Source organism: Malus domestica, chromosome 04, assembly GCF_042453785.1.
Source record: "Malus domestica chromosome 04, GDT2T_hap1".
In the NCBI taxonomy this organism is placed as follows: domain Eukaryota; kingdom Viridiplantae; phylum Streptophyta; class Magnoliopsida; order Rosales; family Rosaceae; genus Malus; species Malus domestica.
The window spans coordinates 5779559-5851647 of NC_091664.1; the positions used below are offsets into that span (position 1 = coordinate 5779559).

The 72089-nt window shown below is 38.0% G+C and overlaps 3 protein-coding genes, 2 long non-coding RNA genes, 1 other non-coding gene and 1 pseudogene across 6 annotated transcripts; 4 read left to right on the forward strand and 3 right to left on the reverse strand.

Moving 5' to 3' along the window:
• Nucleotides 1-18462: 18462 nt before the first annotated feature.
• LOC103408199 (uncharacterized) lies at nucleotides 18463-21353 on the reverse strand. Its single transcript, XM_008347065.4, has 2 exons — nucleotides 21047-21353; nucleotides 18463-19050 (listed from the first exon to the last, which is right to left on the reverse strand). The coding sequence occupies exons 1-2, from the start codon at nucleotides 21289-21291 to the stop codon at nucleotides 18843-18845; spliced, it is 453 nt and encodes a 150-aa protein (XP_008345287.2). The 5' UTR covers nucleotides 21292-21353; the 3' UTR covers nucleotides 18463-18842.
• Nucleotides 21354-26316: 4963 nt separating this feature from the next.
• On the reverse strand, nucleotides 26317-27239 carry LOC114825600 (uncharacterized). Its single transcript, XR_011579914.1, has 2 exons — nucleotides 27014-27239; nucleotides 26317-26929 (listed from the first exon to the last, which is right to left on the reverse strand). It is a non-coding gene; the product is annotated as an uncharacterized lncRNA (long non-coding RNA).
• A 4780-nt stretch (nucleotides 27240-32019) lies between these two features.
• Nucleotides 32020-35064, forward strand: LOC103432779 (RGG repeats nuclear RNA binding protein A). Its single transcript, XM_008370987.4, has 7 exons — nucleotides 32020-32561; nucleotides 33275-33581; nucleotides 33675-33740; nucleotides 33857-33989; nucleotides 34101-34259; nucleotides 34336-34392; nucleotides 34623-35064. The coding sequence occupies exons 1-7, from the start codon at nucleotides 32387-32389 to the stop codon at nucleotides 34803-34805; spliced, it is 1080 nt and encodes a 359-aa protein (XP_008369209.1). The 5' UTR covers nucleotides 32020-32386; the 3' UTR covers nucleotides 34806-35064.
• A 2804-nt stretch (nucleotides 35065-37868) lies between these two features.
• LOC103432803 (pentatricopeptide repeat-containing protein At4g16835, mitochondrial-like) lies at nucleotides 37869-41623 on the forward strand (annotated as a pseudogene).
• Nucleotides 39432-39504, forward strand: TRNAE-CUC (transfer RNA glutamic acid (anticodon CUC)). The gene has a single exon. It is a non-coding gene; the product is annotated as a tRNA-Glu (tRNA).
• Nucleotides 41624-41814: 191 nt separating the features above from the next.
• Nucleotides 41815-44102, reverse strand: LOC103432781 (ras-related protein RABD2c). The gene is made up of 8 exons (XM_008370988.3): nucleotides 43750-44102; nucleotides 43292-43364; nucleotides 43125-43172; nucleotides 42995-43042; nucleotides 42723-42794; nucleotides 42474-42629; nucleotides 42261-42364; nucleotides 41815-42143 (listed from the first exon to the last, which is right to left on the reverse strand). Exons 1-8 carry the CDS (start codon nucleotides 43761-43763, stop codon nucleotides 42050-42052), a joined length of 609 nt encoding a protein of 202 aa, XP_008369210.1. The 5' UTR covers nucleotides 43764-44102; the 3' UTR covers nucleotides 41815-42049.
• Nucleotides 44103-52315: 8213 nt separating this feature from the next.
• On the forward strand, nucleotides 52316-55739 carry LOC139195241 (uncharacterized). Its single transcript, XR_011579915.1, has 3 exons — nucleotides 52316-52683; nucleotides 53315-54013; nucleotides 55276-55739. It is a non-coding gene; the product is annotated as an uncharacterized lncRNA (long non-coding RNA).
• The last annotated feature ends 16350 nt before the right edge of the window (nucleotides 55740-72089 follow it).

A 72089-nucleotide genomic window follows, 5' to 3' on the forward strand; every position in this document is an offset into this window, starting at 1 on the left:
TCTATTCCGAAATATCAAAAATATTTTGGGAATCTCAAAAATTGGAAATACCAAAATTTCGGTTTGGGATTGATCTTTAAATTCCTGTCCCTAAAATTTTCGATTTGGAATTTGAAATCCTATATTCGGTTTGAAATCCCATACCGAATCACCTCTAATTATTTCTAGAGAATGAATCGGTGGAGATTTGAGAAATGCCATGCACCTCAACCCCTACAAGTCCACTAAATATGCGCCTTAGAGAAAATACTACGTATCCGGATGCATTTGTAATGGCACTTTATAGTTTCCTTCAATAACTCACAAATCAAACAAAATTTATGAAACATCATTTTTTTTGTTGCTTAATTGCTTTATGTCTATTTAGCAAAATGATGTTTGAGTAGCAAACATTGAAGGAGATACAAAAATATAAAACATTGCTTTCTACAACTATATACCAAATGTAAATCACACATTGTGGGTGAAAATAAAAAGCATAATTTATATGTTAATTAACACACTTAACAAATGACTTGAAAGATGTTTTTTCTATGATTCAACCCAATTGCAGCTTGTCTAAATTCTAAATCACAATTGTAACAGCCCATCCCAAAAAAAAAATTATGATTTATATAATTTTAATAAGTGAATTTACGAAAATGCCCTTCGAGGCAAAAAAAACGTTGACTCTTGTTGACTGCCTTGTCATTTCACATTAGACTCTTTTTCTTGGCATATCCTCGTAGTACTCGTCGCTATGAATGCGTGGGCACAAACGGAACGCAATTTGGAGTTATAACGAAGGATATATTAACGTTTAAAGTTGAGGGCATTTTAGTAAATTAATTAGTTTCAGGAAAACACCAGATTTTTGGAGAAAAATCTGGAATGCCACGTGTGTTGCCCGGATTTAAAGAAAGGAGATGATGGGTGGTGGAGATAGAGGTTAAAGGAGAGAAGGGAGGAAGAGTTGAAGCCAATCAGAAAGAAGAGAGAGAGGGAGTGACCAATAAGGAAGAAAAGAAATGAGGGGAAATGAGGGAAAGAGAAAGAAGAGAACCGGACCCTAAGCTTTCTACCCATTTCCTTCTTCGACCCGACTCATCGGGATTTATGAAATCTGATGATTTTTCTTCGATTTTTCCGGCCTTCTTCAACCTTCCCTCATCACCACATCCCAGCACCTAATTCAAACCAAAACCCGACGAGATTTGCTTTGATTGTGCGGGGAAAACCACCCACAGGTCCGAGGGTTTCTCAGTGTTAATCCTCCAATTGTGAAACATTTTCTTTGAATTACCACTACCATAACACTCCTATAGAGGCCATAAACAATGCCCAATTATTGGTTGGAGAGTCGGAGTTGATTTGAAGACGAATCAAGAATCACCCTTTATAGGGTTTCCGGCGGGTTTTGCTTGAAATTGGGGCTTTTTCTGGCCAAATTGGCCTTAGTCACATGTATGAAAGTTGCTCCACTCACTAAGATATTCATTTCTGTGAAGTTTGAGAATTTTTAGAAATAGTTGAATTTTCCGGCGAGTCTAGATGGCCGACCGCCATTGGCGGCCACGCGTGGCCAGTGGACTGCCAATGCTATTTTACGTTAAATTGATATATTGATCTCAGATTTGATATCCATATGATGTGATTTGATTATTGTGAATCTAGTTTGATTAACTTGGTAAAAATGTGAATCGACGATTCGACCGTTGGATCGTCACCAAACTTTGATACGTTGTAGTACGTAATATTTGAGAATTTTAGAAACTTACGGATCGAGAATCTGACATACAGATCTTCCCAAATAGGATATGTAAGTTACATGATCTATTGACAAGAATTCTAAGAGATGTGTTGATAATTGTTCTAGGCGCCGATCGTTCGTGACGTCTTGATGTTTGTGTTAGAGAGTTCTAGCATGGACTTCAGGTGAGTGGGCTTTTGGTTATATATATATATATATATACACACATGTATATATGCTTTACGTTTTTCCCAGAAATTGTTTTAAATGAAATGTGATTAATGTGCCATGTCATACTTGTGTTATATTTTAGTTTATGCATTAGTGTAGTTATGCATAACGTTGCATGATGCTGTGGAGACCCAGGTAAGCTACAGGTGAGTACATTATGATGTTAGTGGTTGTGATGTATATGATTATGTCTAGATGCATTTAGTGCTCATTATCCTACACCCCGATGTTAGTGCTCCCGCTCGTGGCCAGGGCATAGTCCTTCACGTGATGTTCACCTCCCACACCGCACACTCACCTTGGATCCAAGTTAGATGCACAGCCCTGTCGTACAGACCACAATAGGTGGTTCCGACTAGTAGGTGACCCGCGATTTATCTCACAGCCTTCACGTGATCTTAGCACTTGAGCGTACTTATTTGCACTTAGCCCTGTCGTACAGACCACCTTAGGTGGTTCTGACTCATGTGCAGGATTAGAGTGATGAGCTATAGGTTCAGCTGTACAGGTGACATTAGGTGACTCTGGCTGGCATATCATTTTACATTGATTTACTTTACCCGGCTTACTTATTCTCATACTGAGATACTTGACATGGTACTTGGTTTTCACTACTCTTGGGCATGGTTTCTATATACGTATGTATTATTATTTTCTAGGAAATTATACAGGTTTGACGGTGATGGGTTATTATTTTTGGAAAGAGAAATGGTTTTTTGAAAAGCTTTGTTTTTGTCCACTCACATTTTCTGTTTTGCACCCATCCAGGTTCTAGTAGCAAAGTTTCTGTATCAACGAAGATTCGTGGCATATCCCAGTATCAATGGCTTCCTACGATGGCTTCCTACGAGGTTATTAAATTTATTCACATTTTACACATCATCACACTTTATGGTTTCGTCACCTTCCAGGTGTCGGCTAGCACAGCTCGATTCGGAATCCTAATGGACATTTCAAGTCGGGTTGTGTCACAATCGTGCTACAATGGCTTAAAACCTATTACATGAGCTCACCAATATTGCAGTTTGGTTTGGTTTGGTTGCGGTTTAGCTTTCACCTATTCTCAAATGAAAAATTTAGAACTATATATGTCAAAATAAGTACTTAGAAAATCAATTTTATTAACCTATCAATTGATAAACAATTCACAATCAAACTGTAAATCTCGGAAATTAATTTTACAATTTCATAGCTTCAAAGTACATAATTCCATCACTTAAGTCTCAAACTTTCAATCTCATAACTCCGAGATTATGAAATAACATGAAAATTGCAACAACGAAAATTATAATACAAAGGCTATCCAACGTTTTAAAGTATCAGATACCAAAATAAGTTCAAAAATAAAGTGTTTGATATAATTAAAGTATCAGATACCAAAATAAGTTAAAAAATATAGTGTTTGATATAAACTCCACACTTTCTAGTAAGAGAAAGAAAGGGCAAATGTTTGTCAGGAATTTTCGGCAGCAGCAACAAATACAACACAGCAACGATAGATTTCAGCAACGTCAAAGTTGCTAGCAGCAGCAGATTTGACAAATTCAATGCACATATAATAGTCACAAAATGAAGATATGAATACTAATAATAATTTCAATCATTCTAAGTGGTTTGGAACTAAAAGTGTTTGAGAGAAAATGAGCATCCTATGTGTGTGCACGCGCGAGATGGAAAGAATGTAATATATATTATGTATTATTATTATTAGCATAAAATAGTTTTGTTTGGACTCGATTTTACATTTTCAGTCCAAGCAATCGAAGCGGTCGGATGATTATGAAAATTAAGAGATTTTTTCTTGGCATTAATATTGATTTTAATTGTAGTAATTATCTTGAAAATATCCTTACACTATGTTTGGACGAAGAAAATTAAAATTACTAAGGAATTTTAAAATGACGGAAATTGAATAGACGGAATTTTATTTTTTAGAATTTGTGAATTTTTTGTTTGGTTAGCCTAAAAGAACAATGTAATTGAAAACAGAATTTGTTATTTTTAAGTTCTCAATCATAGAAATTGGGAAATGACACCTATTTACATGGAATTTAAACTTGGGAATTGGAGGTCCCAAATTCCAAGTTTTTTTCTACGCGAAAATTCTAAATTTCTATGTTCATGAATCCAAACAAGAGAATTGGTGCATGTCAATTTACAAATTCTAACTTTTATCCAAATTCCAAGTTTTTTTCCACTCGAAAATTCTAAATTTCTATGTTCATGAATCCAAACAAGAGAATTGGTGCATGTCAATTTACAAATTCTAACTTTTATCCAAATTCCAAGTTTATTTCCTTCATCCAAACATAGTGTTAAGGCTTGCGGAGACACGCATGGGAATCTTTTGTAGATAACCAAGAGTTTTATCGGATGGTAAAGAAATTAAAGGAGATTGCATAGCTGGCTGCTTGCCAACCCTTTATAATTAATGCGGCAGTAAGGAGAGCTATGGGAGGGCTTGCCGTGCTGCTTGGTATCTAGTCAATTGCAACAGTTCCCTATTTGAATGGGTTTACATGCAAAGCCACATGGAAAAATGGGATAAAGGTGAATTTGTGAGATAGTGATGTGATGTGATTAGGATGATTATATCTATGCAAAAGAGGTAGGCTAGGCTATGATGATGACATAAGAAACCTACTTAGGCTATGTCTTTAGTTGGATAGACTTTTATTTTGATTGAAAGTCACTGATAGTCATCTGGAAGATAGGCTTTAGCCTATGCCACGGATTAGTATTTCAGTTTTGCAAGTAAGAGTTGCAATTGTACTCTACAAAATTATCAGGCCGTACCAAGCAAAAGTATGGATGCTAGAAATACAAAGTCGCAAGCAACAGTTAGCCCCCCAAATTCAACACACAGACTGCCTTGCGCAAACTCTCGCTCTACGCGAAACCTCTCAACAACCTTGAGATTTTTATTTTCCTTTATCGCCAACACATCTTCAGTTTGGATAAACAACAATGGGAAGACAACCGGTGAACATCTTCAGTTAAACAGCATTGTAGTTATAGAACCATTCGACTAGGAAGCACCTTCAGTTAGGATAAACAGCACTGCTCCGAGACTGACTGGTTACCTATCCAAGTCTCGATCAAGAAGGATTTTCGAGTCCTTATTGGCAGAGGTCATCTCATCAGCCTTCTCGACGACGTGAGGTGTTACCAGGTTATTACATTCGGCACCCTGAGAGCCCAATTTGATATTGAACTTCGCAGAACTAGCAGCCTTGTCTTCAGGCTCTAGAACCTGAAGGCTGAGACATGTTCCTTTCTCGGTCGCAGTCACGTGATTCAGAAGTCAGCAACGCGTCCAACACAACATCAACTCATTTTACTCACCAATCGAGCTCGACCATCGAGTTGGCTTTTTAATTACTCGGTATGCGCGCCACATAGGCTTGTTAGTTTTTTAAGTCAACAGTACTATGTATTATTGTTAGCGATTTGGTTCGATTAATTCATGGTTTGTAATCAAAATCGCATACTAAACCACTTTTACCATCTGTTGCAAGCACTAGCGCATAAGATCATAACAGCCAGGAAATTTTTATCTTTCGCTTTTTGTATCAAGAAAAGGAGAAAATCAAATGAGAAAACCATAAAGAGAAGGAACTAATAAGGCCATAATTGTGTAGAAGTAAAAGACCACATAACCTGTGCATCACAAAGCACAAAGAAACCGAACAGTTTCTCGTTTGTTACTTAAAAAACTCTTTGTCCGAGTTACTCTTTGCTTGTATCTCGTAGAAAATCACGGTATATTCCCATTCTCCATATGTAATGATAGAGTATGTATGGCTTCTAATAGCTCAGGTTTTCTGTGGTACACTGTACAGGTACGTAACACGTACCAACATTAGTATATCACATATTAGGTTGCAGTCTTGCAGAACAACTGAACCAAACATGCCTTTTAGCCCTTTAAAAACAATGAACAGGGGCTTGGGAAAAATCAAAGAAGGGTTCCTCAGGACATTAACGATTGCGATAGAATCTCACCACTTTGCTGTTTGCAGCTTCCTACGGAATATTGGGTTTAGAATCTATTGTTCATAGTTACTTCCACTATTTTGTAATTTAATTTTATTAGAACTTGGGAAATTTACGCGTAGGCTAAACTCATTAGCAAGCAGATTCTCAGGAATAAAATTAGACCACAACATGTTTTTTGGTGAAACTTATTAGTTTTCTTCAATTTGACATAACAAAATTAAACATTGATGTATTGTTCTTTTCTTGTTGCTTAAATAACCACATTAAACACTAGCTGCTCAGACATATTTATGATTGAACAAATGGTGTACGCAACCCCAAATTGAAACAGTTTTTCCTAAAGATGATTAGATGGACAAACGAAGATTCTTAGCCAACAACGTTGATTAGAAAGTGATTAAGAAATGAAGCCCCATCATTGAACAAGCTTAACTTATGGCCAAGAAATGAAACAAATGTGTGCCAAAAGATAAGAAATGAAACAAGTTAATGATCCGGAAATCCAATGAAGCAAATCATTCAATTCTTTTCCCTTCAATTACATTGCTTGTCTGGTTCGTGTCTATATCTCTATATATCTACTAGCAAAATTACAAAATTATTGGAGTCAAAGTCCAAATCACAGTGTCCCTTGAAACAATAAACAGATTAAGGAATATGGCTAGCTCAACTACAATGGCATGAACTCCAACTAAACATATATAAAAGAACTAAATTCACAACAATGTCCTTTGTTTCTTCGTATGATGCGAATCAAGTGTTGCTTCAATTGAAACACATGACTGAGAGCTGCTGCAACTTGCACTTGGGTTTCTAGATGAGGTTTCGTGCTGAATGACCTTGTTATTCCTGTTGTTGGACTTGGGTAGTGACGGACGATACAGAGCTGGTTTTCCATCTGTCTTCCTTGTTAACATACCATGCAGCCGCCAAACAACCTCACGTAACTACTGTGGTGAAACTTCAAACTTATGCCGCCAAACTTTTCCATTCATCTGCAATACTCCGATAGATGGTATCTGTACTTTGAGAATTTTAGCCGCAACAGCTATTGAACCGGTTGCAATGCAATGGGACTTAAACTCCAAGCACAATGTGGTTTGAATGCACTCCTCAATCAAACTCTTAGCCAACATACCAAGGTCTCCAAAGCTACTACAATTCAATCTTTTTAGAGCCGAAGCAAGTGGATCGAACGGAAGCTTAATTCGATCAAATTCAAAACCGATTGTTTGCATAACAAGTCGCTCCCCAAGCAAGATCAAATCTTTCTACTTCCTGAAAAACTTTCTCTACCTAATACTACCACCACTACTACTCTTTTAACTCGATTCGAATTTTCCCCAATCTCGTACCCCACGAAAACAATGTCATTCAAAAACCTAACTTCGTTGACTAATTTGCAAGCAAGAAGCATGCTTGAAGTTGCAACAATCTTCCAATCGTTCTTGCCATGAGATTGCCGCATGTAAAATTGGTGGCACAGTATCATCGCCGTCAAAATCGTAACCCTACCCACCTTCAATTTCGTCCCAAACTCCCTCAGAAACAAGCAGTAAGACCTCCGCAATTCCGACTCTTTCATCCGTCCCTCCGAGATGGGGTTTCCGTTTCTATCTCCCCCTTTGTGAAATACCACTTTCCAGTTCCACCCATTGTTCAAAGGCTCAAGCTTTTGCGAACTCTAATCCCTGCTCGTTACTTCTTTTTTGTTACTTGGCTCGCACGCAATTCCCTTTTGAAAACAAACAAGGACAACCCAGAATAGAAGGGATTCCCTCGCTCCTCGTTTCCTAGATTTTCCCACACTTTCCCGGAAAACAAACAGAGAAACCCTAAACCCTGATTTCTTTCTACTTTGCTTGCACCCAAAGAGGAGAAATAAAAGTGGAAATTAAGGAATTATAACCACAGTAAAAAAAACCACAGTAAAAGGAAAACCTACTCTCAATAGGATATATTGGAATTTTTGGAAAGGAATCATCTCCGAATCTATTCCACCAAGTCCTTGCTATCAAACAATTTGGGCCCTTGAAATTTGATACAACGGCTAAAATTATTATAACTTTTAAAGTGGGCCTTTGTTTGTAGCCGTTGTATCAAATTTCAAGGGTCTAGATTAGTTGATAAGGAGGACTTGGTCGAAGGGATCCGAAGAGGATCCCTTTCCGAAATTTTATTTGGTCACTATAGCGTAATGGGAGTGTATGGTTACAAGACGTACCTAAAGCCCACGTTTGGTATGAAAGATTCCATGAGAATGAATAACTTATTACTTTAAACCATGAGCTGGTGGCCCAATGGTAAAGAGTGGATTATGAGGCTTCTTAAAAGCTAAAAACTGGAGATCTTGGGTTTGAAACCCGCTGCTAGTGTGGAAGCCAAACTTGTGGCCAGGGGAGGCTAAAATGCTTCTGTGAGGCTATCTCCAACCGACCCGGCCAAAAGGCTATATGGCTAAAAATATCCTGTTTTGACACGAAAACCATCTCCAAAACTAAAGGCTAGGCCAAAGGGCTCGTGGGCCCCACCCTATCAAAAACGGGAGAACCAGCCAAAGGGTTGGCCAAGAGCAGTCAGCCCGCCAGCCCTATAACCAGCCCAAACACATGTTGACGTAAGGTTATTGTTTGACTTTTTTTTTTGACGAAATTTAAAAAAAAAATACCTAAAGCCATTTCTACCCCATTTCTCACATCTTTTTCACCATTCCATAATATCTTACCTCATTTTATTTCAATTATTCACCAATTTTTCACATCCTTTTCATTCTATAAAGATAAGAAATCTAAAGACTTATTAATTTAGCAACAAGTGGCACATAAAATATGTACAAAAACCTTATTTAATATGGTAGTTCAATTCAATTAACCATATTAATTCAATTAAAATAATAAATTATGTTTGGCCTATAGCCCTTTGGCCTCCTCGGTTGGAGATGATATAAAATATGACATGATATTTTTCATTAAAATATAATTTTTTGCAGGGCTATATGGCTAAACATGGCCCTTTGGCCTTCTTTCGGTTGGAGATGACCTGAGTCTTCTTGGCTCCCATAAAAGGTGGATAACAGTGGCTTGCAATGAAATGAAAAAAAAAAATTAAAAAAAAACTTATTATTTTAAGGTATATTGAACAATGAAATGAAAAAAAAAATTATGGTCACATTAGAGATAGAAGATATATAGATTACTCTAGAAGATAAATTGTTCATTCCAATCTTTGTATTTGATCCTAAAAATTATAAAGCTTACGTGGCTAAGTAACTATCAACTAACTATGTCCTTCTTGTGAACGCGGGCGTAGCAACTCGCAACTAAGCTCGGTGGTGGTGGTTTCGAATGCTCAACTGACTTCTGCGCTGAAGCGATTACGTTGAGGAAGGAACACGTCTCAGCATTGGGTTCTAGAACCTGAAGACAAGGCTACTAGCAAACTTCACCTTCAGCTTCACTGAAGCTGATGAGATATCCTCTTGAGCCGAAGAATAGAGAATTCTCCATTTGTCGAGCCTTGGATAGATAACCAACTAACCAGTTGCAGTATTGTTCACTGATCCAAATTAAAAGTGCTCCTGAATCTCTTGGTTCTAAGACTCCAATGTTGTTAACTTATCTGAACTGAAGGTATCGCTGTTGTCAAAACAGTGTTGTTCACTTGTCCAAACTCAAGATATGTTGACGAGAAGGTAAGGAGAGTTAGTGTTTTTCTTAAAAATGTGATAAGGGTTGCGCGTTGAGCGAGAGTTTTCTCGGAGAGCGTTTTGAGTTGTTTGTTGAGTTGAAGGGGCTTCTTTCGTTGTAGAACCTTCTCTATTTATAAATAAATAAATAAAGCCCATACGACAAACAGGCTTGCCGAGGCAGAGTACTGATAGGACTATACCTGCCCAACATCTTCTTAAATATTCCGTTTATCTTTTAGTGACTAGACTTCACCTCCAACCAGTCTCGGCTTTTTTACTTCAATAGGGATTTTGAATTTGATCTCATTATGAGACTTATTCAACTTTATCCATTTACGTAGGCTTTCTAATCATTAAGATAATTTATATTTGTTTGTACCATACTTGACCAATCCTGAAACTACTAAGCACCGGTTAACGTTATACCGTCAAGGACCCAAAATAGTTTCCCTCCAACCAGGAGGCCAATCACAGCGCGACACGTGTCGACATTAGAAGCCAATCATAGCATGACACTTGTCAACATCAAAAGCCAATCACAACACGACACGTGTCAATGTTAGAATGAAACTAGAAACTCTCTTCTATAAATAGAGATCATTTCTCACAATATTTCCTAATGTCATTTGTACTAAATCATTCACTAGTACTCACTAAAGGAAAGCTTGAACCTATGTACTTGTGTAAACCCTTCACAATTAATTAGAACTCCTTTACTCCGTGGACGTAGCTAATCTGGATGAACCATGTACATCTTGTGTTTGCTTCCCTGTCCCTATCCATTTACTTACTTATCCACACTAGTGACCGGAGCAATCTAGCGAAGGTCACAAACTTAACATTTTTTGTTGTACCAAAGTCTTCGCTGATTTTGGGTTCACCTACAAGTCTCCAACCGAGACTCACTCGGGAAATTAAGGGAGCACTACCTCAACCTACATGCTTCACTCACAAAGCTTCAACATACAAGATTCAACAAAAGGAAAAATTCAAAGAACTTAGTGAAGAATGCCTTGTTGTATTTAACACAATATGTTGAAATGAAATAAAGCTTGTTTATTGATATCTCCGATAAATTACAAATATGTACATATACATGAATCAAAATAAACAAACAAGAAGGAGCCTTCACAAAGGTTGCTCAGGAGAAGTCTCAGCAGTCGGCAGAGCCCTAGAAAGAGGAGGCACCAGAGGGTGATTATTCAGAGCCTCAGTATTAGGCAGAACCCCAAAAGGAGAAGGCACCGAAGGTTGATCATTTGGAGCTTCATTACGCGGTACAACCCTAGAAGACGAAGGCAATAAATGCCTTTGGAACAAACCCACAAACCTCTAATGATTAAGTAAAATCTGACCATCAGATTCTTGCAGCTGGTCGAGCTTCCTCTTCATGTTTGTAGCATAGTCATGTGCGAGCCTGTGCAACTGTTTATTCTCATGCTTGAGCCTTCTGATCTCCTGTTTGAGACTTATCGCTTCAGCCGCCAATGATTCAACTTGGCAAGTTCGAGCAAATAGGCGTTGCGCCATATTAGACACAGAACCTGCACACTGAACACTGAGAGCCAAATAATCCATAACAGCCAACTCATCGGACCGTTTGGAAAGTATGTTGTTATCTTTGGGAGTAAGAAGGTTCATGGCCACCACCGCAGCGGTCATATCATTCTTCATCACAGAGTCCCCAATGGTAAGAGGACTAGTAGGGGATAAAAAGGATGGGTGCCATATGTTGTCTTGAGAAGGCATGGCTGCCTCTTCACCAAAGTTCAAGTCAAAACGACGGTCGGATGGGCCAGACATTCTCAGAAATGATGAAGGAGAAATGAGGTGCAATAAATCTTTGAAGTAAAGGGAAAATTTCTACAAGCAATAACTCTCTGAATGTACTTCTTGCACATAATTGGTGCCCTTATAAAAGAAAGGGCAACAGGGTCGTTGGTTAAAAAATCGAAGAGGCACCACTCTCCAGATTCCGAAGAGGCACCACTTTCCACACGCAACATCAGCTCCTCGGGTAACACAGATAACTTTGCCAAAGATCTCTGACAAAGTTTAGACACATAAATTTTGAAGGTCCAGCTACCTTACTATTACCCATAAGGGTAAAGGAACAACACCACTGCTTGATAACTAGAAAGTCCCAATGTGTGTCAACCTTCGTGCTCCGTGCTCCGTAGCAAGGCAGACTGGCAAAAATGCCCAACCTTTACTCACATTCGAGAAAACACTCCCAACAAAATTGCTTACTGAAAAATCGAAGAGGCACAACTCTCCGAATCTCGAAAGCCAAACTCCCAACAAAATTACTTGCTCAAAAATCGAAGAGGCACCGCCCTCCAAATCTCGAGAGCCAGACTCCTAACAGGATTACTTTCTCAAAAATCAAAGAGACACTGCCTTCCGAATCTCGAGAGCCAGACTCCCAACAGGATTACTTTCTAAAAAATCGAAGAGACATTGCTCTCCGAATCTCAAGAGCCAGACTCCCAACATGATTGTTTTCTCAAAACTCGAAGAGGCACCGTTTTTCGAATCTCGAGAGCCAGACTTCCAACAGGATTACATGCTCAAAAATCAAAGAGGCATCGCCCTCCGAATATCGAGAGCCAGATTTCCAACAAGATTACTTTATCAAAAATCAAAGAGACAATGCTCTCCGAATCTCAAAAGTCAGACTCACAACAGGATTGCTTTCTCAAAAATCGAAAAGGCACCATTCTCTGAATCTCGAGAGCCAAATCCCCAACAGGATTGCTTGTTCGAAAACCGAAGAGGCACCGCTCTCTGAACTTTGAGAGCCAGATTTCCTTGGATAAAACTTGTCTGCAATCTTCACACGCAACATCAGTTTTCCAGATACCACAGACCACTTTTTCAAAGTGCTCTGACAAAGTTAAAACACGTGAAGCTTTCAACTCCCATTACATTGCTATGACCAAGAAGGGTAAAAGAATAGCACTACTACTTGTTGTTAGAGAGACTCCTATATATGTCGACCTCCATCCTCCACAGCCAGGCAGACCTATAAATAAAAAAAATGCTCAACTTTTCTTCACATTCGAGAGGGCACTCTCAGCAGAGTCTCTCGAAATACTCAACTTTTTTTCCTCCCGATAATACCTCTGCAAACAAGCCACACCAGAGCAAGATTATCTCATATCATCAGGGTTAAAAGCAAGAGTATCCCATATCATGCTTTTTCCCTGTCTTTTCTTTTGGCCTTGTTCTTACCTGCAAGACAAGGAGAAAAAGAACAATCAGTCAGCACTTGGAATCAAGCTTCCAGTCAAGAACTGACTGCTTGGAACCCCTTGCCTGATTACTTACCTGCCATTGCTCTTGAGTACTCATCTTCAACATCTTATGCTTCCAGAGAAGATACCACATCTGCCTGAGAAATAGATAGGGCAAGTGAGAAGGATATAAGGAAACATGTGGAGACAAACGTAACAGAACACGTGCCGATACATCCACTACTTTGTCAACAGCAAAAGTATCCCATATCATCAGGGTCGAACGTACAATAGATTTGATGGACTTGTTTTGACCCTCAAATTCTTGAGTCGGCCTTATACTCTGGAGGAAACTAGAAAACCCTTCAGCCTAGTTCAAGAATAAGCTTGTGGAAAGTTACTTCTTCAAAAGCAAAAGTATCTCATATCCTTTCTTCTTGGTTCTTCTTATCCTTGTTACTGTTTACGACACAAGGAAAAGGAGAACAATCAATCGAAAACCGAAGTCGAACCTCCAATCCAGGTTGCTTGCTTGGAAGTCTGATTGCTTACCTTGTCTGTTACTTCCTTCGGCAAATCTCTGAGCTCGGCGACTTGGGGGACTCATACTATAGGGTTTGTATCGCACTTGACCAAGCCCCAAACTACAAGTAAGCTTCAAGTGAAATTGATACATTACCTTGTGCATCTTCATCGGTTAAAGATACCACCCCTGGATGGAAGAAAAGTACTTCCAGAGAAGATGCCACATCTACATATGAGACAGATAAGGCACGTGAAAATGATACCACACTTTGGTACTTGGAAGTTTCGTGATTACTCAATAGCTTGGATCTTGCAAGTCCCCAACCGAGGAGCTTCCCTCACTCGGGAACTTAGGGGAGCACTGTTTGTACCATACTTGACCAATCCCGAAACTACTAAGCACCGGTCAACATTATACCGTCAAGGACCCAAAAGAGTTTCCCTCCAACCAGGAAGCCAATCACAGCACGACACGTGTCGACATCAGAAGCCAATCATAGCACGACACTTGTCAACATCAGAAGTCAATCACAACACGACACGTGTCAATGTTAGAATGAAACTAGAAACTCTCTTCTATAAATAGAGATCATTCTCTCACAATATTTCCTAATGTCATTTGTACTAAATCATTCACTAGTACTCACTAAAGGAAAGCTTGAACCTATGTACTTGTGTAAACCCTTCACAATTAATGAGAACTCCTCTACTCCGTGGACGTAGCCAATCTGAGTGAACCACATACATCTTGTGTTTGCTTCCTTGTCCCTATCCATTTAATTACTTATCCACACTAGTGACCGGAGCAATCTAGCGAAGGTCACAAACTTAACATTTTCTATTGTACCAAAATCCTCGCTGATTTTGTGCATCAACAATATTTATCCAAGGTTTTATCTCCTGGCAATTTAGCTAGTGTAGGACTCGATCGAGCCATCTAACTAATTTCTTTAAAAGTCCTTTATTCATGAGAACTAGGTCGCAACGACCCTATTCGCGGGCTGAAAGTCTATTAGCCTGGAGAATATCCATTTAGTCAAGGTTCGCTATTCTTTGGTTGGCCCCTCCTCGGCCCAAACTGTCATTTTAGGCCCAAATACCTTCTAAATTCATTCAAAATGAAAAATTTACAGTCACCTATAGGCCTCTTTTGTTATCAATTCAATTCAATCCTCAAACAAGGGGCCAAAAGGTAAGCAAACACAAAATATTTTCTTCGCTTTCTTGGAACATTAGAGCCAAAATTTAATATGTTGAGTCATTGATAGATTATAACACACCAAAAGCCAATGATTTACATTAGAAAAAATAAAATAAAATCAGTTATGCACACTCTTTTCCACATATTGCATACATCATTTTAAAATTTGGTTCTCTTTTGATTTGTTTGATTTAATGGCTAAAAAAGAAAAGTGAATGAAGTGAAAAACAATGTGCATAAATCATTTCCCACATCTTTAAACCCACCAAAGCACATATAAAATAGCCAATCACTTTTATAGACGAAAAAGTGCAATTCTACTTGTATTCCAAGTCACCAACTAGGCCAAAATTATCAAATTCTCTAAATTCTATAGCCCCAAAAGTTAATCAGAAGACCCATTTTCACTAGTGTTGCATACACTACAACAACAACAACAACAACAAAGTCCTTTCCCACTAAGTGGGGTCGGCTATATGAATTCTAGAACGTCATTGCGCTCGGTCATGTGTCATGTCCTCCGTTAAATCCAAGTACTCTAAGTCTTTTCTTAGAGTCTCTTCCAAAGTTTTCCTAGGTCTTCCTCTACCCCTTCGGCCCTGAACCTCTGTTCCATAGTCGCATCTTCTAACCGGAGCGTCAGTAGGCCTTCTTTGCACATGTCCAAACCACCGTAACCGATTTTCTCTCAGCTTTCCTTCAGTTTTGGCTACTCCTACTTTACCTCAGATATCCTAATTCCTAATCTTATCCTTTCTCGTGTGCCCACACATCCAACGAAGCATCCTCATCTCCGCTACACCCATTTTATGTATGTGTTGATGCTTCACCGCCTAACATTCTGTGCCATACAACATCGCCGGCCTTATTGCCGTCCTATAAAATTTTCCCTTGAGTTTCAGTGGCATACGACAGTCACACAACACGCCGGATGCACTCTTCCACTTCATCCATCCAGCTTGTATTCTATGGTTGAGATCTCCATCTAATTCTCCGTTCTTTTGCAAGATGGATCCTAGGTAGCGAAAGCAGTCGCTCTTTGGTATTTCCTGATCTCCGACCTTCACCCTTAACTTATTTTGGCCTCCATTTGCACTGAACTTGCACTTCATATATTCTGTCTTTGATCTGCTTAGGCGAAGACCTTTAGATTCCAACACTTTTCTCCAAAGGTTAAACTTCGCATTTACCCCTTCCTGAGTTTCATCTATCAACACTATATCGTCTGCGAAAAGCATACACCAAGGAATATCATCTTGAATATGTCCTGTTAACTCATCCATTACCAACACAAAAAGGTAAGGACTTAAGGATGAGCCTTGATGTAATCCTACAATTATAGGGAAGCTTTTGGTTTGTCTTTCATAAGTTCTACGGCAATCTTTGCTCCATCATACATATCCTTTATAGCTTGGATATATGCTACTCGTACTCCTTTCTTCTCTAAAATCCTCTAAAGAATGTCTCTTAGGACCCTATCATACGCTTTTTCCAAATCTATAAAGACCATGTGTAAATCCTTTTTCTCATCTCTATATCTTTCCATCAATCTTCGTAAGAGATAAATTGCCTCCATGGTTGAGCGCCCTGGCATGAACCCGAATTGGTTGTCCGAAACCCGTGTCTCTTGCCTCAATCTATGCTCAATGACTCTCTCCCAAAGCTTCATTGTATGATTCATTAGCTTAATACCCCTATAGTTCATGCAATTTTGTACGTCGCCCTTACTCTTGTAGATAGGAACCAAAGTGCTCTTTCGCCACTCATTTTGGCATCTTCTTTGTTTTCAAAATCCTATTGAAAAGGTCAATGAGCCATGCTATACCTGTCTCTCGCAAGACTTTCCACACTTCGATCGGTATATCATCTGGGCCCATTGTTTTTCTAAGCTTCATCTTTTTCAAAGCTACAACCACTTCTTCCTTCCTGATTCGACGGTAAAAGAAGTAGTTTCTACACTCTTCTGAGTTACTCAACTCCCTTAAAGAAATACTCATTTCATGTCCTTCATTGAAAAGATTATGAAAATAACTTCTCCATCTATCTTTGACCGCGTTCTTTGTAGCAAGAACCTTTCCATCATCATCCTTAATGCACCTCACTTGGTTTAGGTCCCTTGTCTTCTTTTCCCTTGCTCTAGCTAGTTTATAGATATCAAACTCTCCTTCTTTGGTATCTAGTCGCTTATACATATCATCATAAGCCGCTAACTTAGCTTCTCTCATAGCTTTCTTTGCCTCTTGCTTCGCTCTTCTATACCTTTCACAATTTTCATCGGTCCTATCATTGTATAAGCTTTACAACATTCCTTCTTAACCTTCACCTTTGTTTGTACCTCCTCATTCCACCACCAAGATTCCTTTTGGTATGGAGCAAAGACCTTGGACTCTCCTAATACCTCTTTTGCTACTTTTCGGATACAACTAGCCATGGAATCTCACCTTTGGCTAGCTTCCCTGTCTCTATCCCACACGCACTAGGTGATTACTTTCTCTTTGAAAATGGCTTTTTTTTCTCCTTTTAGATTCCACCATCTAGTCCTTGGGAACTTCCAAGTCTTCTTCTTTTTTCTCTCTCTTTTGATATGTACATCCATCACCAACAAGCGATGTTGATTAGCCAAGCTCTCTCCCGGTATAACTTTGCAATCCTTACAAGTTATATGATTCCCTTTCCTCATTAGAAGAAAATCTATTTGTGTTTTTGACGACCCACTCTTGTAGATGATCACATGTTCTTCTCTCTTCTTAAAGAAGGTGTTGGCTAAGAAGAGATCATATGCCATTGCAAAATCCAAGATAGCTTCTCCATCCTCGTTTCTCTCCCCAAAACCATGGCTACCATGAAAACATCCATAGTTGCCTGTCTCCTTGCCCACGTGTCCATTTAAATCTCCTTCTATAAATAACTTCTCCGTCTGAGCAATTCCTTGCACCAAGTCTCCAAGGTCTTCCCAAAATTTCTCCTTCAAACTCGTATCCAATCCTACTTGAGGTGCATACGCACTAATCACATTGATGAGTTCTTATCCTATTACAATCTTGATTGCCATGATTCTATCTCTTACCCTTTTGACATCTACAACATCTTGTGTCAAGGTCTTGTCCACGATGATGCCAACACCGTTTCTCGTTCTATTTGTGCCCGAAAACCAAAGTTTAAAACCTGAATTTTCTAGATCCTTTGCCTTAAGACCAACCCACTTAGTTTCTTGTAGGCACATAATATTTATCCTTCTCCTCACCATAACTTCCACTACTTCCATAGATTTTCCCGTTAAGGTTCCTATATTCCACATTCCTAAACGCATTCTACTCTCTTGAACTCTACCTTTCTGTCCTAGCTTCTTCACCCTCCCCCGTCTAATAGGATCAAAGTACTTCTTTTGTGTGTCCTGTGTAAAGTTGATAGGAGCATATGCTTCCAAACAACTTTGAGTGGAGTCGTTCAAAAAGAAGTTTATATGACCCCCTTGCTCATTTAACACTGCATTCGGATGCCGATGGACATACAGCAACCCTTGCTCACTTATCATTGTGCTCGGGCCACACAGCGCGCCACTTACAGGTGACGCCCTAGCTTTAGCGCGATTTCGTTCTGGATTCATTTTCATAAGGATTCGACGTAACCTAGGAATGCCGGCTGTCGACTACCTGACGCCCTCCCCCTCCTCCTTTATCCGGGCTTGGGACTAGCAATAGGAAAAATTTACATGAAATAAGGACCAAGGGTGACCATGTCCAAACTTAACACAGCCTGCGACATGTTATAAATTTCACATGTAGAGTCACACGATTGGTTTTGGACATCGCCAACTTGATCCCCCTATTTCGTGTAAATAAACAGATCAAAATAGTAACAAATTATCTTGGATTTTCGTATTAGGTAATGGTGATAAACAAATGTGAAAACCATAAAGGCTACACTTTGTGCAAAACTAAAAAGACATAATGTTGTGATGCAACAGAATTTAATGAAACAGAACAGCTGCTCCATCTTCTGCTTAAAAGACCATTTATCCTATCTAGTCTTGTGCTAGTCTTCATACAAGATCAAATAACGTTCTAAGCCGATCTATGCATGTAACACGAGAGCATATATCCCCTCCAAGAGTCCAGTAACTCACAATAACGTCACAAGATACATAAAATACACGAACATCACGCAAATCGGCAGTACACTCAGGTCAGTACATGGCATTCTTCACCAACATCAGTTGAAAGATAAAATCCGTCACTCTTCCAAGCTATAATGCTTGTTCACAGCTTCAATGACATCCCAAGTGACCTTCATTCCTTTAGGGAACACAACAAAATCACCAGCCCCGATTGTGAACGATCCTTCTTTCCCATCAACTTCAACGTTCACTTTTCCCTCCAGCAGATACATGGTCTCTGTGGCACTGAATGACCATGGAAATTTGCTCGGACCACAACTCCACCTGTTCAACACCCAATGAACATACATATATGATGCACAAAAGTTAAACATGAAATGTGCGGGTATCAGGTCTTATTTCTTTTTCTGTCACAATGAACATAAAGTCCCGAGGTTCCATACTGTTCTTTAAAAGAATGATTATTAAGCGGTTTTATTCAAGAAAAGCTCAATATACCAGTATAACTAAAACTAACAGTGGAATGAGAAAGCTTGTAAGTTGTCCTACAAATCTAGAACAATAGCAAGGATGCAATAAAAAAAGGTGTCATCCTGATGCTAGCCAAATTCACATACTTGCAGCCTTAGCAATGCACCTCATCACGAAAAGAGAATTTTGGCACTGTGTAGCTTCCTAGAAAAATTCAATATCATCCTATATTTTCTTTTATTAATCTATGAACTTGTCGAGCATTGTCCATTACTTTAAGGAAGGATCTATAGCCTGAATGTTATATATACCATACTTCTTCTCCACAATAACACATAATTGAAGCATCAAGGATATCACAGTGACAGTGAGAATTGGGTGTTCATTAAGGTCGGTGCTCAGTTATATTTCTTTCACTGCTACTCTCCGTGATGAATCCAATCAAATTATTTGACCTAACTTCTTTTACTCCTACTCTCTATGCTCCAGATGAAATCGAATAATATGACAGGGTGATCTCAAATGTAACATAGTTTTTTTTTTCCTTCTTTCCCGAAGTTATTTGCAGCTCCCAGGACCCATCTATTTATCCATCGTGTTCATAAGTCTCTGAGTGAGCCAATTTTAGAATTTCTCCTTCCACAACGGTATTCATACCTTAATTAAATATGACAAAAATGATTTCATTTCTTAATCAATGATGTGTACAACACAAGTATTTATAATACAATTCTGAGTATATTAAGCCTAACAACCAACAGATGATAACAAACTCTACCCAATTGTAGAATTGAATAAAGAGGATCAAAACCAATTCTGAACTAACATTGTACCAGCTAACGTTGACTTCATTACCTGTGATATCTCTTTCATCTATGAACTTGTCGAGCAAATATTATAGTCGAAAGCTTCTTTTTTTATTTTTATTGAAATAGTACTTCATTTACAACAGGGAGGCAAAGTGTTCCCCAGAAGGACAAGACAAGGCCTGAAGAGAAAAACTGAATGAAGAAACAAACGGACCAACCATAGCTAAAACCGACAAGGACTGCTGGTGGAGGTGATTGAAGGAGGACGGGGGTTAAATGCCCAGTACGTCCACTCTAGCCAGCCGCTAAATGACAGGAGGGCAGGGGAGCACAATAGTTGACAACTTTAAGGAAGGAACTATCTATTTCCTGGATGTGATATACCATGCTTCTTCTCCCATGACACAATTCCAATCCAGAGTATACTCCTATCCACCGATTAATTAAATAACTATTCGAAACGAAATAATCCTTCAAATAACACAAAATTGAAGCATCAACGAGATCACATGGACCGCACGATTTTTAATCTATTTCAGTCCTAATGTCCATGCTTCTGATCAAATCAAATAATTTCGCAGGGTGGTTGGTTTCAAATGTAACATTAAGCTTTTTTTCCCCAAGCTTCCAGCACTCATCTCTTGATCCAATCATGTTCAAAGCCTCCTTGTGACCCATGGTTTTACAAATTTTCAAGTTGGGTAAGAAATATTTTAGGCGTTTACCAACACTAAGAAAAGGGATGCAAAATTAAAACATCAAAAAGTTGAAATCTTTCATCCAAACAATGAACTAGCAGTAACATAGAGAAACATAAAAGGGAAAAAAAAATCCTACCAAGTCTCTGAAATGTTTCTCTAATCCATCCTCAAAAACCGTAACAAAATTTCTCACAGTGAACCAAAACAAACGCATCACCCAATTTTCTCACTGGATCATATAAACACACAAATTATTTCTTTTTTCCAGCGCATATATCTTTGAAGCTTAAACACTTGGAAGGTAAAAGATAAGAGAATGGAATATGAAGAATTACATACTTGGGCCAAGTTGAGATTCCAAGCTCAGTGAGCTTGGACTGAGTAGGATTCTTGTCAACTGTTACACCAAATTCGTTGGCGGCCATGGGAGATCCTTCTTCAGACCCAGATGGACTGATTGCTTTTGGTCTGGATTGTGTAAAATTGACGGAGAGATACAGAGAAACCGCACCTGCAAGTATTAGAGGAAGTATTATTAGCGACTGCTTTGATATCAATTCAAACATCGTCTCACCAATTGGCATTTGCGTCTATTAATTAATTAATTAAACGAACTTTTGACCAAGTGCCAAGCGCATGTCTAATATAGTAATAAAAGTTAGGGTTAAACTCTGTTTACTACCCTGAAGTTTTGTGATTTTCAACATTTAGTACATCAATTTTTTTTCGTCCCAGAATCATACCTAAAGTGTTAATTTTGGGACAATCTCATACATCTGTTAGTCAAACTGTTAAATCTACCGTTAACCGATGACGTGGCGCCCATGTGGACAATGACTAAGCACCACGTGTCGTTAAAAGGTCCACGTGGAATTTTTTTTTTTTTTTTGTGAAGGGGTTCAAAAAAAAAAAAAAGTGGTTCCTAAAACTACAGCAACCATGACTTTATCTTCATCATCCCAAACCCCTCATCCTAACCCCATCTCAATCTTCATCTCCAAAATCCAGAAAAATCAACAACCCTACAAAAATCGAGCTAAAACTTTCAAAACCCAAATCAAATCTCAGCCCCAAATACCCTCTAAACCATGAAAAAAAAAATCAAACAACAAAGAAATCTGGAAAATACAATAAAAACCCAAATCCAAGTTTCCGTCGATCCGCACGCAGAGCCATGAAGATCAGAACTTTGAAGCTCCGAGAGGCGCACAAGCCCACGAGCAGCGGCGGGGGGCCGTCGTACTGCTCGGTGCTATGGAACCAGCAGGCCTACCACGTAGTGACGGCCTCCTCCTCCGACCCCACAATCGCCATCCACGACTCTCTTATCTTGTCCAGCCCTCCCAAGCTCCTCCGCCACCACCGCGATAGTGTCACGGCTCTCGCTCTCAGCCCCAACTCCACCTGCCTCACCTCCGGCTCCGTTAACCACTCCGTCAAGCTCTACAAGTTCCCAGTCCCTATCTCCCAACCAAGTAAACAAACAACACCAAGATCTGAATTTCCATCCAAAATCAAATACAACAAATTAGGGTTTCGTAATATGAGAAATTGGGATCTGAGATTTGGGTATAACAAGGAGAAAAATAACAAATTCATAATAAAGTTTGAAGCTTTTAAATATACAAATATGCACAAGAATGTAAATGGCAGGTTAATAGTACAAGAACCCATATATTCAAATTTTAGATAGAGAAAGAGAGATTGTGAGAGAGAAGAGAGAAGATAGGAGAAAGGAGAGAGAAAACTTACTCAGGTGGGTGTAAACGGTTATTTAGGGTTTTGCTCTTCTGGCGAGAGAGAGAGAGGAGAGAGAAACCTGAGAGAGAGAGAGAGGAGAGAGAAACCTGAGAGAGAGAGAGAGAGAAAGAGAGAGAGAGAGAGAGAGAGAGAGAGAGGAAAAAGGAAAGAGAAGAGGAGAGAAAAGAGAGGAGAGAGGGGAGCGAGCGGTGGAGATGGAAGCTAGCGCGGGTGAGGGAGGCAAGGGGCTTACTGTCGCACCAGTGGGGAAGACGAAGGGGGAAGGAAAAAAGGGGGAAGGAATCCAGCCCTTTTTCCAATGAGGAAGACGAAGGGGGGAAGTGAAAAAGGGGTTTTGTTTTGTTTTTTTTAATTTTGTTTTGTTTTTTTTTAAGTACTTTTATTTAATTAATTTTTAATTTTTTTAATGACACGTGGCGCCCAGTCATTGTCCACATGGGCGCCACGTCATTAGTTAACAGCAGACTTAACAGTTTGACTAACGGATGTATGAGACTGTCCCAAAATTAACACTTTAGGTATGACACTGAGACGAAAAAAACTTAATGTACTAAATGTTGAAAACCACGAAACATGAGGGTAGTAAACAGTCTTTTACCCTAAAAGTTAACATATAGCGAAATTGCGGAAAACACCCGTTAATTATTAGGGGATATGCGCATTTTGCAGGCACAAATATTGGGCTACTTCTGCCATTTTATTTATTTTATTTTGGATTTTTATCCCAAATGGTTTTTGAAATTTATCATTACCCTACTGATATTGAAAATTAAATAATGTAGTCCCTGAAAATAGGTATCGCAAATCAATGTGGTTTTTCCGTCACAATTCTGTTAAAAATTCCGTTTAAGTACTTATGTGACACATAAATGGGTCTCACAAGATTTACGAGTTTTTATCACAAATGGTCTCTGAAATTGACTCACATCATCAAGATTGTCCCTGAAATTGACCCACACTATCAAGATGGTCTCTAAAATTGAAAATCGATTAATGTAGTTCTTGAAAATAGGTGCTGCAAATCAATATGATCGCCATAATTTTGTAAAAAAATTTGTTATGTGCTGATGTGGGTTTAATAATTAATTAAAAAAGTTGTCTAGATATCTTTTTGCATAATAGATTTTTTTTTTTTTCTTATAGTAGGACCTCCTCATAAAAGAGATCGCTCCCATAAATTCACAAAAGCAGAAGGCTTAACCAAGGCCTAAGAAGGGATTTGGAAATAGTTTTCAACCAACAATAGACACATCTCAGTTATAACCTCATTATCTCAAGGCATAACTCGTTGTTCTTTGAGTCACCAGACCACTAGTAAAGTGCCAAACAAGCTCTCCAAGATTAAGGTCGTGAGGATGTTGATCGTCTAAATGTTAACGGTGATGTCTCAGAAGTTGTTGCCAATCAGCCAAGCCGTCACCAAAAGTGATCTCAATCCAGGTTCAATTCGGTGAAGGGTGTTGAAGTGTGTAAAGATGGATGAATTGAGATTTTTTTTTTTTTAAGAATAGATACTGAATGAGGTAAAAGAATGTGAACTAAGATCAGAGGTGATTGCAAGACTGGATTTTTGGGTTCACAACTTTTTATTAACTATTAAATTATTAAACCTATTTGTAATTTTTTTAATTTAATTAAACTTGTGTGATCCATTTATGTGTCACATTAGCACATAACATAATTTTTGACAGAATTGTGACTGAATGACTACATTGATTTGAGACACTTACTTGCTGGACTACATTGATTGATTTTCAATATCAGTGACCATTTTGATGTCGCATGTCAATTTCAGGGATCATTTTGATGTCGCGGGTCAATTTCAAGGACCATTTGTGGGGAAAAAAAATATACTTATGAGACCTATTTATGTGCCATATCAGCACTTAACGTAATTTTTAATAGAATTGTGACGGAATGACCACATTGATTTGCAACACCCTATTTTCAGGGACCACATTAATCGATTTTCAATTTTATGGATCATCTTGATGGTGATGGTCAATTTCAAGGACCATTTATGATAAAAAAAACTCTTTTGTTTTTAATTTGTCTTTTCTTTTTGCCTCCACTTTTCAATATTTCCACATAAAGCAAGTTTATATTACCATAAAACATTGAATTTTTTATTTTTTATTTACAAACGTTTAACAACGTTAGTGGGTTAAATTGTTTGTAATTAAGAGAAGGGATCAATGAAGATTGAACTCGCAAATGTATGCATATGCGTAATTACTTTTTGCCAATGCAGTAAGACGTCATCAGCATATAAAACACTAAGGCCTCGTTTGGCAGCTCGGACTATACTGACTATTTCTGTCGGATAGGATAAATAGCCACTGGATAGTACTGACTAAATTAGTGGGGCATTTGGTGCAGTATCGGATTAATGACCGTATTATTTATACTGTGTTTGGTACTGAACCGGATAGGACAAGAGAAAAAAAAATTAACAAATCTTTCTTTGTTTGTTGAACTTTTCTCATATTTATACCTATTGAAAACCACACAAATTTTCAAATAACAAAGAAACATAGTAAATTCCATACATCAAATTCAAAATATTTTCCAATAACATAAAAGAAGGTTCACAAAAAACAACTACAAGTCATTACGTTATATAGATTAATCCAACCACATATTCAAGTTCATAAAATATACAAATGCAAGTTGGTTTCACTAAGAAACAGTTTGTCCAAATAGCCAAAACATATGCATGTTGCTTTTAACAAAATATATTGTTGTTGGTTTGAAATGTCAATTGCGGTTACTTTGTCCAAGTAACATGAGTACGAAAGCTTTTTTCATTGCACAATCCAAAGACAAGAATGTCCTCTCATTCTGTGGCTTTTCGAAAAGAATATTGAGTGCCTTGATTTGATCCTCAATAGACAAATCCATCTTTGACAATTCTGAAGCAATCTCAGGTTTTGGATCCACTCCTTTCCCAAAAACAGCTTGTAAAACTTCACCCAACTTATCCACTGATTCAGAAAGCATTTCTTTAAATGCCACAGCAAGATCATTATCAGTAGCAGCTCTCTTCCTTTTCCGAGTACTTGAACTGCTTGACCGTCAAGCAACAAAATGAGAACTAGTCTCCACCTCATCTTCATCTTCATCTTCATTAATGTGCTCAAGTTCATTCATCATCTTAGTAGGAGTTGCAGCTCCTACTCCAGTTGCTCGGTCTTTCCCAAAAATAACATTCAATCTGTCATACAATGGAAACGATTTTCCTAGCCAGCCCTCTGCTTCTTTATTAACCTGCAATGCGAAAACAAATCACATTATCCATAAAATACAAATAATCTTATTTTGTTCCAGAATGGGGCTAGAGGATATGGTTTGGTAGACACAATCATACTATTAAATTGTATGTAAAGGAACATGTTAAGTAATCAAATATGTAAAGTTAAATTCTAGTTTTATGTTACAGAATTACCTTCACATAGGACTACCATACTTCATTGCTATCAACCTCAATACACTTTCGTACATCATTCCATGCAAAACCAGTTTTATTAACCATGTCATAAACTATTGCATAATCTTTTTTCCACCTCCTCATTTTGGACTCAATATGTGGAACTGCCTTTATATTGGCATTAGGACATTTCAAATTAATTGCAGTTTCAAATTGAGCCATTGTTCCAGGTTTGAAACAACCGTTATCACATCGCAAATTCTTAACAATTGCATCCTCAAGTATGGACAACAATGCATCTTCTTCATATTGTTTCCAAACCCTTCTACTTCCTTTTGGTTGACTACTTTGTTCACTTTCCATTCCTATAATTACATACACAATAAGATAGCATATAATCCACAGTGCATATAATTAATAGTAAGTGAAAAACCATAAGCAAATCATTACAGTTTTTAAATAAATACATAACCAGGTCACACTTTGTTAAGTATCATAACCGAATACATAAGAAATCACTATTTGTTCAAATAACAAACCATAACCAAATGACAACATGCATATGTAAGAATATTTAATCAAATCACACTTGTGCACGCCACTCATTGTACATATTCATGGCCAAAGTGTTTTTCCATGCAGTCCATTCTTGTGTAGGTTGACACTCTCAATCATATCTTCATCATCATCACTACTTTCAGATTCGTCCAAGTTTAGGATTTCATTTTCTATTGGATCAGCTGACATATGCCTTCTAATAAGATTATGTAATAGGCAGTAGGCTGTCATAATTCTAAGTTGTGTTTTAATTGGGAAAAATGATGGACCTCTTAAGATGCTCCAACGCATCTTAAGTAGTCCAAAACATCTCTCAATGACATTTCTAGCTTGAGCATGTTTCATATTGAAATACTCCTCATGATTAATCGGGAGTCTTCTATTTCTCCACTCCGAGAGATGGTAACGCACTCCCCTATACGGTGCAAGGTATCCTGGACCATTTGTATACCCACCATCCACAAGGTAGTAACACCCTAACACATCAAAAAATGTATATTACTATATATAAGAAAAATGAGGATTCAAATTACTAATATAAACAAAAAATCTATTGTTACCCGTGGGAACTTTTAATCCCGATGGTCTACTTATCGCATCTCGGAGTACTCTAGAATCATAGGCCGACCCTTCCCAACCTGGGTACACAAATATAAAATTCATGTCCAGATTACAAACTCCCAACATATTGGTCGCAATCTCTCCCTTCCTCGATCAGTATCTTGGTTTATCTCGCTCAGGGACATGAACGTTAATGTAAGTCCCATCCAATGCCCCCAAGCAATTCTAAAAAAAATCATTAACATTAGTAAGCTCAATATATTTAATTACATTAATTTTAGAAGTAATTTTTATAAAATATGAAGAATAGCTCAAACCAACTCCATTTAGGATCTGGGTAGGCATTAGGAATGGGTTCTGGCACTTTCAAAAGTCTACCTTGTAGCCTTAACACTCCATGTAGAATGGAATTGAAATACCTACTTATGGTCTCCCCCGATCGACAAAACCTACTCCCAATTGTACGATTCTTGACATGATGTGCAAGTATATGCAAAAACATGCAAACTTGTTCTTCCATTGTCACTACACCATCCAATTTTACTCTACTGTCGTCACGAAGCATCTGACATAAATAATGGAATGTTCTTCTATCCATTCTAATTTGGTTCACACACTGAACATCATCATATCCTATTATGCTATCTAAATAGGCTGACCCTACCATTCTCCTAACAAATGTGCGATTTCTAAGTGCAAGTTGCCGATTCCGCCTTCTAGCTGAATTATGATTCATCATAAACCACATCATCAACCAAGTCACAATATTCAAGTACCACAACTTAACAATGAAGCATGCCACAATCTTTCTTTCATCCATGTCTAGTGAAAATATAAAATAACATTATTAGATAGTGGCAAAAAATTAAGTAACTGGAGCATGAATGCATAATAACACTGAAAACGGAAGGAAACATGTTAATAAGTCCTACTAAAAAATATGGTTGGAGCAAATATGGTCAACTAGGACATGGGGATTTTGAGGATCACCTTGTTCCTCACAAGCTAGAAGCCTTGAGTAACAAATTTATTTGTGAGGTGATCTCTTAGCTTTTAGACTCTAATATAATGCTTTATTGATTCGTATAAAGATACAAGCAACTTTGGTACTAGTTTTGAGTTAAGTTTCCTGCCTTGTGTTTTGTTAATTTGATATTATTTTTTTTCTCATTCTAATTTGGCATCTGTGGTTGTCACGTATATATTCACACACATATATATCCAGATAAAAATTCCAATCAACAATTCAACAACCCTAGTCCGAAATTCAACAATTCAATGCCAATCAACAATTCAACAACCCTAGTTCGAAATTATTCACACATATATATATCCAGATAAAAAGTAAAATTCACATAAAAATTAAAAAATGGATAGAGTGATGCAAAAACTGAGAAGAACAGCAATTGGGATCTAATTTTTGGGCCATAGACGGTGATGGGGAATGAGAGACAGAGAACAATTGGCTTACCCAATTGTCCGTATGGTTGCGTTGCGGCTTCGAGACAGTGAGTGAAACGGGAGCTGCGCCAGAGACAATTTGTTTAGGTAAGTGAACCTGCACACTCCCACTCTACCCAATCATATTCTAATTAAAGTTAAACACCAACAACAAACCCAGAAGAAGAAAATTGAAAACCCTAAAATTCGACCCCAATAGCAAACCCTAAAATTCAAAAATTCTAATTAAAACACAAATTTACATAATCAATTGCATAATTAGAGAGAAAATAATAACTAGATTCAATCAATTGCAAGAAAAATAGGAGGAGGGGGAAGAATAGAGGGAAGGGCGGAATCCCAGAAGAAAAAAATTGAAAAGACGAAAATGTGATTCAAACGAAGAAGAAGACTGTGAGAAGACATACCTGGGATGAGAGCAAGATGGCGTCTGGAGAGGAAGAGAATGAAACGCTGCGTTAAGAGGTTGCGGTGGTGGTGGTGGGGGGAATTGAAATTTTGGGGAAAGAATGGGGAAGTTGAGGGGAATAGGATGATGGTCTTTCAAAAAAAGCAGCTGTGGGATTTTGCTAAATTTTTGGTTCGAAGATTTTTGTCAGTTTTGGTGGAAAATGGAAAAATGAAAAGAAATGGAAGGAGGGTAAAACGGAAGCAACAATGTAAGCTGGACTCTGTTTTTGACACTTCGGGACTTTTCGTTACTTTGTAGTGTGACTGTCGGAGACACTTAGCCTCGTTAGCGCCTGGAGAGGAAGAGAGAGTGCCTGGAGTGGAAGAATTCGTCTGGAGAGGGAGCGGAAGAATTCGTCTGGAGAGGAAGCGGAAGACTGCGTCGGGAGAGAAGAGAGCCCGACTAATTATACCGTGAAAATGGATGGTATAAGCAAGCGGGTACATACCGTGTAAAAAAGGTGGGCCCGGATTATTTAATCCGGTGCTTATTTAATCCGAATTGTCACCAAACACCGTACACCGTATTATTAGTACTATCCGATCCGTTATACGGTGTGCCAAACAGGGCCTAAATTTGAATCACCCTAATGTGCACAAGTCAATTTGATACATCACCTAAATACTTGGTACTTAGCAGAATCATCTATTAATAGTTATATGTTGTAATGACATCCAACAATTATATATGACCGTCAATAAATAATTGTACCGAGTACATGAATTTATATCAACTAGTCCCCTTAGTGTTCTATCATATTGGCAAGAGAGCATTCTCTAATTAGGATACCTTAAGTTATTGGTGTTGATGCACAAAATCAGCGAGGACTTTGGTACAACAGAAAGTGTTAAGTTAGTGACTTGACTTTCGCTAGATTGCTCTGGTCACTAGTGTGGATAAGTAAGTAAATGGATAGAGATAGGGAAGCAAACACAAGATGTACATGGTTCACCCAGATTGGCTACGTTCACGGAGTAGATGAGTTCTCATTAATTATGAAGGGTTTACACAAGTACATAGGTTCAAGCTCTCCTTTTGTGAGTACTAGTGAATTATTTAGTACAAATGACATTAGGAAATATTGTGAGAGAATGATCTCTATTTATAGAAGAGAGCTTCTAGTTTCATTCTGACATTGACACGTGTCGTGTTGTGATTGGCTTCTGATGTTGACACGTGCCGCGCTATGATTGGCTTCTGATGTCGACGACACGTGTCGCGATGTGATTGGCCTCTTGGTTGGAGGGAAACTCTTCTGGGTCCTTGACGGTATAACGTTGACTGGTGCTCAGTAATTTCGGGATTGGTCAAGTATGGTACAAACAATTGGCAACCTCTAAACCAAGAATCTCCCTTACGGAAACACCTCGAGAGGAAAGCGTGTCATGTAAATCATAATCTCAGAACAAAAGTACCTTTGACTGCCATATAATACCACACTCAACACTAATGGGCTAAGCCAATCTTACCTATGAAGAATGACAACAGTCCACAACAAGCAAGCCCCCAAGGCCCAATGAAAGCTAGTGGCCCTGAGAAATGTATTTGTAGAAGTTCCAAACCTTTTCTCATTTTCACTAGGCCAACCCCTTAGAATTAAAAGTGATATGGTTCTAAAACACAGATTGAAGTGTTAATTTTGTATATTCATAGGACATTTTAGTAGTTAAGTCTTAAATAAATTGGCACAAGGTTAAATCTTAAGAAAAATGTTACTCTTTTTCCCTATTTTTACCATTATTTGTATCATCTCTCATACAAAAATGGGACCCACATGCGTTGGCGAGCCATATCTCTATTAGAGAAATGATATAAATGATGGTACAAATAAGTTGTAATTGTTACTCAAATCTTAGAACCTTAGACCATCTTCAATGGACAGGGTTAAAGGTCCAAAAGCCAAAGAATGATCTGATTTGCCCAAAAACTTATCTTCAACCGATGACTGGACTATAATTCTATGTAGCCCTCTTAGCCCTTTTTTTGGGTCATAACTTCTCAGTTACAATAATTGATTCAAATTCAACGGCTAAATTTGAAAACATATAAAAGTAGTTTAATTAAATTAACCAATCAATTTAAAGTATAAACTTAAAACCATAGTATGAAATATCGAGGATATTTCGGTTTTTTTGAATCACGGATATTTCGGAACATATCCATGTACATATCGTACAAATATCGATGTTGATAATTTCGCTCACACTTCAGCAATATTTTGTCAAAATATCGGTGTAATATTGCTAAAATATTGATGTAAAGGAAGGAAAAAAAAAGAAGAAAAAAAGGGGAAAAAAGGGAGGAAAAAAAACACATAGTGGATTTTAACCCCTCCCATTTTACTCCTCCAACACCATAACCACCATATATCACTTATGTTTTAGTGATAATATGCTAAAATATTTGTATTTATATAAGTAACATGTTAACAATTACATGCAAAACTATTTTGGGGATTTATCATTTGATGAATACTCTTCACAATAAACTTACTCTACACATAGAGATGATGAAGATAGTGAAAATTTTGAACCTCCTAGCAACTTTATGCAGTACTAAATCAGTCATGTATCTTACCATGTAATGTATAAAGTGTAAAATATTAGTAAATCATTATATATAAATGATTATGGTGTGTTTAATCTTTTTTTATTAATTACTACATATTTTCTACACTCACAATGTTTACCAGCTCGCTGTATAATCAACTTAAATAAGTTAAATCCATCATGTAATGCATTTCCTTCTAATTTTTTTTTGATAAACTAATAGATAATTCACTAAATAAACATTCTCCAAAGTTTCAATAAAAATTTCCAAGTTTTTCTTACAATTTCCGTGGTTTTTATTCAATTTTTATCGATATCAATAATATCCCGATATTTCCATCGAAATTTCTATGTTTTTGGACTACCGATATTTCCGATATCATCGATATTTTATACCATGCTTAAAACTAATACATTATGTAGGGCCTATGTTTAATTTCATTGATTGGAGATGATATATGAGTATGATCTGACATTGTTCCTTTAAAAATAATTTTTTATAAGAATATAATTCTAGATGGAATTATTTGGAGATGAATTTCTGTCCAAGTGGTCCATTCAAATTCCAAACACTCCATCAACTGAACTTACCCCAACGAGATACGCACAGTGCACCAAAAGCTTTAACATAAACCCGGCCGCAGACGAATATCCCCCCTTAGGGTTTTTAAGACTAGGTTTTGTCACTGCTTATATTTCTCTGTGCCGCATTGGGTTTTCAGTCGCCACAACACTCACCACCAAATTTTCTCTCCAACTTTCCTTGCTCCCAAACAGCAAGCTCTAAACCAAACTCCCATAAGCAATCTCGGATTCATGGATTCGAATAATCAGTGAAGGGTTTCGTGGTTGCTTTTCAAAGTCGGTGGAATTTTGTAGGGTATTGAATCAGCCTTTTCGGACCTGCAGAAATGGCAACCGCGAACCCTTTCGATCTCTTGGGCGATGACGACAACGAGGACCCAAGTCAACTTCTCGCTGCTCAGCAGCAGAAGCTGCCGGCGGCGCAGCCCAAGAAGCCCCAGCAGGCCCAGCCTGCTCAGCCTGCTAAGCTTCCCTCCAAGCCACTCCCCCCTGCACAATCTGGTCTGTTTTCTATTCATTTCTGTGCTTCCCAAGTTCTTTCCTGGGTTTTTTTTTATTTTTTGCAGAAAACAATGTTGGGTTTGCTTGGAAATGGTAATTAAAGTTTTGGTTTTTATTCTATTTGTTATCTTATCCTCACTTGTTAGATTCCATTGACAAAATGCTTTCTTTATTTGTTATGTTTGTTTTGCTGAAGTTGAAAGTGGTTGTTTTGATAAGTTAATGGTAATTGGGGGATTCTTCATTGATGTTGTACATATCTGATGAGATGTGGAGTAAGTTTTCTCTGTGTATGACAGTGGATGTTCATAGCGTTTGGTTTTTTAGGGTAATTAACAAAAGATTACCGGGTTTTTATTGTGGTAGATTCATGCCCAAATTGATTATTATCTTATTAAGAGGTACAGTCAGGGGATGCCAGTTAATGGAAAGTATTTTATTTGTATGTACACCGAGAAGGAAAACCCTTATTCTTATACTGTATGTGGCACAAAATTTAAATTTTTTTGTTGAATTTATGTTGTTTTAGCAGAGTTATCATTGATCTTTTCATTACACATTAGTAGTGAGGATTTTCTGCTCAATAACATGTGGTTTTGGTCAAGATGCTCAAAATTTTTTTACGGTCTTCTTTTGCATCACATATGGATGTACGTTATACGTTTTTTATTTTACGTATTTTGCATATCACATGACTGTTAAAACTTGTGCAGTGAGGGAGGGAAAGTATGAAGGTGGCCGTGGAGGTGGCCGTGGTGGACGTGGGTTCAGTCGTGGCCGTGGTGGAGGTGGTGGTGGATTTAATAGAGATCCAATCAGCAATGAGAACACCAATGGTTTTTCTGGTGGCTACAGACCATCTGAAGAGGGAGATGGGAAAGCTTCTGAAAGACGCGGGGGCTATGGTGCGCCTCGTGGTTCCTTCCGTGGTGGGCGTCGTGGTGGTTACAACAATGGTGAGGATGGTGAGGGAGAACGCCCTCGGAGGGTATTTGATCGTCGCAGTGGTACAGGACGTGGGTTAGTATTCTTCAATCTGTTCTTTTTATATTTAACTTACTACATGTGTATCTTTACGCTTTGTTTTGTTATTGATTATATTTGTGATATCAGGAGTGATTTCAAACGTGAAGGGTCTGGTCGGGGGAATTGGGGAACTCCCTCTGATGACATTGCTCCGTAAGTATTTATGTTCTGATTCCTAGATGAGTTTCAAATTATAACTTGAGGAAACAAATTGTTTCATCTTTTTTCTGTTATATGCCTTACTTGCATCACTATTTTGCTATATTTAGGGAGACTGAGGAGCCTGGAACTGAAACTGAGAAGAATGTTGGTGCTGAGAAGCAGTCGGGAGAGAATGAGGCTGCTGATGCCAATAAGGAGGATACTGTTAATGAGACGGAAGAGAAGGAGCCTGAGGAGAAGGTAAATTATACTTTTTTACATTGTTGATCTTACCATATACATAACGGCTGCAATTGGATTTTCTGGTCATATCCTTGTATTAAACTATTACGTTATTCCGCATTGTAATAGGAAATGACTCTGGAAGAGTATCAGAAGGTGCTTGAAGAGAAGAGGAAGGCTCTGCTTGCATTGAAGACTGAGGAAAGAAAGGTTGATGTGGACAAAGACTTGAAGGCCATGCAGCTGCTTTCAAACAAGAAGGAAAATGATGAAATATTTATCAAGCTGGTAAGTTCCGGATACTTTAGATATTACTCTTTCATTTAATATGGCTAATTATATTTGCTTTGCTATTGTTTGCCAGGGTTCGGAGAAGGATAAGCGCAAAGAAGCTGCTGAGAAAGAAGAGAGAGCCAAGAAGGTTGCCTTTTCTTTCTATATCTGATTGGACTTTCTATCTTTTCCTGTGGTTTTATTATTTTTCTTAATGATTATTGCATTCATTGCTAAGGGTTACTATGAATTTAAAAGTTTCGGGTATAGGACTGGGACATATTAGTTCTCCTATACCCGAAACTTTTTGTTCATAGTCACCATTAGTTATCAACTTGGGTACATCAGTTGATTGACTGGATCCATATTTGTTTGCAGTCTGTTAGCATTAATGAGTTTCTGAAGCCCGCTGAAGGCGAGAGGTACCATGGTGGTCGTGGTCGAGGCCGTGGCCGTGGGCCAAGAGGTGGATACAGTGGAGGACCTGGAGGTTACTCAAGCAATGCGGCAGCACCCTCCATTGGGGATCCCGGCCAGTTCCCATCCCTCGGCGGGAAATGAGAGGCTCCCGCTTCTTCCAGCTCTATGCTTTGAATGCATTTGGGGGTTTATGTGATACCGTTAGAGTGGCAAACCACCCACAGGAGAATATTAACTATTTCGATTATCTATGCGCTTTTTTGAGTGTAAATTTTTATGTCTTGGGACAGACCAGTCGTCATGCATCAGTTTTGAGTTGGAATAGGTTAAGAACCGAGTCTGTTTTTCCGAATCTACTCTTTGCTTTACTTAATTAGTTATTAATCTTTCTTGCTTGAAAGGGTTGTGCTACTTAGTATTTCTGTTTTCCAAAACCTCACTGGTGTTAGCGGCTTGTTTAATCTATGCTATTTAGTCTGATGAGATGGAACCTTACATTAACTGGGTTGTATACGCTCTCTCGATCTCTCATATCGCGTGCTCAGTTATGAGAGGAGATGCGTATAACTGATCTGCAACGGGTAGAAATCTTTAAACTATGCCTGTGTAAGTTTATCTTACATTGTTCGTCCCAAATCTGAATAAAGGAGGGGGAGGATGTCAGGTAGTCGACAGTCGGCACTTTTATCTTATGTTGAATTCTTATGATAATGAATTTTGAATGAAATTGCACTAAATCTAAGTAGTCACCCGTAAGTGGCGTGCTGTGTGGCTCGAGCATAATGATAAGTAAGGGCTGCTGTATCTCCATTGGCGCCTGGATGCATTGTTAAATGAGCAAGGGAGCCATAGAAACTTCTTGTTGAACGATTCCGCTCAAAAGTTGTTTGGAAGCATCTACTCCCATCAACTTTACATAGGACACGCAAACGAAGTACTTTGACCTTATTATATGGGGGAGGGTGAAGAAACTAGGACAGGAGGGTAGAGTTCAAGATAGTAGAATGTGTTTAGGAACGTGGAATATAGGAACCTTAACGGGAAAATCTATGGAAGTAGTGGAAGTTATGGTGAGGAGAAGAATAAGTATTATGTGCCTCCAAGAAACCAAGTGAGTTGGTCTTAAGGCAAAGGATCTCAAAAACTCAAGTGTTAAAAGTTGGTATTGGGCACAAATAAAACGAGAAATGGTGTTGGCATCATCGTGGACAAAACCCTGACACAAGGTGTTGTAGATGTCAAAGGTAGGAGGTAGAATTATGGCAATCAAGATTGTAATAGGACAAAAACTCATCAATGTGATTAGTGCATACGCACCTTAAGTAGGGTTGGATATAAGTCTGAATGAGAAATTTTGGGAAGACCTTGGAGACTTGGTGCAAGGCATCGCTTAGACGGAGAATGTATTTATAACAGGAGATTTAAAAGGAGATGTGGGCAAGGAGACAGACAACTATGGAGGTTTTCATGGTGGCCATGATTTTGGGGAGAGAAACGAGGATGGGGAAGCCATATTAGATTTTGCAATGGCATACGATCTCTTCTTAGCCAACACCTTCTTTAAGAAGAGAGAAGAACATGTGATCACTACAAGAGTGGGTCTTCAAAAACACAAATAGATTTTCTTCTAATGAGGAAGGGGAATCGTATAACTTGCAAGGATTGCAAAGTTATACCGGGAGAGAGTTTGGCTAATCAACATCGCTTGTTGGTGATGGATGTACATATCAAAAGAGAGAGAAAAAATAACAAGACCTTGAAGTGCTCAAGGACTAGATGGTGGAATCTAAAAGAAGAAAAAACAAGCCATTTTCAAAGAGAAAGTAATTACCCAATTGGTTTGGGATAAAGAGGGGAAAGCTAGCCAAATGTGGGATTCTATGGCTAATTGTATCTGAAAAGTAGCAAATGGGGTATTAAGGGAGTCTAAGGGCTTTGCTCCACACCAAAAGGAATCTTGGTGGTGGAATGAGGATGTACATACAAAGGTTAAGGTTAAGAAGGAATGTTGTAAAGCCTTATACAAGGATAGGACTGATGAAAATGGTGAAAGGTATATAATAGCGAAGAAGTAGACGAAGAAAGCTGTGAGAGAAGCTAAGCTAACAGCTTTTGACGATATGTATAAGCGATTAGATACCAAAGAATGAGAGTTGGATATCTATAAACTAGTTACAGTAAGGGAAAAGAAGACAAGAGACCTAAACCAAGTGAGGTGAATTAAGGATGAGAATGGAAAATGTTCTTGCTACAGAGAATGCGGTATAAGATAGATAAAGAGGTTATTTTCATAATCTTTTCAATGAAGGACATGAAATGAGTACTTCTTTCAGGGAGTTGAGTAACTCAAAAGAGTGTAGAAACTATTCCTTTTATCGTTGAATTAGGAAGGAAGAAGTGGTTGTAACTTAGAACAAGATGAAGCATAGAAAAGCAGTGGGCCCAAATGATATACTGATCGAAGTGCGGAAAGTATTGGGAGAGATGGGTATAGCATGACTCGCAGACCTTTTCAATAGGATTTTGAAAATGAATAAGATGCCAAATGAGTGGCGAAAGAGCACTTTGGTGCCTATCTACAAGAATAAGGGTGACGTACAAAATTGCATGAACTATATATAGGACTATTAAGTTAATGAGTCATACAATAAAGCTCTGGGAGAGAGTAATTGAGCATAGACTGAGGCAAGAGTCACAAGTCTCGGACAACCAATTCGGGTTCATGTCAGGGCACTCAACATGGAGGCAAGCTATCTCTTACGAAGATCGATGGAAAGATATAGAGATATAAAAAAAAGATTTGCACATGGTCTTTATAGATTTGGAAAAAATGTATGATAAGGTCCCAAGAGACATTCTTTGGAGGATTTTAGAGAAGAAAGGAGTACAAGTAACATATATCCAAGTTATAAATAATATGTATGATAAGCAAGGACTGTCATAAGAATTCATGAAGGACAAACCGAAAGCTTCCCCATAACTATAAGGTTACATCAAGACTCATCTTTAAGTTCTCACCTTTTTGCATTATTTACGAATGAGTTAATGGGACATATTCAAGATGATATTTCTTGGTGTATACTTTTCGCAAACAATATAGTGTTGATAGATGAAACTCAGGAATGAATAAATGCAAAGGTTAACCTTTGGGGATAAATGTTGGAATCTAAAGGTCTTCGCTTAAGTCGGTCAAATATAGAGTACATGGAGTGCAAGTTCAGTGCAAACATAGGCTCAAATGAGTTAGGGGTGATGATTGGAGATCAGGAAGTACCAAAGAATGATCACTTTCGTTATTTAGGATCTACCTTGCAAAAGAACAAAGAGTTGGATGGAGACCTCAACTATAGAATACAAGCTGGATGGATGAAGTGGATGAATGCATTCGACATGGTTGTATGACCGTTGTATGCCACTAAAGCTTAAGGAAAATTTTTATAGGACGGCAATAAGGCCAGCAATGCTTTATGGTATGAAATGTTGGGTGGTGAAGTATCAACACGTACATAAAATGGGTGTAGCGGAGATGAGAATGCTTCGTTGGATGTGTGGGCACACGAGAAAAGATAAGATTAGGAATGAGGAAATCCGAGATAAAGTAGGAGTAGCCGAAATTGAATGAAAAATGAGAGAAAATCGGTTATGGTGGTTTTGACAAGTGAAACGAAGGCTTATTGACGCTCCGGTTAGAAGATGTGTTTACGGGACATATGTTCGGGGCTGAAGGGATAGAGGAAAACCTATGAAGACTTTGGAAGAGACTTAAGAAAAGACTTAGAGTACTTAGATCTAACGGAAGATGTAACACAGAACCGAGTACATTGGCGTTCTAGGATTCATATAGCCGACTCCACTTAGTGGGAAAAGACTTTGTTGTTGTTGATGTTGTTGTTGTTGTACACTGATTTGAGTCTTCTATCTTAAATGACAAGGCTGGTTTTAGCTGGAAATGAGCACTTATTTTTTAGCAAGCTACCTTTAATCTGGTAAGTTGATGAATGTTTAACTAAGAGACCGTTTGATAACTATTTCGTTTTAGTTTTTTGTTTTAGTTTGCACTTTTTTGAAAATTGAAAACTTAAATCTTATTTGGTAGCTAGTTTTCATTCTCCATTAAATAAAGGCTTATTAGTTGATTTGTCCTGAAACTGCCATTTATTATCATTTTACTCCCTAAAACTTCCATTGTTGTCTCATTTAGTTTCAGTTCACCCCCATTATCATCCATTCCGTCAAATAGACGTTAAATTAAAGGTTAGTATGGACATCCAATATTGAAACATAGACAAACGATTTGCGGGAAGATAATAATACTTTTGTTTTAGGTTTTGGACTAGGCAAGTCATGGGTTAGGAGAGAAGCAAATAATAGGTTGTGTTTCAAAATCTAATTCAAGTCACTCATTGAATCCAATGGTTGCGGCTACAACTCAAACCAATCGACACAAAAACAAACAATTCACTAGAGAGACGAACGGTGGTTTGAATTAGAGTTGTAAAAAAGAGAATTGAGATTGTTTTAGCGGGCATGTTGGAGACCAAAAATTGTGTCAAAAATATAATGCCCATATTATCCTTTGATTCAATTCTATTTGATGGAATGGACAAAAGAGGGATGAACTAAATGAGACGACAACGGCTGTTGCAGGGATAGCGATAAAAACAAATTTTAGGGGGGCAAATTAAGTAGGGATAGTGATAAAAACAAATTTTAGGGGGTAAATTAAGTTATAAATAAGAAATGGGGTGTTTCATTGTCAACAACAAATCCGTTGTAGTCTAGTTGGTCAGGATATTCGGCTCTCACCCGAAAGACCCGGGTTCAAGTCCCGGCAACGGAAAGGTTTTTTAGCATTTATATTTTTAAATCTTCTTCTCCCGAAGTAGAAATTCAACTTCCTGCGCATGCGAAAATGCCCGGGAAAATGAGAGAAGCCCGTGAGGTGTTTGAGAAATGTCCTCAACCAGACTCTTGTTCGTATAATATTATGTTGGCTTGTTATTTGCACAATTTTGACGTTGATTCTGCTTTGGACTTCTTTCATAACATGCCTGTTAGGGACACGGCATCTTGGAAAACTATGATATGGGGGTTTGCTCAAAACGGTAAGATGAGGAGAGCTCGGGATTTGTTTTTGGTGATGCCAGAGAAGAATAGTGTCTCGTGGAGTGCAATGATTTCGGGGTATGTGAAATGTGGGGATTTGGACATGGTGGTCGAGTTGTTTGATGTAGCTTCGGTTAAGAGTGTTGTGGCGTGGACTGCTATGGTTACAGGGTATATGAAGTTTGGGAAGATTGATTTGGCCTAGAAATTGTTTAGGGAGATGCCAGTGAAAAACTTAGTATCTTGGAACGCTATGATATCGGGTTATGTTGAAAATTGTCGAGCTGAAGAGGGTTGGAAGGTTTTTAGGTCAACGATCGGATATGGGGTTAGGCCAAACCCGTCAAGTTTGAGTAGTGTTCTACTAGGTTGTAGTAACCTGTCTGCATTGCAGATGGGCAAGCAAGTACATCAGCTGAGTTATAAACTTCAGTTATATAATGATACAACTGCAGGGACCTCTTTGGTTAGCACGTATTGTAAGTGTGGGAATTTGGAGGATGCTTGGAAGTTGTTTGTTGAGATGGAGTGGAAGGATATTGTTACTTGGAATGCAATGATTGCTGGTTATGCTCAGCACGGAGCAGGTCACAAAGCTCTCGATTTGTTTGATCAGATGACGCATGAGGGAACACGCCAGATTGGAATTGGATAATGTTTGTTGCTGTGTTAATGGTTTGCAACCATGCAGGATTAGTAGATCTTGGGGTTCAGTATTTTGATTCAATGGGAAAGGATTATGTTCAAGCGAAGCCAGACCACTATACGTGTATGGTAGACCTTCTTGGTCGAGCAGGTAGGATAGTTGGAGCGGTCGATCTTGTTAAGAAAATGCCATTTGAACCACATTCTGCTCGATCTTGATCCAACAAGCGCAGCTGGTTATGTTCAACTTGCTAATGATTATGTGGCAGATGGGAACATGTTGCGAAGGTCAGGCAATCGATGAAAGAAAATTGGGTAGTGAAGACACCTGGGTGTAGTTAGATTGAGGTGCAGAGTGTAGTGCATGAGTTCAGATCAGGTGATAGGGCACGCCCAGAATTGGTATCTATACGCGAAAGACTGTTGGAGCTGGATCGGAAAATGAAGGTAGAAGGGTATGTTCCAGATCTTGAATTTGCATTACATGATATTGGGGAAGAGCACAAACGGCAGCTTCTGTTATGGCACAGCGAAAAACTAGCAATGCGTTCGGGCTTTTAAAAGTGCTGTTAGGAACCCGGATTCGCATCTTCAAAAACTAGAGAGTATGCGGGGATTGCCATCGTGCCACCAAGTACATATCAGCAATTGTAAAAAGGGAAATCATAGCTAGAGATACCACAAGGTTTCATCATTTCAAAAAAGCGGTTTGTTCTTGCGGAGATTACTGGTACATAAGCAAAAGCACAGTAGCTCCAGTAGAAGTTTTTTTTCCAGCAGCGGTCCATTCGACCGGAAATACTTGGAGTGCAAGCAAAGCAGTACTCCCATGGAAGTCGCAATTCATTACAAGACTTTCGCTCAATCAAATACTACATATAGTTCTCGCATAACGCCACACATCTAAAGTCTGAACTCAGCTTCTAAACGTAATATACGGACTTGCAACCTCTGCTCAGAGTCCTTTCTGACCCCGATGCCATAGATGATACCGTCTGAGCTTACACTCCTGTTTGAAGAGAAGCCTGTGAGACTCCCACAAGTTTTGGAAGGGATATTCTGAGAACTTGCAGACTCCATGCTAACCTTCTTTGTACTCCTAGAGTGGAAGAGCCAAAGTAGAGTCACATGATTATTCTCCCTTCCTTTTTACTTTTGTTTAATGAGGAAGGCGTTTGAACCTCTTCCCAACTACTACTGAAGAGAGATACCACTAGACCAAGAATTAGTTAGTATTCAATCCCGCCAGACCGAGGTCTAGTTAGTGTTCGGTCGATCATGGAAAGGACAGATGTTTGGGTCGTTTTAGTTGGCACTGGAGAACGATATATGTTATATCGATTGCAACGTAGTTGCGGTAACAAGGGAAAAGAAAATCATGCATCTGACGAGTACTAGGGGAAGAGAACAAGGCAAATACTGCTATTCACCAATATTCCTAATTTTGTACAGAGTTTTCGAAAAGAAATACATTGAAAAGAATGGAAGCTTTAACAGAGTGCTGACAACTGACAACAAAAGAAAATCACGACGGACAATCATTCTTCATATCAAATCGTTAAGATGTTTTACATGCCACCAAGAACACGGGATAATCATCATTCCCCCCACCCCCACCAATTATTTTTCCCCCTCTAAGATGAGCAGCAACCAGACTTTTGGTTCACAGGCTGTCCCCTAATCTGCACTGTTGGAGGCCTGGTGTTGTTCATCGGTTGGCTTGCCATCCTGCAGGTAAAATGTTTTAGAACAACGCAATCATAACTATGGCAGACTCAAAATTATAAGAAGAGGTGTTCCAGCCGAGCTATACAAAGACGACAAATAAAACACACGTAGAAGTACCTGTTCTTGATCTCAGCAGCCATAGCCATGAAGGCCTGCTCAACATTGGTGGAATTCTTGGCACTTGTTTCCATGAATGGGATTCCAATTTCATCTGCAAATGCCTAGAGAAAGGAAACAGAATATAACATTATTGTACTTCGCATCTCTCAGGCATGGGTAAAGGAAATATATACCATAAGTAAAACTTAAAACCTTTATGACAATATTTACCTTGGCTGTCTCATAGGACACAACTTTATTTGCTGTGAGATCGCACTTGTTTCCAACTAGAAGCTTGTTGACATTTTCACTTGCATATCGGTCGATTTCATTCAGCCATTGCTTAACATTGTTGAAGCTCTCTTGGTCTGTGACATCATAAACAACCTGCGAAAAACCCAACACCATGAGCCCATTGCCCATCTAACACCAGGAGCACGCAGGGAAAAATATCAAAAGAAAAAGGTACAACACACTTACAATGATACCATGAGCCCCACGGTAGTAGCTGCTAGTGATTGTCCTAAAACGTTCTTGGCCAGCAGTATCCCACTGCATGCCGCAAAAGAACAAGCAATTAGCCATTGGAGATGGCAAAAGTAAGATGAGACAATGTTTAAGTAACTTGTTGACAAAACTAGTTTCTCATTTTAACTTATCCAGAACAATTACCGACTTCGTCAAGATAAATAACTTAAACGGAACAAATCTCAATCTGTGCCACACAACACAATAACACAATAAAGACTTACAATTTGAAGTTTGATAGTCTTCCCATCCTGCTCGACAGTGCGAATTTTCTAAACGACACAACAAATAACACAGAGATTAGCGAGAGTTGAATCAAAGGAATCAGTAGTGTAAAACTGAAGAAATGCTTACAAAGTCAACTCCAATTGTGCTGATGTAGCTATCCAAGTACGAATCATCCTGGTTTGCGAAAAACGAAATACATGAATCAGAAACCACAAATCTCAATCACCGTAATGCCAATCGCAACAACGGAAAAGAAAATTAAGAAACTTGATAACTAACAGACTACAACTTACAGCAAACCGCAGAAGTAGACATGACTTGCCGACACCGGAATCTCCAATCAGCAAAAGCTTAAACAAATAGTCACTGCACACAATTCAAAACTCAATTTACTCCTCACAATCCCTAAACTGTATACAACAATCAAAATTATCAAGAACAGTAACTCGATCCAACCACTTAGGGTATGAATTCTTTCAGATTACGATCCCTAAAATTTCACATAAATTACGAATCTAACAGAAGAGTTCAACGGATCTGATCGCCAGTTGTCTGGATCTACACTCCGAAACCCTCAATTAGAACGAAAAATATCAACCACGCAGGATAAATTTCAGAAAATCAAATTACACTAAATTTTCCAATAAAATTGCGGTTCTAAAACCATCCCATATGCAATCAAATTCGATCGGCAGCAAATAAATCAAACAAAAATTAAAAAAAATTAGAAGAATCGTCGGATTGAACTCACTATTCGGGATTCATGGCTGGGAATTCGAAAGAGTCGCGAGAAATTGAGGAGAAATTCTAGTCCCGGCGAGCAGTTGCCGCTATGTGTGATATCTTCGCCGGAGAGAAGGAGGGAGAAGGGAAGGGGAAGAGGAAGACGAAGATTGGGGAAGAAGGACAAACCGAGGAGGGAGGGAATGAAAGCAGAGAAGAGAAGAGATGAAGATGGTGGTGTTTGGGTGCGTATCGTGTTTGTATTGTATTACAAAAGGCACCCTTTAATGTCGGAATTTTTCTGTATCGTGCCTGTGACGTAGAAACAGGGACCTGATTCCGCCACGTGTACTCTCGTTTATGAGTGAATTTACCAAAATAGTGCAAGTGAATAATTAAACTTTTTCATGCGAGATTTGAATTTAATATTGGTTAAAGAAATAACATTAAATTTAGGGTAAATTACATAGTAGACCCTCAAGTTTGAGGTCTATTACAATTGCATACAACAACTTCAAAACATTTCTCTTTCATATCTCAACTACTATTTTATTTCAATATAGTACCTCCATTACATTTTCCATTTATTAATCCGTTAAATGCTGACGTGGCTGTCACATTTGTGCCATGTGGCAAAATAATTTTAAAAAAAAAGAAAAAAAAAACCAAAAGCTAAGAGAAATCACCCACCCCGTGAACCCTCCAAACCAGAAGCCTAGAAAGAAAATCCATCCCCCCTGGCCGACCCACCTCACCCAGAAAAACCACCCCCACGACCCTCCCTCACGTAGGAACGCCCCTCCAGCGACCCCCCTCACCCGCAAACCCCCCCGGGACACTCCCTCACCCACAGAACCCCCTCCCGCAACCCACCTCACCCAGAAACCCACATCCCTTCCCCTGCACCCACCATCTTCCCTCCTCTATACACCCCCCACTCATTAAATCCACACTCATTCCTCACATCTCACGAACCCGGCAATGACGGGATCTGGGTTTTTTTTTTTTTTTTTGGGTTGCAGGGGGAAGAAGATAAAGATGGGGGAGAAGACAAGAGGAGGAGGATGAGGGGTGGGGAAGACGAACCAAAGGGCTTTTTTTTTTTTTTTTTTTTTTTTTGGGTTGCAAGGGGAAGAAGATGAAGATGGGGAGAAGAGATGAGAGGTTTCTGGATTTGGGGGTTGCGGGGAGAAGATAGCAGGAAGAGGGGATAAGGTTTCAACTTTTTTTTCTTTTTTTTTAAGAAGATTTAGCTTTTTTAAAAAAAATTAAAAATTATTATTTTTGTCATGTGGCACACATTTGGCAGCCACATGGCACAAATGTGGCTGCCACATCAGCGCTTAACGGATCAATGGATGAAAAATGTAACGGAGGTGATAGGAGTTAGTTACAACCGTGCGGAAGCGATAAAGACAACAAATATACGAATAATTAAAAACCACATTTCTAAAGTGCAATACTAACAAGAAGTGATAGGAATTAGTTACAACCGTAAACACTCCTAATCAGAGCATAAAAAGTCTAGGTGCAGTCTAGTAAGACAAGTACTAGTTACACAGTACCAGGAATGTCCTACTATTATTCAAATAAGTCAGAACTGCCAACGATCCTGAGCCACCAACAACAAGCTTACTTAGAACTTGGAGGGGCGCAAAAACAGAAAACGTAAGTGGGCAAAAACAAATATTTTACAAAATCATTTCATTTATCAACATATCTAATCCCTCGCTGTAAAACATGTATAATTTTTCCCAGAATCAAGATATAAGCATATACATAAATATATATGAAATCATATCAATTCAATTCACGTATCACATAATCATAATCATATATATATATATATATATATATATATATATATATGCCATGCCAAGATATAATAAAGTAAACAATCCAGGTAAGAATGATTTCATAGAAATATGATATGTTACCCAGAACCCCTGAGGTGGTCTGTACGGTTGAATTCATAGCTTAAAAGTCAATCTAGCCGGAGTCACTACAATGACCTATACGACAATATACTGCACATAAGTCAGAATCACTAAAAAGGGTTTATACGACAAGATTGGGTAAAATATAATTATGCTCAATTCTATTCTCTCATAATAGCCGGGCGATAAATCGTTAGTCACCTACAAGTCGGAACCATGAATAAGGTTTGTACGACAAGACTGTGCACTTAAGTTGGATCCAATATGAGCATATAGTGCGGGAGGTGACGTAAATAAACAGGCCTGTACTTCACATCTCTAACTAAATCACAATCACCCTAGGTGCAGTTTTATATTTTATGAGCTCAACCTTATTCAATCACATATCACATCATCGATAATTCACATAATCAAACATAACTTACCTGAACTTACCTGTGCTTCCACAACACCACAATTATATATATATGCAACCATGGAATGCATATTCAGAATATAAAAGCAATTGGCATATTAAATCAAAGCATACTTTCCTTAAAAATGCATTTCTGGGAAATATATCAAGTATATAAGTATATACTGAAAACAAAAGCCCACTCACTGATATGTCGACGGGTTGTAACCCCCGAGTTGCCCCTGGATATGCTCGTCCTCGGGATAAGTCTCACCTATATGCGAATTGACTATAAAAACGTTATTTTAAAGCACATAGACAAAACTAGCTAATAACTTCTCATACATTGCTCAATTTTGGTATTTGAATATACCAACGTGACCTACACAACCTCACGAACATCGTGATATTTTTAGATAAATTTTTCTGTGGCTCACGCGCCCCTACGCGCCGGGGAGGGCGCGGCCTCACCCGCATCATCTTCAACCTCCAGACGCCGGAATAGTGTCATCGGCGCCAGATTCTTGGCAGACCTACAACTGCCTATTTCTCGCTCATTTTTGCACCATTTTTCACGCAATTTATACCAGAATGAAGCTCTTAACTTGTAGAACACAATCATACTAATGTAAAGCTCCAAAAGTCACGGAATCTCACTGGAGAATTCCAAGAAAAACCGGCCAAACTTCGTCCACACGATCCCGACGTCCAAAACCTTCAAACGAAGCACTCCAAGCTTCCTTGGGACCTCATAGAGCTCACTGTGAGCTTGGATTGTCCTAAAATATAACCATTCAAAAGTTCATGAATAATGCTTAACTCAGAGCTTGAGTTTTCAACGTGATATCGAACGAGTTCTTACTTGAAATTGGTACCTTTGAACTCGAAATGGACTAAGGAACACAATGGTGTGCTCAAAACCTTCGATCTGTGACGCTTTTGCTTGGTTCAAGGTTGTCCGTACGTATAGTAAGGAGAGAGAGAGAGTGAAACCGAGAGAAAGAAGAGAGAGCACGAGAGAGTGAGAGAGAGAGATAGAAAAGATGTGTGGTCCGAACAGTTTGGGTCACCAATCAAAACAACAATTTCCTTGCTTTCAAATTGGTCCAAAGACTTAGGAGAATAATGGAAATGGTTCCAAAATCCAACTTAAATCACACAATACACTTTAACATCCAAGGGTACAATTGTCATTTCATGTCATCGAAAATTAATTATTCGGGACGGGTTGTGACACTGACCCACCTTATATGTATATTTTTTTTAGTTTTATATTTATAACTTAATTAAATCCAACGGTTAAGATCTAATTTGATCAAATCCAATGGTAAAAAGAAATCTAACGGTTCAAATTTAAATCCAATAGCTAAAGTAATTAATTTTTTTTTATTTTATGTGTTTTATATTCTTTCGTAGTGTTCCATGAGTTTCATGGTGTCGGTTTTCAATATTTTTCAGAATCTTAAATATTTTTAGGTTAAAATGTTTATAAAATTAAATTATGATAGTCTACATAATTTTTTTTAAAGTTACTTTAAGAAAGAAATTATCCTAAATTCATTCTTTAATAATCTCGGGCTAAATATTTAACCCAAAAATGTTAGACGAGAAAAACTGTTTATGGGTTTACACCTAAATTTTCTGGGCAAAAAAATTTAGGTTTTAACCCAAGGATTGGAGATGGTCTTAGCATTGATCCTGTGTTTCTTTTTATGTGCTATGAGAATATTTTTGCTCACCATCCTCAAATATGATGATATGCATCACTTTATTTATCATCGTTTGATGAGTTTATATTTCAAAATCTATGTAGGGATTAAACACAAATCTCAAAATTTAAACTAATTCATTAATAATAAGAATGGTGTTAGCATTATCATCACTTAAGAGTGGTGAGAAAAAATGCACGCCTTTACCACGGGTAGATACCATCATCAAAGCGCAATTTTTGTCTAGGTAGCAACTCTGACCTTCCTTCCCTTCTGTTTACGAGTCTCGTGACAATTGTCCTTCCCCAATTGGTCTTCTAACTCCAACTTTATCTAGGTTGCTATGACAGTTTTATTATGATTAGGGACGGATGGAAGTAGGGACTAAGGTGGTCCTAAGACCAATTAGAGTCTAGAAAATAAACATGTAATGGTCTTCTAAAGGTCCTCTAACTGTTTGGTATAAGTCATTTTTGTGCCTACTAAATATTTGATGTAATGCATGCAAGGCATATCTTGATAGGTTGAGCCGACAACACTCGATAATTTTCGCTATATCACTAATTGGCTTGCTTCGGCATATGCCATTATCTGTTGACATGTGCGCAACATGGTTTGACTGTCAACTACAAGCCCGCCAAATTTTTTTTTGCACGCTTCACACTATGTTTTTACATCTAAAAAATTAACATCGGGACCCCTCAAGATTCAAATTCTAAATATGATAGTATTATTTATCCTGACGGCGCTATAATATACCCATCGTCAAATCTCCTTGTGGCAACAATTCTTTATGGGGGTGTTTGTTTGCCTTCTTTAGCTCTCACTGGACTGGCTTAGATTAAAAATTAGTGCAATCCGTGTTTGTTCATTGGTGGGACTAAGTTTAATGGGACAAGGGAGGAATCGCCTCGACTAAATCCCTCACTAGGAGGTCTTAGCGAGGCCCCCCAAAAACAACGGGATTGCTAGTCTCGTCTCCCTCATCTGCAAGTAGCGTCCCACGAACCCACATAAGCAGCATCAACCCCCCTTCTCCAGTGACCAAACCAAAAACGTTTGTCGCTAAACTCCATTGTCCCGCAACCCATCGCCTTTTCAGCATCTGGGTCGATGATTTGGGGGCTTTTGCCATATGGGTCGATCTGAATGACGGCAAAGACGGGTCTTTTGCTACCTCAGCTTCGCTTTGCCCCTCCCATCTCCTTCTTCCTTGCTTCCCACAACCAGAAAACCCATACAAATTGAACCCAGAAAACCCAGGAAACCGAACCTAGAAAGCCCAAAAAGAGATGGAGGGACGGAGAGGGAGGAGAGAGTAACTTTGGGGATGATTTTGCAGGAAAATGGTTTTGAAGAAAAAAATGGAATTGAACTTTGAAGCATTTTGAAGGAAAAAAATATGGGAGGAAAGGAAATAATGGGCAATGAAACCAAAGAGGAAGAAAGTACTCTCTAGAGAGAGGTAGAACCGTAGAGAGTGTCTAGAATATTTAGAAGGAAAAGGATGAATTCATAATAAAATATTATTAGATATATATTCAATATTATAATTTATTAATTATTCTGTTTTTTAATCTAACACTGCACCAAACTCTTTACTAACTTAGTCTAGTTTAGTTTAATCTAAGTCAGTCCAACTTAGTCTCCGAAGCTAATTCAGTCCGAGATAATCCGATACAACAAACGCATCCTATGAGTTTTCTATAAGAAATTGTTGTCTCTCTTTTAAAATGTGAAATAATATATATATGAATCCTTTAACAAGAGAGATCCCCATTTTTCTAAAAAAATGGGGATACCCTCTTGACAATTGGATTTGACTTTAATGAAATTGTGTGGTCTGTGATTTAATCTCAACCACACAATTTCATTAAAGCCAATACAACAGTTAAGAGAATGTCCTTATTTTTTTAGAAAAATAAGGATCCCTCTTGTTTAAGGGCCTCTATATGCGTGTGTGTGTGTGTATATTAGGACGTGTGCATCTAGGGGAAATTAGTATAGTGTTAATTTTGTTTTACAAATATGTCGTTTTTATGAGGTGATTAGAGGGATACCTTATTGTCTCTACATGCTGCTGGTGCACCTTCACGTATTTGTATTTTCCTTGTGCTAACGGCGAATTATCAACACAATTGACAAAAGAAAAGAAGAGTATTCAAATTTTCGTTGTTGATTATATAAACATATTATTTTTTTAAATATAAAAATTCATAAGGACCGATTCATGTATTGAAATTCAACACTTGCATTGTGTTGAAGTGCAATTTCACATATGGGCCCAAGTTTGGTGGCTTCATTAAGGCATTGTATTTTTTTTGAGATTAAAAAGATTTATAGAAGTACGTCAGTCATCTTAACTACTATCGTGTGATTCATTAGAACCAGCACTAAAAATCGAACTTAGACAATATTAGGCTGGATCAACCCGTGGTTACACATGTTAAGTGTTTGAATATTATAAATATATGTGCCGTTCCTATTAGTTCAGGCTCAAGTTAAAAAGATTTTTGTGGCGATCGCGTCAAGCTGCATTGTTGTCCTTTTTCATTGGATAATTTTTTCTCTTTCTTTGCATTTGCACCACTTCCTAGTCATCTTACTTTTTTTTCGATGAAATCTGAGCATTCCTCCTTAAATTTTAGTCGAATAGGAATTTTGATTCATAAGATAAAAATTTGTGAGAATTAATTCGTAAACTTGTCAAAATGTGAAGCAATAGTTATTTTGGATAACATCATTAAAATTTCTATCCCATTTTTGGCTCCTTAAACTATTTCTTTCGAACAGAAAAAATCATTGCTTCACATTATGGCATATTCATTGACTAATATTAACAGATTTTTAAATTAAAAAACACGAATGCTCCACTTTTCTCTCCTATTTTAATGAAGGCTATAACACAGTAGTGGGTTGAATGTCTTAATCATTTTAATTAGTGTCCTAACTTCAAATAAAAAGAAAGTTGTTGCCTCGAAGAGAAGATGAGACCAAGAGAAAATTTGCCTTTCGATATGACTGAGAAGAAGGTGTCGAGGCTAGAGATGGGGTACAACCAATATACGTGGCCTTGAAGCGAGAGAGATGACGATTCTCGGATTAATAACTTGTGTGTAACAATCGTTTATGAAGTCAGTTCTATCTTGGACTTGGATCCACAATCTATGTCTAATCCATAATACAAAAGAACAATACTTGGCTACTTAAAATTTAGCAATCATCCCTGTTTTTTTTCCAATTAGATTTGTACACATGTTCAAATAATTGAAATTGTAAACACAAGCTAGACATCTGTTCAAATCTAATTGAGTAAAAGGAATGACTGCTGAAAATTCAGCATCCAAGTATTGTTTATAATCAAATACAAAAAAAAAAAAGAAAAAAAGAAATTAGGAGCAATAAGGGGGGCGTTCCAGCCATTTTGTGTTGGAAACAAAATTGAGTGTGAACGTGCTATTGAGGTTTCATATGGAAAAAGCCAGTTGTTTATTTTATATAATATTATTGAGTGCTGAGAGCCTGAAACAGTTGGGTTTCTTGGTTGCTTCACAAAATTGATAAAAAAAAGGGACAAAAATATAGAGCGCAGGATGACAAACCACAAATCTTAATTGCCAAGGACTAAATACGCTTAAAAGCATTTGGGGAAGCTTCCACAAGGGAATGCGTGTGTGTTGTGTGTTCATGTTGACATTACTCTCAACCAAAAGGAAAGACATAACGTGATGATGTTGTTACACTAACGCATAATATTAAATGTCACTTAGTACTATAATTCGATGATATTTCTTTTTATTTATATATAAGACGAAAAGTGTTTACGACACAAATATATTGTCGTATAGAACAAAAAGTAAATATTGATCTAATATTATGGGTCAAACTTGGATGGGTTAGACACAAATATATCCAAGTCTAATTTAACTTTTAACCTAATTGAACATATTCTTTTTATATTTTTATTACAAGCAATATTCTTATTCTAAGCTATATTAAGGGGATGGGGGATGGTTTGAAACTGGAATAGTAAGTTCAAGAGAAAATCTTTTTCCACGAGTGAATTTAAATTCAGAGAAATTCCACTAAAACTCAACTCTCCCTCAACTCAAGCATTTGATGGGATGAGACCTTGGGCAAGCCAACCTAACTAGAATTCTAGGTAACTTAACCCTTCTAATAGCGGTTGACAAAAAATTTCTGAAACAGACCCCATTTAACGATTACATGGTAATGAGTAGATATCATCGTGTAATTATAAGTGATCATGGATATACATGAATATATCGTGGTCAATGATCTATTATACATGTTGAGTTAGGATTGTATTGACTTTTCACCTCGTCCGAATTACATCCTTAGTTGTTATAATGTGACCGTTCTAATTCAACGTATTTATTAAAAATGCTATAATACGACGATAAATTTCACCTGAAAAATGTTTTAATACGACGATAAATTTCATCCTAATTCAACGTCTTATTTATGAAAATTTAACAACTATTTTTCACCACAACAAACGAAACTTGAGTCGTTAAGTAATTTTATTGGGTAGTTTTGTTTTTAAGATTCAAGAAAGCCGTCTTCATTGTTGACCGAACCAGACTCCGTCTTCACATCCCAATCACAAGGAAAGATTCAGACAAAGTCGAAGATGCAGAGATCCAAAAGTGCTTCCAGAGTCTCCCCAGAGGACTTGCTTCTGGCCTCCTCCTCCCCCCAATCTTCAACCTTCAAACCAACCACAAACAACGGCTCAGATCACCACCAGCACGAACATCTGCATCTCCCCACCTACGATCCCCTCTCTCATGTGGCAAGGAGAGAACGGCGTCGTATCAGGTCCGCAGAGAACGCCATCCACTTGATACCTGTCCTGCTCGTCCTCTGCGCCATTGTCCTCTGGTTCTTTTCCAATCAAGGTACAAAATACAATCTGCCCACTTTGCCATTTGGCCCCATATATTGTTGATATCATTTCTGCTTTTTCCCCTTCATTTATTCGAGTGCCAGTGTACTCTAAATTAATCTAAACTACGAGAGAGTTAAACTCGTAGAACGGGAGCACACTGCCCTAGTCAACTTAGCTAAGCCAAGTATCAAGTTTTGCTTTCGAATGCCGTGACATCAAGGGAAAAATTAGCTGATTAGAAAGGACATGAATTAACTCTTTCTCAGTTCTAGTTGAAGTTTACAACTTTAGAATGGTCAAACGCCTTTGCTTGAATTGATTGTTTGGGTCCACAAATTAATCTCTGCCTGTGCAATTTGAGAGAGTTAGAAACTGCAGTTTTGGATTGATTGAAGCTAATTTGATTCCTTGGATCATATGATGCTTCTTGATGCATAATTTTTAACTATCCCGAAAAGCGGAACAACTTGTGAAGGCTTCCTGTGTTGGTCATATCTTTGAAATATTAGTTCAAGCCTTGTCTTTGGGTAACATTTTTTGTTGTGTTTTCGCTTTGGTTGCGTTGCCGCTTCTATTGCTAGTGAAGTGAACCGAACAGATGCGTAGATATCCAAGTGATTTACTTTCTTTTTGTTGTACAGAATGAAAGATACCAAGATTGATGAGAAGATCGTTTGGAGAAGCAGCTTTCAATTAAACATGGAGGAGTTGAACCTGAAGAAACGGTTTATGAATCACTTTCGGGCGCTCTCTTATTCGAGAAAAAGCTCTTCTCAGCAATTTAATGTGAATGTGAGATAACACGGGCATCGTTCGCTTTAGTTAGATGCCTTGATTGAAACATATATAAGTAAATCAGAAAGGTGTTCATAAGCAGTATAATGTCATGTACGATTAATATTGTGAGATCCTTTCAAAAATAAAAAATAAAAATTTCTCACTCATGCTTGACTGATTTTGAACTTATCCTGGAGTTTGTAGAGGCTCAGGGCCCGTTTGTTTGACCGGATTAAAGAGGATTGGATTGGACTAGACTATAGTCCCTTGTTTGGCATGCACCAGGATTAGGTTTAATGACCTTAGGTCGGACTCACTCGGATTATACACCTCCTTACGAGTTCTTAACGGGGATCCCCAATTTCGGGTGGACTCGTAAGCCCTTCCGCGAGAGAGTCACTCGTCCAAGAACCCCCCAACGTCGCTCGTCCTGCTTGTCCTCATCTCTGCGTCTTCCCCCATCGTCGTCCTTGCCCTGCTCCCTCATCGTTGTCCTCCTCACCCTCATCTCCTCGTCTTCCCTCATCTGCATCTGCTTACCCTCATGTGCTCCGAGTTGTCTGGTAAACTTAGAATCTTCAATTTATTTCGTCGATTTGTTTTGTAGATCGTGATATTACTGAGCTTTATTTGATTTTGTTGTTTTGGGTTTGAGAAATTTTCAATCATAGACCTTTGCACTTGAACAATTTAGGTTTTTGATTTTTAGGTCAAATTGAGATTAGAATTTGGGGTTTTCATATTTCAACTTTTCCTTCAAATCCGAACTCAGAAACCATGCTTGACCATAAAATCGACAAATTTCTTTTGCAGAAGGGACACATACTTCCATCTCTGTTATGTTAGTATAAATATGTGTGGTTTTTCGTTTTTATGTTCTTGGTTCACGAATCGATGACTGGACTGAGAATGATAAGGATTATTATGAAAGGTAAGCGCTTACCTTGATTTCCTTTTGGTAATTCTCTTTTGGATGTTTATTTGATTTGTTTTCAATTTCGATTTCGAATTCCTGTTTGTGTCTGAATTGGTAATTCTCCTTAGGATCTGGGGTTAGTGAGCTACTTATGATGTGAATTTGTGATTTGAAAACGAATTAAGCAATTGCGTAAGAACCCAAATGGATCTAGATTAAGCTTAGAACTGTTGTGGAAAAGTATGGCAGTGAGAGTGACTGGCTTGAATGTGATCTATGCTTTGCTTTCCAAGTCTCGTCATTGCGGGCAAGTTTCTTTGTCTAGTTGAAATCACAAACACCGGCTTTCTTTTTATGTAAAGATCTTGATGATATATGCAATTAGGGACCTTCCACTTGTTAGAAACTAGTTTGGAGTTCTGGAAATAAGAATGTGTGCTGAATGTCAATTGACCCATGAACATTGATGATAACATCTTCTTTGGTGGGTTTGGTGATGATTAATGCCGAAGGTTATCATTCATATCGACACCTGGTTTTCTTAAGTCGACCTAGTTACAGGTTCTTAAAAATTCTATCGGTCTTGAAGCTTTGGATTTCACAACTTGGACAGAGGTTAGCAATTTGTTACAAAGTAGAAATGTTTCAAAAAGTGTTCATTAAGGTGTTTTATTTTCTGGTTAATATGCCTAGTGGAATACTCCGATTGTGATGTGTAACTAATTGATCGACGAATGATCTATCTTTCCCCTTTTTCTTACTTTCCTGAGTTGTCGTTCTGTCTTTCGTTCTTTTGGATGAATGATGTGCAGATATGCAAGATTTTTGTTTTAAACAGATTTCGGTTTGTGTTCTGTACCTGTGATTCGTAGCATTCATCTAACAAATAAGCATGCACCAAACCAACAGTTACTGGAGGCTGAAGGCTAACTATGTGATTGAGTCAGTGATACAACTGTGCATTGAGTCAAATGAGGATTTACACTTCTTATCACATACTGCGTCACAAAATGTGGGAGTGTTCAAGTCAATCGATTCGGAACTCAAGAAAGTGTTCGTCCAAAGGCTTTTAGGCGACAAAACAAGTGGATGAGTATATTATGTGGTGTGCTTTTTGACATGGATGTATTTTATTAATCGTACAATCTTAAGTTATGGCTTCTAACTTAGCCTTGCACTGTGAAATATTTTGGCTAATGTTAACTAGGATTTTGTAAATTATGGAGATCTACTTTGGAATGCTATACTATAGTTAACTAGCATTTTGTAAAATATCCTAGAGGAAAGTTTAGTGAATGATGTTTTAGAGAGTCAGTCAATGGCAAAAATTGACTTGTGCAATGAAATGAAATGATGAAGTAATTGCTCCTCTCTTTCTTTTGCATATTGTTAATAGATGATGTTGTATAATTACTAGTATATATATGTATATAAGCGCTTAATTAGACAAAACAAAAATTTCATACGCATGATTATTGGTATTACTAGCTTAGGAATGCATAAATTGTTCATGATCTCTTCCTTTTGCATATTGTTATATAGTTTTCTTCAAACTAGTTGGAGCAAGCCAATTTACGTGCTAGGAATCCAAATGTAGTAATGATCAATGCGCAACTATCCATTTGTCATTGTGCCTCGCATCATTGTGGTCTTCAGATTGAATGCAATTGTCATGGTATGGACTGAAATTGGCTTATACATATAAGAGCAATTCCAAGTAATTATTTCACAATTGAGTTAAAAACTGAACTTGTCATACATCAATTTTTGTTGTACTCAAATACAAGTATAACCCATCTTTAACTTTAGTCTACAGCTTTAAACCAAAGGTGAATTATTAAGAAAAGCATCTTGAACCTTATCGATTGTTGGGACAACACTTTGTTATATTGATGTTTGGAACAATGCTACTCTTGAATCATTGGCAAGAAAATTTGGTTTTTGTAATTTTATTGAGTCTCACTCTCATCCAATATTATTAATTTTAATAATATCTTTAATAAAAAAACAATTAAAATAGAACAATAATGTAGTTCTAGTCTGAGCAAACACCAAACTGTTTTCATTATCCTGCTTCTTAGTTCGATCCTGCACCAAACGCTTCACTAAGCTAGTCCAGTTTAGTCTAGTCTAAGCCAGTCCAGCTTAGTCCCCGCAGCTAGTCCAGTCCAAGACAGTCTGGTGCAACAAACGCACCCTCACAATCGAAATTCCTATGCTCCAACAATGGTCCTAACCTAAGAAGTTGCGGAGGATGACATTGTTTCGAAACACACAACAGGGTCCTCCCACTGCAAGAGTGACCCTACAAGATTTGCGCGTACAGTCAGCGGAAAGATGAGAAGCCATCTATCGCTTCCATACGAGCTGAGAGCATCTTCTACTGATGCTGGTCCTGACTTGATTGCACCCGCAAGCTTTCTTGCCAGAACTACTGCATCTTCCAAAGCACAAGCACCTTGCCCCAGATTCGGAGTCATTGGATGCCATGCATCTCCCACCAGCACAATTCTTCCTGCTGAAGCCGGAGGGCTGATGCTGGGCCACAGCCACGGTTTACAACTTTGGTTCAAATGGCTGCCCATCGGGATAAGGTGCAAGACCACGAAAAGCACAATGCCTTTCATACTTAGCCTCAGGGAATCCCATCCACTTAGCCGTATGAGATCGGCAGAACATATTGAAAAATATTTGTGATTTCAGTTTCACCCTTCATCAATCTGCTGTACAAAAAGCGATATATAACCTGGAAAACACGTTTAAAACATTGTCAAAAGTGGTTATCATATCTGAAAACACTTTTAGTCATTCTAAAAACATTATCGAATGTGCAAGTTTAATAGGAAATTGAGGGAATAGATTAAGGGAACCTTTTGAGATTTTTGACGGTCTGATTCTGATTAAAATTAGACCATTGACACTGTATGAATGGGTGGAAGGTGACATCCTACAATGCACGGAGCCACACTTGAATGTATCAACATTATATTAACATATGTTGACGTATTGGTACCAAATATGAATCAAAATAATCTACCAAATATCGATGACATATAGCAACATCCATTAAATATGGACACTTCCACCGATGCTGACGACGACGAACAATTTCTGAAAGTTCAATTTTTTGCATTTCCTTCTATTTTTAAGAAAAAAACAAGCATCGTGATCTCTGGTGAAGTATTTGATTCTGAAAGTTATCATTGAATTTTTGTGTTTTGGAGTAATGGGTTTGTTGTGTATCTCACATAAAATCAAAGAGATTAATACATGAAGTTTGAGGAAGATATTAATGTTGACTTGCACGAAATATCCAAATATTAGACGACTGAAGAGGACAAAAAATCATAATGTTTTCAGAATTGGAAAAGAAAAAAATTGATCTGTGGAGAGGAACCCACCACTAAGGTGAAAGTATGAACCCGCCAATTTTCAAGTACGAAAGAAGTGAGGTCAAGTTATTAAGTATCAAGGGATTGATAAAATGCTCTTCATGAACGTTGCAAAAATGTCTGTGAAAGATTGGCAAATGATTTTTCTCAGAATTTGCAAATCCCTATCACATTTAATAATACTCACATACCGTACTTTGCTTTTGCACTTAATGGTGAATACGGCTATGCTTATGACCAACGAACACCTATATTATTCCTAACTTGCATCTTAACACTTATACAATATAACATGTGTAATGTTTTATCATAAAACGCCTTGTCGTTGCATATGAAACGATTCATCATAAGTTGACTTGAAATTATGATCTTTCATTTGTTTTTGGTAAGAAACAGGGAATTATACCAAACGAGGTGAGTCCTAGTGATCCCCACCATCTCATCAAATACACGACTCCCCGTCCATTCAGGTGAAACCGTGAAAGTATGATCTTTCCTTCTAATGTAGGTGCAAGAATGACCGTTGGACTTAGACGCTATGAAATGTAGCTAGGTGCAGGAACGACCGTCGGACTTAGAGGTAAGAAAAAGTAAATTAATTAATCGTAATCCAGGTAGATGGGTATGATTATTTGAATTCTATATACATTGGGATGTGCCTTTGGCCCCTTGGTGTTGTATATAGTATTTTATTTAGAAGTAAATGTCCACAGAAAAATACATAATTTATTTGCCGCCTTTAATCTTTACTTGTTTCAGTCTTATACGTTGGTACCTGTTCAAAACTCTGTAGATCTCTCTCTCATTAGCTAGCTAAACTGCAACTTATGGAGAAAAAGATGAAGAGTTTGGTGCCAATTTTGCATCCTTCGCAGGTGACCACAATTGATGTTAACCAGCTACGCCAAGACTCCCGTACAAGGCCCCTAATGCTCCAAACTATTCATGATGCTTGCCAAAACAAGGGTTTTTTTCAGGTACTCCTTTTTGCTACAGTGAGTGATCAGATCCCTCTTAAATATTAGAAAAATTCTAAACCATCAAGACATCTAATCACAGATTCACTGCGAAGAAAATAGACGGATACACGGTTCTTCTTTATTGATGTATATGATTGCTGTTCTAGATTGTGAATCATGGAATAAGTCAAGGAGTCATTGACGATGCTCTTGGTTCATTGTCAAATTTCTTCGAATCGGCAATGGAGGAGAAGAAGATATTCTTGTCTGATGATGTAAAGAAGCCAGTGAGATTTGGGACTAGTCGAAGCAATGGTGACGCCGGTAAGGTGTCAAGGGACTTCATCAAGCTCTATGCCAACCCTATAGAAGATTGGATTGTATTGAAGTTTTATATATTTATTTCATAACTAAAATTGTTACAAGTTGCAGCATATAAGGAAGAAGAAACGTGAAGAAGAGAGCAGGGAAGATGGCAGCTAAGCCAACATCATGATGACATGCAATCCCTCTAAAACTTAATCTAATATCCTGCTTTTGCTTTACAGCATGAAGAGCCGAAAGCAAAGAATAAAAAACAGTAAGTGAGGGGGGAACCGAAAGTAACAACACCACTAGACAAAAACTTTCTAATATTTTAACCCTACTTTCAATGATGACTGATGACATCCAATACTCCCCCTCAAGCTGGATCCAGTAGGTTGATGGATCCAAGCTTGGAGAGGAGCCTTTGAAACTGATGGGAAGCCAGAGGTTTAGTGAATATATCAGCCAGCTGATCGAAGCTTTTTACGTAATGCGTCTGAATCACCTGCGACTGTACTTGTTCACGGATATAGTGACAGTCGACTTCAATATGCTTCGTCCTCTCGTGAAAGACGGGGTTTGATGCTATGTGCATGGCAGCCTGGTTGTCACAAAATAATGTCATTGGTTGAGCTGTGAACACTCCTAAGTCACATAAAAGTCCTTTTAGCCATATCAGCTCACACGCGGTTGAGGCCATTGCACGATATTCAGCTTCAGCACTTGATCTTGCGATGACAGTTTGTTTCTTGCTCTTCCACGTGACCAAGTTTCCACCAACAAAGGTACAGTAACCCGTGGTGGACTTGCGATCGATTGCGTTTCCTGCCCAATCAGCATCACAGTACCCCATGATTTGAGTGTTGTCATTCTTTGCCATGAGGATGCCACGACCAACAGACCCTTTTAAGTAACGTAAGATCCTTTTGACAAGGTTCAGATGCTCGATGGTGGGAGAGTGCATGAACTGACTGGCGATACTTACTGAATGTGAGATGTCTGGTCTGGTGATCGTTAGGTAGATCAGCTTGCCGACAAGCCTCTAATATAAGCTGATATCCGAGAGTGACGTGCCTCCCAAGTCAAGCTTGAGCTTGCTATCAAGAGGGGTAAGTGCAGGCTTAGCATCACTCATATTAGCATCTTTAAGTAGGTCCATGACGTATTTTCGTTGATTAAGAAATAGTCCCTTGTAAGAAGATGCCATTTCGATTCCAAGGAAATACTTCAACACCCCAAGATCTTTGACTGCAAATTTTTGTTGAAGTGACTGTTTGAGTGTGGTGATTTCAGCAGCATTATCACCTGTAATTATTAAGTCATCCACATATATTAACACAACTAATTTGCTCGCAGCTCTTGTGCGAACAAATAATGATGAATCTGCATTACTCCTTTTGAAACCAATGCTATGAAGAACGGTACTTAGTTTTGCATACCAAGCACGTGGCGATTGCTTCAATCCATAAATTGACTTATGTAACTTACACACCAAATTAGGCTCTTGGCTTTGAGGGTGTCCTGGTGGCAATCTCATATAGACTTCTTCTTCAAGATCACCATGTAGAAAGGCGTTCTTCACGTCCATTTGGTACATAGACCAACCTTTATTGACCGCAACAGACAATAGAACCCTTACTGAGTTCATTTTTGCAACAGGAGCAAATGTTTCCTTGTAATCCACCTCAAATGTTTGAGTGAATCCTCGAGCCACCAGCCTGGCTTTATGCCTCTCAATCGAACCATCAGAATTAAACTTGATCTTATAGATCCACTTGCAGCCCACTGCCTTTTTTCCTTGTGGAAGTTTGGTGATGCTCCAGGTTTTGTGTTGGTCTAGTGCTTTGAGTTCATCTCTCATTGCTTCTTTCCACACAACTTGGTTATTAGCCTCATAAAAGTTTTGAGGCTCACTGTGACTTGAAATATTGTTAAGAAAGGCAGCATGAGATGGAGTTACCTTTTGATACGACACGCAATTTGAAATTGGATGCCTCGGTTTATATGTGACAAAATCTTGAAACCTTGTGGGAGGTTGTCTATCACGCCGAGGATTGCGTCGAGGTTCTGGGAGGTTTATCTCATCCTCGTTCAAATTTTCATCCACACCTTGAGGATTTTCTTGGTTGCCGTTGTCATCATCATGCACAGAACTATCAGGATGAGTACCTTCATTATTGACTTCAATGAGAGGTGTAGAAGATTCATCAATGTGGTCATGGTTAGCACCTCTGTCATTTAAAACATCTTGAGTACAGATTCTTGGTAGAGGAATTAGGTCTAAGATGCACTCCCCCTGACTTGTGGCTTCATGTGATTTGCTGAAAAAAGGGTTAGCTTCATGAAATCGAACATCTTTAGATACAATTATTTTTCTTAGTTGAGGATCATAGCACTTATATCCTTTTTGTGTTGATGAATAACCAAGAAAAATACATTTGAGAGCTCTAGGGTCCAATTTATCTCGATGGTGTGACTGTATATGAACAAAACAGACACAACCAAAGACTCTAAGATGTGAAAGGTCGATTTTTCTTCCTTTCATGACTTCAAGTGGAGATTTAAACCCCAAGACTCGGCTAGGAAGTCTATTGATGATGTACACAGCCGCCATGACTCCTTGTGACCAAAATCTCTTTGGTACGTTCATTTGTAACATTAATGCTCTCGTTTTTTCCAGTATGTCACGATTTTTTCTTTCAGCTACACCATTTTGTTGAGGTGTGCCGACACAACTTGTTTGATGCATGATACCGTGCTTGCTCAAATATAATGACATGATATGGGACATATATTCGGTGCCATTGTCAGATCTTAAGGTTTGAATTTGAGAGGAAAAATGATTCTTAACAAGATTGTGAAAATCCTTAAAAACTTCAATCACTTCACTCTTAGACTTTAAAAGGTATAACCAGGTGGCTCTAGAGAAATCATCAACAAACGTTACATAATACTTATAACCATCAAAAGATTCAAACGTTGGTCCCCATACATCTGAGTGAACTAGTTCGAAAACTTTACTAGTCCTAGATAAGGATGAGGTAAAAGGTAATCTGGTGGCTTTAGACAAATGACATGTTTCACACAAAATTAAATCATTTCCTAAGTTTGGAAACAAGGATGACAAAACAGGTTGGGCAGGATGAGCTAAACGTTGATGCCACAATTGACTATCTTGGGATGGACTGGACTTGGCTTGAAATCCTCTGGGACTGCTTTTTGATATGTAATAGAGGCCATCAAGGTAAAACCCTTCACCAATCGTCTTCTTGGTGAGGCAATCCTGAAAAATGACATTGTGAGGGGAGAAAATGGCTAAACAATTTAAGGTATTAGTGATTTTTCCCACAGATAGAAGTTGAAATGGAAAAGAAGGAACAAATAAGGCTACTGACTCAATTTTGTCCGACATTAAGTTGATATTTCCCTTCCCTAAAACCTTAGAACTCTCACCATTGGCAGTTGAGACTTGAGAAGGTTTTGAAAAATTTTCAAACTTGTGAAACTTAGAAACATGGTTGGTCATATGATCTGTGGCACTCGAATCAACAATCCACAAATCATGCATCATATTTACATTAAGAGCAGTTTTGAAAGCAGTCATGATACCTTGCATGTCATCTCGGGTCATGTGTTGTGTGTCTGTCAGAAATCCAGCGAACTTGCCTAGCAAAGCTATTGAATTTCCATCTTCAAAGCCAACCTCTTTCTTGCTTTGAAGATACACTGCAAACTCATTTATGAGTGCAGCTGGATTTGCAGTGAAATTCTTGAGTGCATCAGAACCATGAGATGTTGAGGCAGTTGCATTGTTGGCTCTGTGTGGTGCACGGTTCAGTCTTTGTGAGCCCTTGTTATCCTTTATGAACTCTGGCTTTAATTCTGGATGTAAAATCCAGCATGTCTCCTTAACGTGACCAGTATAGTTGCAGTGTTGACACTTTAAGTGTGGATTCTTCACTTTGTATTTTCTTTCGTTGGCTAGATAAGCCCTTGCTTCAGTTACACCGGTCTTTGTGCCAATGTTCATGACTTTCCTTCGTACTTCTTCACGTTGGATTGTTGCACATACGCTGGTGAAGGAAGGTAGATCGGGGTTCATGAGTATGTGGCTTCGTAGGTCTTCGTATCCTGAATCGAGGCTTGACAAGAGTTGGAATATCTTGTCTTCTTCTGCCCTTTTTAGTAGCAAAGACGCCTCAGTTGTATGAGGCCGATACATTTCCAGCTCATTCCACATGCTCTTCATGCTGCCCAGAAGTTGAACAAAGGGCTTTCCTTCTTGTTGTAGGTTGGAAATGTCCTTCTTCAATTGAAACACACGTGCAGCATTGTTCTGGCTGCCATACATCTCCTTGACTGTCTCCCATAGCTTGAATGATGATTCAGAATAACTGAATATTTCAGCTAGTTTACGTTCCATGGAATTTAGGAGCCATGACATAACTAGCTGATCCTTGCAAAGCCAGATTTCATAAGTTGGTGAGGAAACATCTGGGACTTCGATGCTTCCATTTATGAACCCTAGCTTGGATCTTCCACCTAGGGCAAGACTCACTGCTCTCGACCAAGGTAAGTAATTAAACTCATTTAACAAGACCGAGCTTAATCTTTGATTTGGATTTACATCCACCTCAGACACGGTTGAGGAGGAAGGCTGGGGATTTTCATCTCCAAACGAATAAGAATGTTCTTCCGCCATGTCGGAGATGGAATACGATCAGCTAGAAGAAATGCAGAAGCAGGTTATTTTTCCTGCTCTGATACCATATTGAAGTTTTATATATTTATTTCATAACTAAAATTGTTACAAGTTGCAGCATATAAGGAAGAAGAAACGTGAAGAAGAGAGCAGGGAAGATGGCAGCTAAGCCAACATCATGATGACATGCAATCCCTCTAAAACTTAATCTAATATCCTGCTTTTGCTTTACAGCATGAAGAGCCGAAAGCAAAGAATAAAAAACAGTAAGTGAGGGGGGAACCGAAAGTAACAACACCACTAGACAAAAACTTTCTAATATTTTAACCCTACTTTCAATGATGACTGATGACATCCAATAGATTGGTTTATGGCCTCATGATCCCACAGACTTCAGGTAGATTGTGTTTCCATCTTGATCGTTTATCTTTCGGTTGAATATACACTACAAGAAAAAGTGACAATAGCCATTGGCAATAGTTGTACAAAATCAGGTGAGTAGAAGACGTATTAATGGGCTTGTTTTTTTTGTTTTTTTCTTAGAGAAAATGTGGGGAAGTATGCATCGGAGGTAAGGAGACTTGGCATTGACATAATGGGAGCCGTAACGGAGAGCTTAGGCCTAAGTCCAACCTACTTGAGAAACAGTCTTGAGCAAGGAATGCACATCCTAGTAGCTAACACTTACCCGCAGTGCTCTCCAACTAGCAAGATTCTTGGATTACCACCACATACAGACCACAGCATCATCACCTTCCTTCTCGAAAGTACGTCAGGCCTTGAGATCATGGATTTCACAGACAGTAGTGCATGGAAGTCCATCCCGGCGGTGAAGGGTACGCTTAAGGTCATTGTTGGGAGCCATCTTGAAGTGCTCAGCAATGGAATGTACAAGAGTGTGTTCCACCGGGCGACTCCAAGCCCTCGATTGAGTAGGGTTTCTGTAGCCAGCTTCCTTAGCTTAAGAATGGGAGAGACAGTGGAGCCTGCTGTGGAGCTGGTTGATGAAGAGCACCCTCAAAAATATAGGGCAACTAGCCTCGATGAATTTTTCAACCATCTATCCTCTAACGAAGAAAGACCATACATAGACTGCCTTAAGATTTGAACGACAAAATCTTTATGTTTCCTCACCCTTTATCATGTTATTTACTAAGCAGCAGCGATACGAAAAATGATGAACACACTGTGTTTTTAATTTCTCACATTTATATTTAATCTTGTCTACTGTTTCATTTGAGAAATTAAAAGTGTGAAAATCGCCTCCTCTTATAACATACTTTGTTTGCCTAAGCATAGTGAGGAGTAGATTTATCTCAAAAAACCTTTCAATAATAATGAATAGTTTTACCGTGTCTGATGTAACATCTGATTGACAACTTGACAATATTAGTGAAAAATGGTGGGTTTAATTGTTAAATTTACATGAACATTCCAAATAATCCAGGGTCATTGTGCATACTACTCTTGGTTTCGTAGTGCTTTTCCTTCCAAGTAAGAGAGTCCCGAATTCCGAGTCTCCCTTGTGTTTAAGTGGCAAATGACAAAGACAAAGACAAACCCACCGAGTATATGCAATGCCAATGCAAATGAAATACACACATGACATGTAAAAAATGGTGTGCAGAAACCGTTCCTCTGTTAGCATTTATCTTAGTCATGTACAATGATAAGCATCCTCGTCTGTAGTGTTTGGATTTGTGGCCAAATTCTATTAGACCTTTAGTTGATCTCACCAGCCCATTAAATGGGCCTTTTATTTAGCCCATGTGAAAAGCCACGTGGAGCGGCTAGGGTTTTAATTTGCAGCAGTTGCTGCCTTTAGAGCAAGTCCACCCCTCTTTTGGAGGTTGGCCCAAAGCCTAAAATAATAGGCTGGCACCCAAAAAACCCACTCCATCCCACAAAATAGGCCAGCCCAAAGTCCACCCCAGTTTTTAGGCCGGCGCAAAATGGACCGAGTGAGGAACCGACCTATCTGACGTCATACTGGCGTCAACATGACATCAATGAATGCCTGATATTTTTTTTTTGCGTCAGGCATGTGGGCACGCATTCCCGACAGCCAACAGACGGCAGGCCCTCACTGCAGGAGCATTAAAAGGGAGCAAGACATGGGCCATGTGGACTGTTCGATTCCTAGATCAACAATCTAGGATTTTTGGCCAAAAAACATAAATAAATAAAAAATTGTCAGAATTCTTACCGTTGGCCACGTGCCCAATTTTGGGCTGCTGGATTTCAATCTTTTTCAAATCCAAAGGTCCAAATTAATTAACTTAATAAAATTATTAAAAATTGTTTAAAAATACAGAAAAATTAAAACAAAAATTTATTATTTTTTCTATAAATACATAACCATTATCTTCCACCTTACACCACATTTCAATATTTTTAACACTTTAAACCAAAGCTTCCGCGATGGGATTGGTTCAAAATCTGATCGAAACTCTATCCACAAAATAGTACTTTCGGATAATGACACGTGACGTGACAAGATTGGTTAAAAATCCTATCCGAAATTAAAAATAAAATTATTTTTTATTATTTTATTAAAAAAATTAATAATATTTTAATACGGATAGACTAGACTTTAGGCCAACTCATTTTTTTAGGGGTGGAGATGCATTTGGCCAATTACTGTTCATTGGGGTCAATTACTATTTATTTGGGTGGATTAAATGGACTTTGGGCCAACTCATTTTTTAGGGATGGAGTTGCTCTTAGATGTTAGCAATCACTTGTCATTTTATTTTTTGGGTAAATCTCGACGGTACGGGAGAAATTTTATTGATAATGAAAAAAGAAGTTATACCTAGTCAGGGGAGATATAAACCTAACCCTTCCTAGTACAAGAAAAAACATAATTAAAAAAAAGAGAAAAAAAAAGGGGGACATCAACCTTACCCTTCTAGAAACGAAAACAATAATGATATAAGGAAAAGAGAGGGGACATGAAAACTAACCCCTTTGAATCCAAACCTAAAATGTCTATACTTGCAAAACATATACCAATGTTACAACCTAGCTCCACATCTTCAATGGTTGCACAGAGATAAGGTATAACAGAACAACAATACAATTCATTAACTACATTTCTATCTTTACAATCTACTATTTATCTGTTAACAAGTAACTAACTACTAACAACCTTGTACATATATCATCATCCTAATATGCCATCTAGCAGTATCCTAGTAGTTATAGTTTTAAGTTTTGTATAGAGAGGAAATTATTCACTATATATTTCCTTCTCTATTTGTTTGTTTGTTTGTTTTTTTTTTTTTTTTTTGGTGTGTGAGAGCTATTGAGTGTATTGAGGCTTTGAGTTATGAGATTGCCAAATACTTTGTAAACACTCATATTTGGTTGATAGTGGATTATTGGTGAGCTCCTACTGATCTGATGACATATTGTACTTACACTAGCTGTTGAGGAACCTCGTTAAATCCTGATGTCTTTTCTACTTCGTTCTTGTACTTTATTTTGTATATTTCATGTACGTTATCTTGTTGGTTTCCAATTGATTTGGTGCTATTCTAGCACAACAATTGGTATCAGAGCACCAGTTGCTCTTGGGTACTATCTAGTTGCTAAAAATGTCAAACGGGTATGATGAGAATAATTTTGGAAGCAACTCAAAGTTTGCAAGAATAGCGAGGCAATGCAAAGTTTGAAGAGGAAAAATTTGATGGCACAAACAACTTAGGGGTGTGGCAATCTGAGGTCAATGATGTGTTGGCTCAACAAGATATACTTGCTGTTTTGGGAGATAAGTTGAAAGCTATGTTGAAGTTGGAATGGAAAAAATTAAATTTGTGGGCTTGCTCTACAATTCAATTGTGCCTTGCAAAAACTCAAATGTATTTTGTGATGGGGAGATACTTGGCAAGGGTGTTGTGGCAAAAATTAGAAGACAAGTACACGAGTGGGGAGAACCGACTACACTTGAAGAAAAAGCGTTATTGCTTTCAATATAAAGAAGACACAAAAATGAGTAGACACCTTGATACTTTTAATAAGTTGATTGCCGATTTGATGAATTTAGACGAGAATATTAAGGATGAAAATAAGGCCTTGATATTGTTGAATTCTTTGCCGGACTCTTATGAGCATTTTGTACTATCATGCATGGTAAAGAAACTGTGAAATTTGAAAATGTGTCGAATGCCTTGATGAATTATGAAATGAGGCATAGGGGTAAAAAAATTATGAGAGTATCTATGAGACTTTATTTGTTAAAGGTAGGTCATCAGAGAGGAGATCTTTTTCAAGCAGAAAAAAATCAGTCTCGACCTAGAGGAAATTCTAAAGATAGAAGAAGTTTTGAAGGGCATGAATGTGCTTTCTGTCATTGTAAAGAGCATTGGAAGAAAGATTGTCCTAGGTTGAATACCAAAGGCAAAGACAAAGTGAGTTTTGAAGCTAATGTTCCTGAGCTTGAAATTGAATTTTTTTGTTCTTCTGATTTTGCTTTAATCGCTTCATCATCATTTGATTGTTTTACTAAGTGGATGTTGGATACGGGTTGTACTCATCATATGACTCCTTACAAGGATTGATTTTCAAGCTTGAAAGAGTTTGATGGTGGAATCGTTTTCATGGGAGATGATAATCCTTGTACAACAAAAGGGATCCATACAATTTGTTTAAAGTTGCATGATAGTATGGTCAAAGAGTTGACAAGTGTTCGGTATTTACCGAATTTGAAGAAAAATCTTATTTCTTTGGGTACTATAGAATCCCAGGGCTTCAGGTTTCATTCAAATGGGCACACATTGAAAGTTACTTATGATGCATTTGTTGTGATGAAAGATCCTTGATGTGGTCATTTGTATTCAGTACAAGGAAGCACTGTGATAGGTGAGGCGTCGATTGGATCCGACATCAAGCCCTATTATGCAAACACCCATCACACCCCTAGCCATTTTCCTACCTCATGACCTTATCCTTACAAAATCTGTTCCATAGGGTTTGTTGTAACCCTAACCTTTGTGCAAAAAAGCTAAATAACAAACAAATTAAACGCTTTACCAAACCAAAGTAGAAATCCCAAAATTTGTCACTCTATCAACCAAAACCACCATAAAGAAAAATCTAAAATGAACCAAATCACAAATTCCTGAATTAAACAAAAACCCACAAAACTGAACAAAAATTAAACACAACCCAATTAAAGATAATCGCCTAACACACAAATTATGTAAAAATTCCACACAAAAAACCCCAAAACCAATCTCAAGATTTTCCAAACTTTGAACCCATCAACCTAGCAACAATGAGGATCGCCTAGCTCTCAATGCCGAAGATCAAGCAAGTCATAGATCTCGTCTTGAAGATTGACCTCGGCATCTAGGTCGATCGACGTTGCTCCCTCCGCTTAAAGGCGAAGCCATTGTCGTTGCAGACTTCCCAATCGTGGGCAAGGAAGACAACAAAAGATTTATATTATTTTAATTAATTAATTGGCTTTTTCTTATTTTTAAGTTTTATTAAATTTTTAGTAGTTTTTATTTTATTTTTTTATATCCACGTGGCGCCCAATCATTGTTCACGTGAGCGTCACGTCACATGTTAACAACTGTTTTAACAAAAAGTTTAACGGATGTATGAAAGTGTCGCAGAATTATCACTTTAGATACCAAAATTGTATAAAAAAAACTTGTTCTATGAGATGTTGAAAACCAAGAAACTTCAGGGTAGTAAACTGAGAATTACGCTTGTCTTTATATATTTGGTTTCAATTGTATTTGTGGGGACATTTTTTTAACAGAGCTTTTATTATGAATAATATTTGCATTCCCTATGGAGGAATGCACATATCTCATTCTTTGCGAATAAGGCATTTTATAAAATTTTATAATTAGAATCGTTCAAATAAAATATTCATTCGATGAACCATCAATTTATTTTATATATTTGAATGACTAAATGATCTCGAATTCGAATGTTTTTTTGTAGGGGTGATATTCAAATGAATATTAAGCAATTGAACAGTCCTGATCATGGAGTTTATACGGAAAATCCGTTATTTGCAAGGAGTGAGATATGTATGTTGCACGCAATGTGGGACGCAAGTATTTTCCTTTGATAATAGGTTTAAGTATCAATGCATTTGTTTTTTTTTTATCAAAAATGAAAAAGATAATACTTGTGTTTCCTGGGGGAATGAACGCATCACACTCTTTCCGAATAACGTATCTGTATTGTATAAATTTTTTATAATCGAAATCGTTCATATTCTTAATTTTCATTGGAAGATTATCCCTACAAAAAAAATTATTCGAATCTAATATCATTCAATCATCAAATAAATTGACGGTTCATCGTAAATGTTACTTGGTACTTACACCGTAGATTTGTTCTATACATTTTGATGACTGAACAATCTCTAACTCAAATGATTTTTTTTGTAGATATGATTTTCAAATGAAGATTAAGAATATAAATGGCTCCAATTATAAAGTTTATACAATAAAAATACATTATTCAAGGAAAAAAAAAGAGATATGTTCATTCCCTCACGGGGGAACGCTAGTATTATACAAAAATTAAAGGGTACAATTATTGATAATTTACTAAAAATATAAACCCTACTCATAAAACGTTTTATGATGTGTCATTTAGTACTACGGTCTAATAGTATTCCTCTTCACTTGTAAATGAGAGGTCTTAGGTTTGATTCTTGCCAAAGGCAAATTTGAACCATATTGTTGCTAACACATTGTGAGGCTAAGCCCATCCCTCTCCCTTAGTGTAGATAATATCAATTGTTCAAAAAAAAAAAAAAAAAAAAAAGGTGTTATAATAGAAGAAATACATTAATACTTCGTTATTTTATTCATCATCTAGGGTTTACAAATATACAGGCACACATACCTTATTTTGCAAGAAAAGTAATTACAAAGGATTAGGAAACTAAATCCTAAAGATTACATATCATAATCCTACCTAAAATAAGACTCCAATAACGTTTACAATTAAGACTCAAATCAACACTCCCCCTCAAGATAGTGCACAGATATTGTACATGCCTAACTTGATAATTGAGTCTTGGAAAACCTTACTAGATACTGCATAAGTAAGAACATTAGCCAACTGCTTTCCTGAACTCACAAACGGTATAGACACAATCTTCCTTTCAAGATTTTCCTTGATAAAGTGTCGATCAACCTCCACATGTTTTGTTTGATCATGTTGTATCGGATTATCAGCTATTTCCCTTGTAGATTTATTGTCACAATATAACTCCATAGCCTCATTTGATTCAAAACCAAGACATCTCAAAAGTTTACATAACCAAAGAAGTTCACATATTCCGTGGGCCATACCTCTATACTCAGCTTCTGCAGATGATTTTGACACCACTTTCTGCTTCTTACTATGACACGCAACCAAATTACCTCCAACAAATGTAAAATACCCAGATGTAGATTGCCTGTCAATAACATTGCCAACTCAATCTACATCTGTAAACCCCTCAACCTTTAAATGTCCATGTTTTCCATAAAGTATTCCTTTACCAGATGCAGACTTCAGATATGCCAATATTCGCATTACTGCAGCCATGTGATCTTTACTGGATGAGTGCATAAACTGACTTACAACACTCACAGCATACGCAATATCAAGACAAGTATGAGATAAATAAATTAACCTCCTTACAAGTCTTTGATATCTACTCCTATCAACAGGAACTTGATCTGGGTAAATACCCAAGTGATGTTTCATTATGATAGGAGTATCCATAGGTTTACACCTTAACATACCAATCTATTTCAACAAATCTAACACATATTTTGGCGGTGATAAGAAAATTCCTTTAGGTGAACGAGCGACCTCAACTCCAAGGAAGTACTTCACCCAAATCTTTCATCTTAAATTTAGATGCAAGATTTACTTGTAACTTCTGAATTTCTTCATAATCATCCCCTATACTAATCATATCATCCACATAAAAGTTTAAAGTAGTCAATTTGCAAAGCCTACGCTTCAGAAACAGAGTGTGATTTGAATGACTTTGGTGATATCCAGATTTCTTCATTACTTGCGTAAACCTATCAAACCAAGCGTGGGGCTATTGCTTGAGCCCATAAAGAGATTTATGCAATCTGCATACTCCTGTATTACCATTCGCACTATATCCTGGTGGAAAAACTATACACACTTCCTCTTCTAAGTTCCCATGAAGGAATGCATTTTTCACATCAAATTGTTTTAAGTGATCAATTCATATTTGCAGCTAAGAAAATCAAAACATGCACTGTATTCATCTTCGCTATCGGAGAAAAGGTTTCTTGGTAATCTACACCCTACGTTTGAGTATACCTCTTAGCCACTAACCTTGCTTTGTACCTATCCATT

Coding starts and splice junctions, on each gene's coding strand:
- LOC103408199 (XM_008347065.4), bottom strand. CDS start 21,291: ATGCCAATTGGTGAGACGATGTTTGAATTGATATCAAAGCAGTCGCTA. Junction 19,051..21,046: donor GGAATCTCAACTTGGCCCAA/GTATGTAATTCT, acceptor GGTGTTGAACAG/GTGGAGTTGTGGTCCGAGCA.
- LOC103432779 (XM_008370987.4), top strand. CDS start 32,387: ATGGCAACCGCGAACCCTTTCGATCTCTTGGGCGATGACGACAACGAG. Junction 33,582..33,674: donor CGCAGTGGTACAGGACGTGG/GTTAGTATTCTT, acceptor TTGTGATATCAG/GAGTGATTTCAAACGTGAAG. Junction 34,393..34,622: donor AAGAAGAGAGAGCCAAGAAG/GTTGCCTTTTCT, acceptor ATTTGTTTGCAG/TCTGTTAGCATTAATGAGTT.
- LOC103432781 (XM_008370988.3), bottom strand. Junction 43,173..43,291: donor GTCTACTTCTGCGGTTTGCT/GTAAGTTGTAGT, acceptor TTCGCAAACCAG/GATGATTCGTACTTGGATAG. Junction 42,795..42,994: donor AGACTATCAAACTTCAAATT/GTAAGTCTTTAT, acceptor TGCGGCATGCAG/TGGGATACTGCTGGCCAAGA.